Source organism: Cornus florida, unplaced genomic scaffold, assembly GCF_030987335.1.
Source record: "Cornus florida cultivar Cherokee Brave unplaced genomic scaffold, ASM3098733v1 CherokeeBrave_3.0.0_Hap2_Chr05, whole genome shotgun sequence".
NCBI lineage: Eukaryota > Viridiplantae > Streptophyta > Magnoliopsida > Cornales > Cornaceae > Cornus > Cornus florida.
The window spans coordinates 46137372-46209460 of NW_026775575.1; the positions used below are offsets into that span (position 1 = coordinate 46137372).

At 36.4% G+C, this 72089-nt stretch overlaps 2 protein-coding genes across 4 annotated transcripts; one reads left to right on the top strand and one right to left on the bottom strand.

The window, feature by feature from the left end:
• Positions 1-6748: 6748 nt before the first annotated feature.
• LOC132306392 (short-chain dehydrogenase/reductase 2b-like) lies at positions 6749-10124 on the top strand. 2 transcript variants are annotated; one of them, XM_059803773.1, is made up of 6 exons: positions 6749-6925; positions 7704-7799; positions 8048-8291; positions 9104-9181; positions 9275-9460; positions 9625-10124. In XM_059803773.1, the coding sequence occupies exons 2-6, from the start codon at positions 7756-7758 to the stop codon at positions 10000-10002; spliced, it is 930 nt and encodes a 309-aa protein (XP_059659756.1). In that variant the 5' UTR covers positions 6749-6925; positions 7704-7755; the 3' UTR covers positions 10003-10124. The 2 variants fall into 2 exon arrangements, with proteins under 2 accessions (XP_059659756.1, XP_059659757.1); XM_059803774.1 differs by having other exon boundaries at positions 7710-7799.
• Positions 10125-10261: 137 nt separating this feature from the next.
• Positions 10262-42322, bottom strand: LOC132306391 (uncharacterized). 2 transcript variants are annotated; one of them, XM_059803772.1, is made up of 12 exons: positions 41980-42322; positions 39738-39888; positions 39357-39434; positions 38911-39026; positions 38611-38664; positions 37915-38002; positions 37484-37576; positions 34723-34763; positions 26006-26059; positions 25749-25912; positions 13868-13937; positions 10262-10652 (listed from the first exon to the last, which is right to left on the bottom strand). In XM_059803772.1, the coding sequence occupies exons 1-12, from the start codon at positions 42073-42075 to the stop codon at positions 10527-10529; spliced, it is 1131 nt and encodes a 376-aa protein (XP_059659755.1). In that variant the 5' UTR covers positions 42076-42322; the 3' UTR covers positions 10262-10526. The 2 variants fall into 2 exon arrangements, with proteins under 2 accessions (XP_059659755.1, XP_059659754.1); XM_059803771.1 differs by having other exon boundaries at positions 38911-39029.
• Between the last annotated feature and the right edge of the window lie 29767 nt (positions 42323-72089).

Below are 72089 nucleotides of genomic sequence, written 5' to 3' on the forward strand. Positions count from 1 at the left end.
TGAAGGCCCAAGTAAAAGATCATTGGAGGGCATTATTATTGTATTTTCGGTGGATTGTTGTCTTTGAATAATTTCATGGAAGTTGCTTGGAGGAAGGGAGTAATTAACTATAGAAATTTGGGGTTAAGTGATGGAATTAGGGAAAAGTTTTGTGGGGAGTATATGTGAAGTTTTCCTAACTTCTTCCACTATTCATCATCTTCCTCCTTCATTTTATCTCTCTATATCTATAGATTTATTGATCACCATGTATAAGCTTTAGAAAGCTTCATTTTGAGAGCTTTAGCCCTCGATTTTGAGTATATCCAAGAAGGGAAAGTTGTTCCTCTTCTTCTCCTCTACACAACCATGGTGAGAAATTAGAGATTTGGCCACTTTGGAATTTTTGAAATTTCTAGAGTTTGGATTTGGAGTGATGGCTAGTTAGAGAAGTTGTAGAGTATCTCTTGATCGTCTACACAATGAGATGATTTTTTAGGCTATTAAAGCATTGTAGAGGTTTCGGCCATGGCAAGTTGGTAGCTTTTGGGGAAGCTCCAAGACGAAATGTTATTCCCCTTCTCTTCCTCTTCATTTTGATGGTTCAAGTTTTCATTTTGGTGGAGTTTCAAGGCTTGGAGCAAGCTAGGGTTTGGCACCCTTGAGGTAGGGGTTGTCTAACTTGTATAATCCTAGGTTGTTATAATCAATTTCTTATTTTCCTTTTGAAAGCATGCTTATTATGGTGTAATTTGAGGAATTTGTGTTCTAGGGTTTCAAACATGATCCTTAATTGTCTAATTTTGCTTGAATTAAAATTAATACTATTTGTATTTTAAAGCATGATGAATATGTGCTAAGTGTACTAAATTAGAAGATTATGCATCTTATGTTGTGTATTATATGTGGTTTACTTGAGGCAAATGTTGAGTAATGTGAACTAATCTTATTTAGTATGCCAATTATGTGATAACATGCTTATATGAATCTATCTCATACAATGAAGATAAATGGTATATGGTTTGGTTGCTTATATAAACTTCTTGATGATTTGTGAGCAAAAACATGATTATGGTTGCATGCTTATGATGATTTGTAATTGTGTGTTGATGATGGAGTGCTTGGTTGCCCTAAAATTGTTGTAATACATCTTTATGACATTTCCATAGCATGAGGTCGGCGTGGATAGAGTGGTGTGTGGGAAGTCGTGGGTGGAAATGAGTATTTGCAAAGTTTGTAGCGCAAAGGTTTTTCTTAAAACCGGTATTGGGGAGGTTCCCCTTTAACGGCAGTACTAATGGGCTATAAGGATGGAAGGAAGTACCCAAAGTCCGGCCACTTAGTACACTTTTGGTGTGAGTGCGTATGAGTCGGTTGTGTGTGGTCTAGACGCATAATGCATGGCATTCATTTGATATTTGGAGCTTGTTATGTGCTTGATGGTTGATTAGTGATTTAAATCCCTTGTATGACCCCTCTCCATCTTATTATACTCCTACTTGGTTTTTGCAATGCTTACTCGACTTGAGGAAACGCCATTTAGGCATCCTCTACTAAGCGGTGGTGCTCACCCCTTATTTTAAACATTTTAGTACTTGAAAAGGACAAAATGGACGATTCATCTTCATAATTGTAGACTTTCTTAGGAAGTGAAATCTTGACTTCAATTATAGTCCATACTATGTATGTAAAGTTTTGGGTTTAATCATGTGATACCCCTCGATTCTAGAGCCACGGGTGATCAAGTCCAAACATAGATCCGAAGGATACCATACAATTAATATGTAAACAAGCAGGATTACAAAAGAGAATTAAGAAATAAATAATTAACACTGAAAGAACTCTAAATATTAAAACCTTAAAGTTAAACAATTTTAAAAATCCAATAATCCAAAAACCTCCACTAATTAAACAACTCGGGAATCCATCTAGTGGACCCCTATTAAAATCCCAAACTAAAAAGGAAACAACTGAAACCAAATCCAAAGCTAAACATTGAAAGCAATCCTACGTAGCCGGAGGAATAAGTGACTGTATCTGCTCAGCAAGATCAAACTCTAAGCCTGGAACTGACGAACACCTGAAAAATAAGAGTTGATCAGGCCCACATGCAGGTTCTATCCTACTACAATCCATACAGAAACCCAATATGCAGATATATCCTAGATAGCTCAACAATAACTAAAGTAGTCCATATATATATAAATACAAACTATAGGACGCTCACTAGCCCACAGTTCTGTTTTAGCCTGAGTAGAAGGTAACATGCAAATCACACGTAACGTGGTCATGTATACCTAGACCTACCAAGGAACATCATTAGGTCCAGTTATCCATCCTAGGCGATATACGCACTCTAACCATGATCCTGAGACTCAAGCTCATATCACGATACAATAAAGATATATATATAAAAATCTATTCAAGGTATGTCATTCAAAAGGTTTATTGACCTGACACATATTTATAAGTAAGACTTAACTTTTGTAGTTAATCCATCTTATTTCAAAAATAGGTAGGATTTAGTGTTTTGAACTAATCCGTCCCTAGTATGCCACCGTCTCATACCGGTGCATATACATATATATAAGTAGGACTTAACTTTTGTAGTTAATCCATCTTATTTCAAAAATAGGTAGGACGTAGTGTTTTGAACTAATCCGTCCCTAGTATGCCACCGTCTCATACCGGTGCATATACATATATATAAGTAGGACTTAACTTTTGTAGTTAATCCCACTTATTTCAGAATAGGTAGGACTTAGTGTTTTGAACTAATCTGTCCCTAGTATGCCCCCATCCTATACCGGTGCATACAATTCACAAATCAAATGATTGATGCAGTAAATGATAAATTTAATCATCAACCATACTCCAAGATAAGCATAAACCAAGTCTAATATGTATATGAACATAATATGCATCCAATATAAGATTTAAAAATCATGCTCCATTCCTTTAAATTGCTAGAATAAGACTAAGCATTTAAATTCTCCAAACAATCCAACAATTGATGCAATTTACAATAAATTAAAACATCAATTAATTCCATCTAAGCATAATTATTTTCAAATAATAAACTATGCTTATAACACTGCTGAAACATGATTAACATTATTAAATCATGCAGAGAAACAAAATTGCTAAATATCAGTAAGCAATTTAAATTAACTATCTAATACTCCACATGCAAGTTTACTGTTTAACCTCATGTTGTTCCATTCTTTAGCATATTATTGAAGTCATGCTTCACAGTATTTGTGTATGTTCAGAACAATTGTTTAGACCATCTACTGCAGTCTAAACAACTTTAAAATACCCCAGACGGCCAAACAGAACCCTAAACCACATAAAAACAACAAAATTGGAGAAAGAACCGCCTCCAAAACAAGGGAGCCGACTCTCCCCTTGGTGGAGCCATCTCTCCCCCATGGGGAACCGGCTCTCCCCCATGGGGAACCGGCTCTCCCTTTGGTGGAGCCAGCTCCACCCCTTGTGGAGCCGGCTCCACACTTGTGAGAGCCGTTCTCTCATCCCTAAAGCCGGCTCCCTCCTTTGGAGAGCCGGCTCTCTCCCTCTGAGAGCCGTAATTCACTTCTGTTCATCTTCCTCGCCTCCGGCGATATGCAAGACCCTCTGTACTGTCTTAGTTAAATACCTAGGGTTCAATTTATATTCCAGATTAATTATAAGCAGGTGTCATATGTCATCGACATGAATTAAAACCAGTTTAAAAACAACCAGATTAAGATTTAAGAAAGAACATGTATCAACCATTAAACAGTTTAATTCAACGCATTTAAATTCAATTTAAACATGATTAAAATATCAATTTTAATGTCAATTTAAAAACCCTGGAGACTACCTAGGCATGCACAGAACATAGGTTTAAGGGAATGAGTTAGAATAGGAACTCACCTTCGGTTTCAGTTTTGAAACCTTAAACCACCGTCTCTGAGTTTTCCGACAGATTCTAGACTACCGTTCAACACCTCCATTGCTATTGGTTCAATCCAAAAGCAATCCCTTCCTTCCTCCTTTAGCCTCCCTGGTTATCTCTTAAATCCCTCTCTGTTTTCCTCTCAAGCTTCCCTCTATTTTCCTCTCAAATCACTTTGTACGTGAATAGGGTATTCCCAACCCTAGACAGACGTACTTAAATATTTATAGTCTTAAGAAAACCATAAAACCCTAATCGTAATTATGCTCAGAGAAGGAAAAGAAAAATAATTAAATTTATAACTAAGTTGGCTATACCCAATACGTGATTACCTAGACATATAAAACCCCAAATATATTTTAATTGAATCAAATCAACCAATGAAGTCATTTAAATAAAACGCATAATTCAATTACACTATTTAAACAATTAAAACAATTAATTCAATTAAATAAAAAAAGTAATACAATTAACCCAATTAACTCAATTAAATAATAATAAGTAAAACAATTAGTCAAATAAGCAAATAATCAGATAAAAATGTAATAAAACAATAACTAAAATGCCGAAACTATCCTTTTTAAATTAGGATTATTACAAATCATGTAATATTTTGTATTTATTCCAACGGTAATGTAGAGGTATTGACTCGGTTATGTATATTTATCAAACTTGCCTCAATTTGGCTATGATGATGTAATATGGATCAATTATGATGTGTGGACGTTGTTTTGTCAATGTATTTATGTGTGTGGATGTTTTGGGACAGATTTTGAGTTGTATGAATGTGCCAATGACCATAATGTCAAGGTGGGAACAAACTAAAGCTCCCTTGGGAGCCCATGTCCATTTCCGAGTTCAGTCCGATCAATCGGATTTCAATCCAATTGATCGGATTCTCCAACACTTAGAAAATTTTCAAATGATGCCAGAATCTGCTCTCGGTCCGATCAATTGGATTTAAATCCAATCAATCGGATTTTCCCAGACTTAGAAATTTAAGGTTGTCAAAATCACCAGAATTGACCAAACTTTAAACAATTATAACTTGGTTATTTCTAACCCGAATTAGGCCATCCTTAAGTCTAGATTGATGTATTTTGAACCACCTTTCCATTGACATCAACCTTATTTTATAATTTTAATTTGAAATAACTATTTTACCCCTCTGGAGCCTAAAGTTCTGGTATGAACCCGAAGTCGGAGTTACCATTCTTTAATGATCCAATATGGTTATAAATGACTAGTATAACTTCATCATGACTCCTAACTCATAGTAAAGTACATAATAACCATTTTGGCCTTTGTAAATCCTCGGGTTCAAGTAAGGACCCGTTAACGATTTAGACCATTGGGTTTGGGTCGTTACAGTGGTGCTTGGTTTATTAATCTAAAAATATGTTAGAGAGGATTAGTTTGGTCCAATAAAATGACTTATAAAGATAAAAAAAAAAAAATTTTGTAATTCAAATAGGTCAACTAACAAGTCAAATGGCAATAATGTCATTTTACCAAGTGTCAAATGTAGCAGAACATGTTTATTAACTTTATCAAACTTGAGGTGGTATCATTCTTAAAAAGGACTAACTTTCACGTGGCTCAATAGAGCAAACCTTACACGTGTGACTGTAGTTAATAGGGCTATTATCATAAAACCCCCACTACTTTCAAATTTTGATCATAAACCCCCAACCAGTTTCAAAAAACCCTCTATACTTTAAAAAGTGATCACATTGTTTCAATATCCATATCTGACCCATTAACCGGGTTATAAAATAACAAATTTGACCTTACTATTTAATGTTAATTTAGAAACTAAAAAATATTTTATTAAAATTACAAAAATAACCTTATGAGTTCTCTTCTTCACCCCCTCTCTCTCTCTAAAACTCTCACCCATCTCTCTTTCTCTCTCTCTCTCTCTCTCTCAACCAGACACATCAAACCCTAACCGCCACTTTATCAAAAAAAAAAAAAAAAAACCAACACCTTATCCACTACCCACTTCAATGGCTTCCCTCTCGATCATTCTTCACGCCTCAACAAACCCTAGTCCAAAATCACCCAACACCCGCTAAATTCTACAGTCAGATGTGGAATTTATTCAAGATAATTTATTAATTTCAGTTGGAAGCTACAATACTAAATTTCATTTGTTTCTACTGATTGTGCAATAAAATAGTAACCCAACCCCAACCTAGAAAAAAAAAATGATCTTCTACGGATTCGGGAAACCTAGGCATAAATGAAATTGTATTGTGATTTGAACTGTTTAGTTGGTGAGAACACTTCACAGTTAATCAGAATGGTAGGTAGGTTCTGAATTATCCATTTGATATGATTCAACGGACTTGTTTCATGAGTGAAACAAAGTCATTCTCTTGAACGAAATATGTAAATTAACACCTTTACATGTGTATCTTGTAAATATCACTACTGTAAATCTCTGTCATAAGTCCATTAACATCAACCTTTTAACTTTTTTTTTGGCAGTGAACAATTTTTAGTCGTAGAAGCATTGAAAGACCCATGAAGTGTGGGATAGAATGAGAACTGGGTCTGTTTTAGAGAGAGGGAGAGATGTGAAGAAAACAACCCATAAGGGTATTTTTGTAATTTTTAAAAATAATTTTTAGTTTTTAATTTAACGTTAAATAGTAACCGGTCAGGTAGGGACAATATGATCACTTTTAAAAATGTATGTAATTTTTTAAAATAAGTTAGAAGTTTATGATCAAAATTTAAAAATTGTGTGGGTTTTATGATAATAGCCCTAATCAATACTAAATAATTGTAGTGACAAAGTCCTGGAGACAGGGTGGCGTTTGGTATCGTACGGGTTGTCGCGTGATGGTTGGGACTGAGATTTACTTTACCCTTCCCATGAAACTGACTTATTCGCCGCCCAACCCCATTCATTAGTGGGCTTTCCTTTCCTTCTTTGAGATCATTACTCCACTGGGTACCGGCTTTTTATCCCTTTCAAGTATCCTCCAGCTCCTTAAGGTATGGATCTCTCTCTCTCTCTCTCTCTATATATATATATATATAGACACACAGATCCATGGGACAAGCTAGTTTAAGATCTGAAATTTTTGAGCATCTAAGTTTAATATACCATTTGTAAATTTACAACTTCTTTGATACTTATTTGAATCTTAAGGTATAATGATGATTAATATCACCTTCGATTAGAATGTTTACTCATTTTAAGTAAAGCTTACTTGTTTAAATTATATCGAAATTACATAATAAAAATAATTTTCTATTTATTGAATATTCACTTTACTGACTTAAATTAGATGTTGAATTGGAGTTATGATGTAAAACCTTAATCTACTATAATGAAAGTCAAACACGTGATGTTGTAAGCCCCGCAAAGAAATGCAACCACCAGCTTATTTGTGAAATCAACAATGGAGACTCTTAAGTTTGGCATTTTTTTCCCTGGAAATTTGTTCTTTCTTGAGAAAAAAAAGTAGATTTATATAACCTCTTGGGTCATGTTTTGTGGACGACCAAAGCAATTGACTTTTTTATTTTATAAAACCTGAATTTTAATGTAAAAAAAAAAAAAAAAATTAATGGACGATCCAAAAATCTGACCACATGATTATAATTTTATTACTATTATGCCACAATCAGGCCTCTCTTTTGCAGTACCTGCCCATTAAAAGACAAATAGAGTACACAAATATGGACTTTTGATTCAGCTATAAAAGTTATAGCTTGCAAATAGTATCTATATATATATATATATATTGAAGTTTTTGAGTTCAATTAGGTTTAGCATACAAGCTACAACAAACCAAAGAAGAGACTCTTCACACATTGAAATGAGTGCAGAAATGGGAGACCATGGAAAGCAAGCACCAGAGAGGTAAGTAACTTTTTTAAGCACTTCAATTTCACAGTTTTTTTGTGAGGGCTGGTCTTGACACAGCTGTAAGATTATTCTATTGTGACTCGGATGTCACGGGTTTAAAACAAAAAAAATACTCTCTTCACATATATGAGGTAAGACTGAATATATCAATTCCTTCCGGACCCTCCTGCACTGAGCTAAACCTTTTTTGATTTCGCCTTTTTTTGTCCTTGTGATGTTTGATCTGTAGATTGGTGTTGTAGGTATGCGGTGGTTACCGGTGCAAACAAGGGCATTGGACTTGAGACTGTCCGGCAGCTTGCAACCTCCGGCGTGACGGTCGTGTTAACGGCCAGAGACGAGAAGAGGGGTGTAGCTGCCGTGGCGTCGCTCCATGAGTCAGGTCTATCAAATGTAGTCTTCCACCAGCTTGATGTTCAGGACCCTGATAGCATCAATTCCTTGGCCAAATTTTTACAGATTCAATATGGAAGGCTTGATATCTTGGTAAGGATGTTATTATCTCTAGTGCAAGTTCTGGAACAACCATTTCTCTGAAACTACAGGGACTTTAATGATACTATCTAGTTTTCTATTTTTATCTGGAATTATTTGGTTTTGGTTTGAATTGTACTCTTTTAAGTTGTTTGTAGATTACATAACCAAGAACTGAAAGTTGAATTGGTTCTATGAGAGAGTTGAGAAAATATCTTAGGGCTACATATAGAGGATTAATATTTCTCGAAGGGTAACTTTAAAAAAAAAAACTCCTGCTATATAAAAATATGTGCAGTGAGCAGTTTCATATGTGCATTAAATCCTTAACATTTGAAAATATGTGCAAATTACCCTTAACCGTCAATTTTGACCCTTTTTTTTACTAAAACCCCATAATACCCTTAATAATCAATGTTTGAAAGCAATGTTTTTTATATTTATTTTGTCTTAAGGGCATTTTAGGTATTTGTCTTAAAAGTGACAAAATGTCCTTATTTGCTCAATTTGAGAAATGGACTCCCTCTTTCCCACATTAGATGTCACACTTGGGGAGTATAACTTTTTATGGGGACTTACGCTGTCTCCTTTGAGAATTACTAAGTTACCCTTTCAAGTTCGAATATTTATATAATCAACTAACTTGGGACAACAAAAAATAGAAAGATTGACAACTAAATTGGGACGGAGGGAGGAAGTATTTTTTCGAACACCGAGAGAGTATTTGCACATTCCATATATAACAAGGGTTTTTGCCCTTTTACCCATTTCTAAATGATGGATATGGAAAAAAGGTTGAAAACTCAAGTCATTAAGTTGTACAGGTAAACAATGCTGGAGCTTCTGGAGTGATAGTTGATGAGGATGGCCTAAGGGCCCTAAACATAGATCCAACTTCTTGGGTAAGTTAAAACTGTTGATTGCTCAAGTTTTTTCATTGAACAGGGAACACCAACTGGACACTAATAATCTATGATCAATTTTTTTCAACACAGCTCTCAGGCAAGGCAACCAATTTGGTACAAGGTGTGATTAAATCAACCTATGCAAGTGCAGAACAATGCTTGAACATCAATTACTATGGTTGCAAGAGAGTGGCAGAAGCTCTTCTTCCCCTGCTACAGCTTTCCACTTGCGGAGGAAGGATAGTAAATGTCTCTTCCCTCCGCGGTGAATTATGGGTAAGTAGAGATCATCTTCTTCGGATAGATATCCTCTTACTGGAACAATTTGCACAGATTTGCTTCGGTTCATTCACCTGTTGGAATTACACATTCTCAAAACCGAAAGTTAAAACAAAGTCTCACGACAAGGTATCATCTAACAACTTCTTGTTCTTTTGCAGCGGATTCCCAGTATGGAGACAAGGAAAGAACTAGCAGATATAGACAATCTGACAGAAGATAAAATTGATAGGATAGTGGAAAAGTTTTTGCATGATTTTAAGCAAGACGAGCTCGAAGCCAATGGATGGTCAAAAATGCTGCCTGCATACAGCGTATCAAAGGCCACCCTTAATGCCTATACCAGAGTTCTTGCCAAGAAGTACCCTAACATGTTAATCAACTGTGTCCATCCTGGATATGTTAATACAGATATAAATTGGCATACAGGGACTTTGACAGTGGAAGAGGGAGCTAAAGGTTCTGTCATGCTGGCTCTTCTACCCGAAGGAGGTCCTACTGGTTGCTACTTTGATCGTACCGAGGTCGCTGAATTTTAAATATCCCTCTATTATAAATGGCAGCTGGACCATCTCTTTGTACTGAATTTTGAACATCATTGTTGTCGTAACAAACGCTTCTGAGTTCCAAATAAATACATGCCATTAGTTTTTCTTTTGAATTCGATGTTTTAGTTTGATGTTTTTTCGATGGAAATGGTATTTAAAGTATCTGATAGTGTTTCGGATTTCCCAAACTGACTACTTGATTTATCAGACACAATACAAGAAGAAAATGGCACCCATGTCTATCCATGTATGAGATTAATATCCTCCAGCTTTATTCAGATGGATTCGCCAAATCGATAGATTAACCTCGATGTACCCTCATAAATATTAAAATAAATTACTAGATTTTTTCAAAATTTTACATGTAAGAAAAACTTCCGAAAACTATCTCATCTGTCTCTAAGTACAGTAACCCAACAGTTTTTAAACTATGGTATCTCTTTGTTGCCTTGATAAACAACAGACCTTTCCACTTGGGCTCCGAGTCTCTACAGAGCAAGGCACAAAAAGTCTTCTCAGGAAAATAGATCTTGAATATCAATTATATCAGCGAGAACACCAGCTGCTGTTGTATCATTGCCTGCTCCAGCACCTTGAATAACCAATGGTTGTTCACTATAACACCGACTATATATCTCCAACTGCAGTAACATTGAATACAAATGGTCAGATTTCACAAAACTCTTCAATACAGGTGTCTTGGATGCATATTGCTGGAATCAGAAGAATAAATTTGAAAAGAAAAGGATATATAACTTCGGTACATTGCCATAGTAACTTTGGAAACTACCATGAAATGTAAATTGTATTAACAGTCACGTGTGCAGTCAAAAGAGGATACAAGAGCTTCTTCTTCTGGAAAGAAAAGAAAAGAAAGGGAAAGTAATTGTTTCTAGGGGCAAAAACTCCTAATTATGACCAAAGGGCCTCTAGCCCAATGGTATGATCTCTCCCCGGGGAGGTTGAGAGTTCGAGTCCCACTAGGGACATATTGTGGATAATGGGTGCGCATGTTTTTGCTTTAACTTCGAAAAAAAATCCTAATTATTGTTTTAAGTTTTAACCTTAAGAGGAGATCACTGTCATTTCTAGGTCAGCAAATGCCTCTACGAGTGTAATTCAGTAGCTACTTATTTCTGGATTTAATGCTTTAGGGATACTATTCATTTACCACTAGAAATGATTGCAGTAACTCTGAGGCTACTAGTACATAACAAGGTCATTCTGAAACATTTTGATACTGATCTGCAAACAAGAAATTTTTTACTTCTGCATTCCTTTAAAGGTGAAGATGTATAATGAGAGGGTTCTTAGAGCCCTATCAAGAAAATAGAAGAGGTTTTGAATTGTGAATTTGCATATTCCTTAAAATAATTGGATTTCACTTATTTATGAAACTATGTTGTAATGTTTTTTAAACTCTGCGCTTGGTGCGAGCACTTCACACCTTTGTTCTAGGTGATACTAATGTGACATCCCGCACTCGTCACATGGTGCCAAGGTATCAACCCAATTGACAATTTCAATTTCCCATGCGGCTTCTCCAAGAAAGCTCATGTGTCAAGAGCTTGCTTGCTAAATGCTACGAGAATTCACATCAGATGCAAAGCACAAGTTACATGTAACATGTTGTGCAAGATCCTTTTTAGCAGTCCAGGGGATGCCTTTGAAGGTAGGTTGACACACCCCCACAATAACAAAAAATGCCTGGAAATAATAGAAGCCAATATTGTTTAAGGAGATGATCAAAATGTCACATCTTGACAAGTGTACGCATTTATTATCATGCAACACTCTAGGGCATGATTTAGGATATGTCATATGAAGATCGAGCTACAATGGAAGTCCTAAGCAATGAGATGGGCAACATCAATATTAAGCTCAATTTGTTAGTTCACACCATAGCTAATACGCCCACAGGCGTCACAGGATTACAAGGATGCAAGTAACCAGGCTAAGAACCTATAAACAGGTACATAGGAAGGCGTAAATTACCATCTTTTGCTTCGAATTGCCATCATCTTTCACTCTTTTAAGACCAGCGGTCAACAATGAAGGCTTTGTGAAGAGAGAAGACTTGTTATCTCTCTAATTTTATTTTTTCTAATCCTGTTGTCTTCATCACTACAAAGCATGATCAGGAACGTTTGATCAAGTAATGGAATATATAAAACGTCGAAATATGGGTGTATCGACTTATGTCATAGAACTCAAAGAACATGCGAGAAAGACATTAGATTACATACATATATAGATATATGGGAGACTTTTATGAACTCGGGTTTTTATATGATATATATGGGAGATTCTAGATCAAATTCTCAGTTGTGTATGATTTTTATGAACTTATGATTTAATGGCATATAGCTGTATAGAAATATACATATATATATATACACACTCTTTGTGGTTAGGAGTTGTTTGGAGAATGACATCAGATTCTTAAGTTTAACATGTGTGTAGCCGAATTTTGGGTCCCGAATTTTTTAACCCATACAACATATCACACACGTAAGTTATTCATCTTCTTATTTTTTTGTTTCCTACCTTTTTTTTTTTTTCGGCGGAATTCATAATCGAATTATACTCCTACATTCCCGTATCCGTCTTTTCCCCATACCGTATTTTACGCACAATGGTTGCCGTTGAAGGATTTATAAATTTAAGTTACACCCTCTCTAACAGCTTGAGCTTTTGTAGTAGATGGTTGTTAACAGTTGCCATGCACCATTTCATACCTTCCACAATCTTTTTCTATATAACCACTTAAGTACACACACATATACTCTCTCCCCCCCAAGTATTTCATGGGTTGGTAAACATTATGATAAGAAGGAGAGATATATAGTACTTTTCGAAGAGCAGATTCTAAAAGCTACGACTTCCTCACATTCCTTCTTCAAGTCAATTCATAATATCAAGGCTCCCTTTCTTCTTCGTAGAATGAAGCAGTTCTTGACGTATAATGTTGTCACCAGCTTGCCAACCAGGAAAGAAACAAAACTCTGTGGCTGAAACTAACTTCAGGAGTAGGGGCCTGAGTCTATTCATAAGAACCTTGCATAAAATAGACAATGTTTGGTAGTTCATCCAGATCAGAGCCCTTTAATGGAGCCATGGAAAATGAACGTCTTTGTCCTAAGGGACATAATAAATGCACACACAACATGGAACAGATGTACGGTAATGATTCTCAAAGCACAAATTGCTACAAATTTTAGCTACCACCTCTTTACCCATGCCCTCCTCACACGGAGTCTTTAATAAATTCATCCTGGTCATTCCATTGGCACTTGAGTGGAGGAATTTTGTATATTTATGTCCCTCAATTAAAAGACTTTAATCTGCATCAGAAATAGAGCTTTTCCTTTGTCACTAATAAAACTCACTTTAACCTCTCCCTGTCCACCTATAACATATATCTATATATGTAATTATGTATATATTCCCTATCGTCTACCTCTACCACTCTTGTAAGGATATGGTTTCTTCTTAACCTAAACCTTCCTAAAGCACCAAATGTTAAATATTTTGACCCTTTCACAACGGCATTGAACTACTTTCAAAAACCACCCTCCCCCCACCACAGGTATTTTTTTTTTTTTTTTTTAGAGAGAGAGAGAACTTCCTAGAAGATCCTCATACTCCCGACAAAATAAAATCACCAATACTAACATAAAAAGAATTACTTCAACAATAATATAATCCTCGTGATGATTAAGTCCATTTTTCTTGACCGAGTGAAAAATCAATGGCTAAGCATTCTCAATCAAAAAGAGAAAACACTGATACAAAAGAACATGAGGAAAAAAAAAACATAGAGAGAGAGAGAGAAGAAAAACAAAGAGTGGCTCACCACGTTGTCACTTCCCCTCAATCTTCCCAAAGCAGAATTTTTTGGAAGCTCTTGAATTCCAACTTCACACCTACAAAAAGAGCGGAAATAATTTACCATATGGAAGGGATTTGAACAAAAATGGAGTCAAAACCATTCAATTTTCAGTTGATGAAAATGTCTAGTTCACACACTAGCATAAGTGCCAGCAACCTGGCGCACACACAAAAAGAGAGGAGGTTGATCTCAGTTAATGAAGATCACTTCTATTTTTAAAAGAGGTCTTGCTGAATCTATTTTCAATCATTTCCCAACATGGTTAATATCAGAAGAACTATGGTTTGGAATCGTTTAAAAATAAATAAATCGCCCAGTCACATTGAAATATTAGGTCATACACTGATAATCAAGTTATAACTTAGTCAAATGTGAAGGCAGTAATTATACACTGGCATCCAAAATTGCTAACCCCGAGTTGAACATTTTTTTTTTTTTTTGATAAGTCTAACCCCAAGTTGAACATTATTATAAGATGAAACTTTTCAAGACAACCCGTAAAGAACTTGATATGATTGGCATTACTGGTGTAACAAGTTGATTTATTTATCATTTCTTTTCCTTGCTAAAGAAATTAAAGAACTCATCATAAGTTTTGGCTCATGCATCACTCCAATCACCCTACATAGGTGGGACCAATACTGGACAATGGCCTTTACACTTATCATGTCTGGTGGATATACAAAGACCACTACTTAACCATATTCCATCGAAGGTGGATATGCAAAGACAACTGGTCAACCCTATATTCCATTGGGTATTAGGCGAAAAAATAATCAGTCTATAGAAATTGTAGTTGTTAGGATTAGAATTCAGTGTCGGCAAATTTCATAACAATAGCCAGAGTCTCTAACTTTTGATTTATTTTCAAAAGTTGGTTTGGTTAGTTAGTTAATGGTCATACCTATGTCCAAGGGCATAATCAGAATTTGAAGATACATAAAAGAGGGGGGAAAAAAACTCTTTAATACCCAACTCACCAAAATTAATTCTGTCATGACTCATTTTAGGGGACAGCACAATGCATATGTGTTTTGATTCGTAAAAAACATGTTCTTAATGCATGAAGTTGTATTTGGAATAAACATATTTAAATATAAATTTTTTTTTTATAAGTAAAAATAACATAAAAAAAAGGCGTTCAAAATGAGAATGCGTCCCAAATACAAAAGTGGACCCGGGAACAAGGCCCCAAAGAATCTAAGAAAGTAATTAAATCATCAGAAGAAGAACAAAAGCTCCTCTTCACATAATTGAAAAGTGAACGAAGAATGTAAAGTTTGACCATTGCCGTAGGCGACTCTTTCCCTTCGAACATTCTGCTATTTCTCTCCTTCCAAATGCACCATCATACACAATGTGGTACAATTCTCCAGAAATCGCGAACATCTCTTCTCACTCGACATCCTCTCCAAACATGAATTAATTCCTTAGTAGATCGTGGCATAACCCAACACATGCCAAACAACCCAACAAATAAGATTCCAACAGTCGTTCACCACAGGGCAATGCAAAAGGAGGTGATCAACAGACTCCTCATCATCCTGGCATAGACAACACTGATTAACAATACAATTGCCCCTTTTTCTCAGGTTATCAATTGTCAGAATTTTTCCCCACACAGCTGTCCAAACAAAGAAAGCCACCCTAGTTGGAGCCATAGACCGCCAAATAATTTTCCACGGGAAGCCTCGATTAACAAAATTAGACAAACATAAGAACAAGGAACTAACTTCAAAATGACCGTGGGAAGAAGGAGCCCAAATTAAAACATCATTACTTCTGCCAACACCCTCCTGCCGATACAAAAGATCCAGAAAAACACATACCTCGTCCATCTCCCAATCCTGAAAAGAGCGTCGAAAATGCACATCCCACGTAATCCCGCTGCTATCAAGCCGATAACAATCAACTACGTAGGCGTGTTTATCAACAGTAATACTGAATAATCTAGGAAATATAAGAGAAAATGGCTGATGCCCACACCAAAGATCTTCCCAAAACCGAATGCGACGACCATCACGGAGTTTGAATCTGATATGAGCATAGAAAACATCCTAGCCCTTCCAAATAGCCTTCCACATCCCTACTCCTCCCACCAGGGTAACCGGATGTGTAGACCAACCTCCAGCCTCTTCCCCAAACCGACAAGAGACTAACCTGCGCCATAAACGATGTCTTTCCCTCCCATATCTCCATAACCATTTACCCAAGAGAGCTTGATTGAAAGGAACTAAACGTCTTATTCCAAGTCCACCCAATTTCACAGGCTTACAAACTCCCTCCCATCTGACAAGGAGGTACTTGAACTCATCACCCTTTCCTCCCTATAAGAAATCACTTTGAATTTTTTCAATCCTATCTGCAACGGAACAAGGGATTTGGAACATAGAAAGAAAATAAGTGGGAAGGCTCGATAACGTACTCTTGATAAGAGTAACTTTACCCCCCTTTGACAAGTATTGCTTCTTCCATCCAACCAATCTCTTCGCATACATGTCAATCACGGAATCCTAACTCCCCACTAACCTTGAAGAGACCCCTAGGGGCAAGCCCAAATAAGGAATAGGGAATAAGCTCACCCTGCATCCAAGGACTGCAGCTAAAGAGGAAATATCCTGAACATTCCCTATTGGGACAAGCACACTCCTAGCCACATTGACCTTTAGCCTGGAAACTGCCTGAAAACAAGTTAATACACACCTCAAGTATAGAAGTTGAGACACATCACAAAAAACCAGGGTATCATCTGCAAAGAGTAAATGAGAAATCTCCATCTGATGGACTAAATCTCTACCCACCCTGAATCCCTTTATAAAACCAAGGTCCTCTGCCCTACGCATAAGTCTACTTAATCCCTCCATAACAACAAGAAAAAGGAAAGATGATAAAGGATCTCCTTGTCTTATACCCGGAAAGCAACCAAAGAAACCAACAGGAAAACCATTCACAAGAACTGAAAACTTGACAGACGAAAGACAGGTCTCAATCCACTTCCTCCATTTACTTCCAAACCCCATTCTTTGTAACAAATAGAGTAGGAAATTCCAATTCACATGATCACATGCTTTCTCAATATCAAGTTTGCATAAAACTCTAGGAATACCACTCCGCAATCTGGAATCCACACATTCGCTAGCAATAAGAACTAAATCAAGAATTTGCCGTCCGCCAACAAAAGCATTCTGGGAGTCCGAAATAATCCTATCCATTACTTCCCTCATCCTTAAAGCAAGCACCTTAGCAATAAGTTGGTAAATACAGCCCACCAAACTGATTGGACGAAAATCCTTTATATATAAAGCGCCTCCCTTCTTTGGGACAAGGGCAATGAATGAAGCATTAAGCAACTTCTCAAAGACGCCAAAAGAATGAAACTCCTGAAAAGTATCCATTACCTTATTTCTTACAACTACCCAACTTTCCATCAAAAATCGCATGGTAAAGCCATCAGGTCCCTGAGCTTTGTCCCCATTACAACTTGATAAAGCCTTAAGAACTTCTTCAGTGAAAGGATTCTCAATCCTATCTCTATCTAGCTCAGAAATAGCCTCAAAATAAAGACCATCAAGTTTGGGCCTCCAAACTAAAGGCTCAGTATAAAGCTTCTGATAAAAGGAAGCAATACCATTACACACCTCTTCCTCTCTCTATAGCTCCTCGCCATCCACCCGAATTCTCCCTATATGATTACTCCTCCTATGAGCGTTAGCTAACAGGTGGAAGAATTTTGTATTCCGATCTCCTTCCTTTAGCCAAAGAGCCCGGGATTTTTGTCGCCACGAGATCTCCATACTAGCAATCTCAGCAAGAACCGCCTGATAAAAGGCTCTCCTGGAACGTAGAAATTCCACATCCCCTCCCACCTCCTCAAGACAATCAATCTCAGTAAAATCCGCCAGTACTCTATTCTTCCTCCATTCCAACATAGCTCGTTTAATCAAAAAGCCTCAATCGATATGTCAATTGTTGATTGATTGACAACGAATTCTCCTCTATGTTTCCGCCGGAAAAGTGATGCCAGAGTATGTTTTTGTTGAGGACCAACGAGTGGCTTACAGGGTCAACTTGATAGATGAAATAACACCTCGTATTCTTCCGAAATCTTACTATGGCGTTGGGGAGAGTCCACATATTCCAGCTGCTTCAACTGAAGGTAGTCGCCGGAATGCACAAATCTTCCATGGCGTCGAAGGAAAGAGGCGATTGCCTATTCACATGCCAGAAGCGCGTAGAGGGGCCATCAATCAAGCCCTTAGTCACCGCCTTACGTTCCCTCGTAATATCCGCGTTAACGGATACCAACCACATGGCAGAGATCCAGGCTTTAAGGGAGTTTTTAATGCTGTGGATTCTGATGGGCCTAAGCACAGATCTGAAGTGGGTTACAGGCCTATTTCGTCAAATGGGCCGCTTGTTCATCCCGGCCCACAGGAGTTGCAAAGGGCTGTTCATCGGGGGGCTCTTTCTTTTAAGAACAAGCCTAGCCCACAGCCCATTGCCAATTCACGTTATGGACCAAAAGTGAGTAACCTGAAGAGAAAGGTTTTGAGGGGCCCAATAATAAAATGTTAGTTTCTTTTATCAATTCCAAGCCCAACCCACCTATTTCTAAAGGAGTTAGTCACTTACAGAGGCGTCTTCTCAATGATACATCTGCAATCTTCTGGAATTCTCCGGGCAAGAGAAGATGGATGAACTTATCTACTGCAGCGACTGGTGGAGGTCCTATTGAGATGGGTTCTCGTCATTCTTAATGTTGTGCAGGCATCTCATCTTCATCTCTCTCTGACACTTTACAGCCGAAAGGAAGAACTGTCAAGTCTTCATCTCAGGACTTTAACAGAAATCATCACGGAGTTGGATGGTCTCGAAAAGAGAAGCAAAACTGGACTTCTACTAATGTTCTAACTACACCATCAGTTTCACATCCTCAGAATTTTAATGTTCCATCCTCTCTTCTACTAATGTTCTAGGTACACCATTAGTTTCACATCCTCAGAATTTTAATTTCTTGTGTGTTGAGGAGTGCCAGTGTTGTGCCAGAACTAGACAAAAGATGCGAGTTGACTGTCACGAACAATGGAACTAATTCTTCGCACGGGTTTAACACGGAAGGACTAAAGGATAATGAGTCTGGCATTTCTAGGCAGATGAAAATTGCAGATTGTGCAGTCAAGAAATTATCTGAAGGGGTTACAGTCTGTGTGGGCAAAGACCTGCATTTCCAATTGTCCAATGAAGAGGCCGCAGCCTTGTTCAAAGAGCTTCGATTAAGTGCTGCTCTGAAAGGTCTTAACTGCCTGCCTTACACAGGGACTGACGAGATTGATTCTGGAAGATTCGCTAGGATGAGCGATTTTGTTACAGAATCTGATTCTTTTTATGAGAATGACAGGGAGCTGGAAGAGGAGGTGCTTGATGATTTGGGTTCCATCCAACAGGTTTGCTCCAATGAGCTTACACCTTGGGTGGAGAATGGTTCTGAAATCCTACAGGAGGCACCACTGGCTATGGTGCGACCTGACGAACAGGTTGTTGACATGGGGAAAGATTGGATAGTTGACAATATTGGAGTCACTAGTGAGCTTTTGGGAGTCTTTTCTGAAGGTAATGACGATCATATATTATCTATCCTTCAAGCAATTGTGGAAGGGAGAGAGGTTGCAGTGACCAATAAAGTTATGAATAAGAAGCCTTTATCATCTTGGAAAGGAGTACAGGAGATTAAGAATCTCATTTCTGAAATCAACGACGAAGGGAAAGGAGGAGTGGCGAACATAGTTGTCAAAGGCGCCGGAGGTGCGCGCCTGAGGCGCAAGGCGCCTCCAGGCGCCATGTTTGCGCCTTGGGTACACTTAAGGCGTCTGTGTTAAGAGAGGCGTGCGCCTTTTCGACCAAGGCGCCAGGCTACAGGCGCTATAAAGGCGTGCCTGCATGAAACTGTGGTTTTTTTTACTTTTTTTCGCTATTTTTTTTTGTTTGTTTATTGTCTGTGACTCTGTGTAAGTGTGTATTGTTATATTATTGTATTATATTATTTTATTACTTAATATAGTAGAAAGCTCAAAGCCGAAAGCCTTGCAAAATAAAAAAATAAAAAAAAAAGAGAAGCAAAGGAAAGAAGAAGACAGAGGCAGCGAAGGCAATACAGTGCTCACTTGGGACTCTCGGATCTACGTCGCGCCGTCGACAAACACTCAGCAAGTAAGTTCTCCTTCTTCTCTCCTTCTTCTCTCCTCCTCCTCTTCTCGGATCTGTCAAATTTTTCTTTTCTTCTTCTTCTTTTCTTCTCTCGACTCTCGGACTCTCGGCTCTTTCTTGCCAGATTTATATCATTTATTTTTATTTTTCTTCTCCTTTTTATTTTATTTTATTTTATTATTTTATTTTTTTTCCTCCAGTTTTATTCTTCTTTTTCTTTTTCTTTTTTTTTCTTCTTTTCTTCTTCTTCTCTCGGGTCTCGGCTCTCTCCCGAGTCCTGGCAGATTTGTTTTTATTTTTTTATTTTTTTATTTTTTCTTTCTCCAGTTTTTTTCGTCTTTTTCTTCTTTGTTTTTTTCTTCTTTTCTTCTTCTTCTCTATAAAATCTCAAAGGCTCGCGCAAATTTCAGCAATATTTTCTTATATTAAAATTTGATTCTGGGACACAATTAATTAAAAATCAGTAATGGATCCTTGGGTTAGTCCAACGTAATGGATCCCCTTAGTGTCAGTCCAAACATCTTTGTCCAACGTAATGGTGTCTTTCAATGGTATTTTTTTTTTTCTATTCTACTTCTCGGCTCTCTGTGCTTTTGCTCTTCAGAGTTCAGCCTCTTCTTTTATTTATTTTTTTATAATCTGTGCGGCTGGAATAAATTGTAGTATACAATTCTGTGCTGCTGGAATAAATTATAGTATACATATCAGTTGGTATATGGTATCATGCAGTCCATATATGCATATATATTACATCACATATAGTAGATAAATCTCATATAGTATATGCAAGTAATAAGTGAATGTATATAAATGTATGAACATGTTATGCAGCCCATATACGATGTTTGTGTTTGTTTGTTTTAGTTTTAATATGTTTGATTATTCACTGTTGAACTCAAGTACTTGATTTACTTGGTTTTGCAATCTTTATGTTGAATATTTAACTTAAGTAATTCATTTAGTTGACTTTTACATCTTTATATATACTATTGCATCTTTAATATTTTATTGGGTGGGTTTTTTTTTTTTTTTTTCAACGTGCGCCTTACTTCAGTCAGGCGCACACCTCGCCTTGCGCCTTGCGCCTCAAGCTCCAGGAGACATTTGCGCTTTTGTGCGCCTTAAGCCTTTACAACTATGGTGGCGAAGGAAAGGGAAAGAACCAGGAGCAGCAGTCTCAGGAAGGGTGGAGGGGAGATTATTTTATCTGGTTTACAATGAAGCTACGAATCATTACATGGAATGTTCGTAGTCTTAATGATCCAAAAAAGAGAAGGGTGGTGAAGGTAGCTTTAAGGAAGTGGGGTGCCCAGCTTGTTTGCTTACAAGAAACCAAGTTGGCATCCATTTCTGACAGGGAGGTTAAGAGTTTGGGGGGAGGAAGGTTTGTGGAATGGGAGGCCTTGAATGCTATAGGTTCTTCAGGTGGGATCTTAGTCATGTGGGATAGTAGATGGTTAACTCGAACGATGGAAGAGGACAACTTCAAGTGGGTTTTTACTGGAGTCTATGGACCGGTTGTTGATGATGAGCGACCTATCTTTTTGGAGGAGCTTTGCCATGTCCAAGGATTGTAGTCTCTCCCTTGGTGCTTGAGAGGGGATTTCAATTCTGTTAAGTCCCCGTCAAAGAGGTCTACACGGGGAAGAAGATCTTTGGAAATGGATCAATTTTCTAATTTTATTGATGAGCATCTTCTTATTGATTTACCAATGGAAGGTGCAACTTATACTTGGTCAAATGGTAGGGATCCAATCACTCTTTCAAGGTTGGACAGATTTTTAATTTCCGGGGATTGGGAAGAGAAATTCCCGGATGTTGTTCAGGCGGTGTTAGAAAGAGTCACCTCTGATCATGTTCCTTTGGTCTTGGATTGTGGGAGTTTATGTTCTCAAAGATCCCCGTTTAGATTTGAGAATATCTGACTGCGAGCGGAAGATTTCCAAGGGAAAGTCAGATCTTGGTGGGAGGGAGTTATTGTTTCAGGATCGCCCAGTTTCACAATTACAAAGAAGTTAAGGACTCTCAAATTAGCTCTTAAGCAGTGGAACAAGGATGTCTTCGGGAATTTGGAATGGAAGTGTCTGAAAATTTGTTGATTGATTGACATATCGATTGACGTAATTCCTTTAGACTCAAGTACTATATAGACACCTCTAGGCTCTCGTAACACGAACAGATATACAGAGAGATCTCTAAACACATTATTAAGAAAACATATAGATAGATCATATATTTTTAGAGAGCATATTTTATTTTCATTTTCATCATCTACACTTGCGATGGTGAGTTATTATTCTGAGGTCATAATCCTTGTGTCATATAAAGAATTCAACATTGGAGTGTCTCTATACCACGAACACGCAACTCAGACGACTAGTCATTGGAGATCAAATTACTTATTGGAAAACAGGATCTCGTAAAGAGGGGATCCGTTGACTGAGCAGATAGACTCAAGTGGAGTGTTTGGTGGATCATTCTGTATCAGGAAGTAACTATATATTTTTAAGATTTAAAAAACTGGTAACCTAGTTGTATTATCTCTTTCTCATTGTGAATTTGATCTGTTTGGATAGCCCCCATGGTTTTTACCAGATGGGATTTTTCACATAAAAAACGTGTGTTCTTATGTGGTTCCATAGTTAATTTACTTCAACTCTCTATATTTAACTGATTCATATTGTTGCATTTCAAATATAATTATTAGAGTTTAAGAAATAGTTATTGTTAATTAAATTGGACAAAATCTATTCCAACCAAACCACCCCCCCCCCCCCCCCCCCCTTCCCTTTTTCTCTAGGTCTATTTTGGGGTTTACGCTAACTCCAGAATCAGAGCATAGGGTTCCGGTCCCATAATATTCTCTCAGTCTGTGGTCAAAACATATCGATTGTAGACTTCTCAGTCTTATTAAGTAATGGCCAATATAGTATTTTTCCTGGCATTAGCTATATGGATGCAGACATTTCTTTCCTTAATCGTTATTTTGTCAAACTTTCCTGTAATTTAATATTGTGACTCATTGCAATGCAGAGGCGTCCTAGATAAGGTACTTGAGATGTGTTTGACTTTGGTTCAGGTAGTCTCTCACCTGAAAGTCAATGTTTGGAAGAGTGTGCTCGTTCCGATGGGGGAGGTGGCAGACATTTCTACTCTTGCGGATATCCTTGGTTGCGGAGTAGGGTCCTTCCCTATTTTTTCCTTGGGATTACCTTTGGGGATTCCTTCAAGGAAAGTATGTGGGTGGGACCCAGTGATTGATAGATTCAAGAGGAGCCTTGTAGGGTGGAAGAAGTAATACCTTTCAAGGGTGGGAGGGTTACCCTAATAAAGAGCACGCTGTCGAGTCTCCCTACTTATTTCCTATCTCTTTTTCAGATTCTGGCTTCTGTGGTTGGGAGGCTTGAGAGGCTTCAGCGGAATTTCTTGTGAAATGGTACGAGAGAGGAGTTCAAGTACCATCTTGTTTGCCGGGAGCAGGTTTGCAACCGATTCAGTTTGGGGGTTTGGGAATTTAGAGATTGAAGTCGTTTAAATAGGCTCTTTTGAGGAAGTGGCTATGGCAGTTTGGTGTGGATAGACACAGATTATGGAGGATGGGTCAGTGCTAGCAGATTCGGGGAGGAGAGGGAAGGTTGGTGCTATCGCGAGGTGAGGATCCCTGGTGGAGGTGTGTTGAAAACTTGAAGTTCATTCGGAAGGAGTGGGACGAACTTTCCAAACATATTATATTCAGGGTCAAGGATGGTAGGGGGGCTTGTTTTAGGGAGGATATCTGGTGTGGTCACCTGTTGTCGTTGGCATGTTCCTTTCCCAGACTCTTCCGGATTGCTATGGCCAGGCACACCCTAGTGGTTGACTGCTATCGGCTTAATAGTAGGAAGACGATTTGGGATGCCTGGTTTTTGAGGCATTTTCAGGACTGGAAGATGGATGACGTCTTACGGTTCTTGGAATTGATTATAGTCAGAAGGTGGTGGGAGATGCTATTGCTCTCGAATGTGGGTGCTTTCTTCCCTCAAGGAAGGTTCGATGTGCACTCATTCTATATAGAGCCATTTCAGATGGCCCGAGAATTTGCTTTCCCATGGAAGCCATTTGGCGCAATAAGGCTCCCCTCAAGGTGGACTAAATTCTCAATATGTCCAAAAAACTTCCACCATCTCTCCCATAGATTAATTCTCCCTAAACTCACAATATTCCATATTGCTATTCTAATTTTTTTTTCTTATTATTTTTATTTTTTCAACTAGAATGAAAATTTATCTTCAAAATTTGATATAATTTATAGTTGGCTATCTACCCGACACCAACCTGCCCCTTTTGCATCCAACCTTGGGTACTAGCATTGGATTAGTCAAGTAATCTGAGCTATATAATTTCTTCACTACAATAATTTTATAATTCTTTTGTTATTTTTTTAATGTATCATGTAAATCTGAACAAAAAACAAGCATTATACAATTAATAAAAAATTCAAAAGAAATATAACATATGGACAAATTATCACAAATTAATAATCCAATATCAACCTTTAAGAAAATATGAATTATGTTACATGGACTCTTCAAAATTGCGCTATGTGGACACTCGGACATGAGCATGATATATGCGTCCGACACTCATTGGCTGGGTATGAATCTAACAAATGTATCCAATAATTCAATGTAATATATCATGTTCCCTTTGTTACATTATTGTTTCAAAATGAGGGAAAAGTGACATTATTACCCATCATCAATATTTTCCAAATTATACAAGGTAAAAAAATATAAAGCATTCCTTCCTTCCCTCTTAACAAACAAAGGATTGTGATCCCCTTCTACTCCTTTACACTTAACCAAACCGAAGGGAAGAGGGACACCTTCCCTTCCTTGGGAATGCCTCATTCATTTCTACTGTCCCTTTCACCCACTTTTCCACCATTTGGACCCAACAAAGCAAAGGCAAATTTTAGTCTCTATAACTAACTCTAACACAACTACACCCAACACACGTATCTAAGCCATATAACATAGACCTAAAACAATATAAAATGTAATAAAGATATTGCTCAAAACACATTTACTTAACAATTCAACTCAACAAAACCTTTCCAACTATTTCAGAGAAAAAAAAATGAATATTCTTTTATCATTCAATTATATCTAGGCCCACAACCTCAGTCAAGTCACATACTATCATATGTTTCCTAACTATCTCAACTCATATTAGTTTGTCTTCCCTTCCTTCAGCAATACCCCTCGAGTTGGACCACATCACTTCTCCTTACTAATAGAGTTATTGATTTTCCATTGCACATGGCTAAACCATCTTGACAATTCTCATTTTATCTTAAAAAAAATGTATTCTCAACATATGGCACCAGCCTATCCTCTCAACATTCATCAACACTTGGTCAATTGTGGAATCAGTTTGTTAACAAAAATAATGAAGTCATTACAAACTGTTTAATTGCAAAAATAATTGGAGGATTGAAATCTTCAGATTTCTATCTAAAACTTTTCATGAGGATTCTTCAGATTGTTATAGACTATGTCTTGAAGAGAATAATAAAATTGATATTCCTGAGTCACAAAAAAGGAAGTCCTACCATGTATCAACCTCCCAAGGCTAGAATAAAAATAAAATGAAAAAGTACCTTGACTCCTCAATCACACAAACATAACGGAGCACATTCCCATTTGAAGAAGCCTTCTGAACCCTCTCTTGGATGCCTTTATCAAGCAATGGAAGGCCATTTAACAAAAAGTCTTCCACAGGTATGACATTAGGTGCCATTTCTTTAGGATACAAGCTTTCAATCTACAAGATCAAAGTACCAATTGCATTATCTGAATCTGATCGTGCTTGAATTATAAGTGAGAAGACTTATAGATTTATATTCCCTGCACTAACATTAATGCGGTCCAAGTTAATGCGCCGCCCAAGAAGTCGAGAAAGGATCAATGCCTGTATTCAAATACAGAAAACACCAGCAATCAATAGATGCCATCAATTTATCTATTGTAAGAATTTCTAACAATTTATGCATCAAGCTTCAGGTTTACAGTAATCTATTCCAACGAATTAGAAGTTTCATCAGGAGAGTGAACTCATGAAACCACTGGATGATAATCTGATCAATTCGAAATGGTTTTGAGGCTAGAGGGTGCAATCAACCAGATAATAACATGATGCAAGAGTTTAAACTTATAACTTAAGCATTATACCAGTTAGACAATTCTATACAAGTCATGAGAGACCCACTTTGCAGATTTAGTTCTCTGGAATACAACTGAGCTGATTTTTTTTGATAAGTAAATTGTATTAAAAGCGTTCAAAAGGGGAACGCGTCCCAAACTATACAAAGACAAAACGGAGCCTATGAATTCAAAGAGCTCATAAAATCAACAATCTCCTCAAGAGAGGAGTAGTCTCTCCCCTGACCCCAACAAAACAAATTACAAATGATAGAAAATTTTAACACCCCAATGGAGGATTCCTTTCCCTCAAAAGATCTTCCATTACGCTCTCTCCAAAGGCTCCACCAAATACAAAAAGGGATCACCCTCCAAAAAACTCTGACCTGAGCCCCCACTCATTGGCCCCTCCACATATCTAACAACTCCCAAGATGACCGAGGTATGACCCAATGAATACCAAACAGGCCAAACATCAAACTCCAACAATCATGAGCCACAGGACAGTGCAACAAAAGATGATCCACCGACTCCCCATTAATCTTGCAAAGACAACACCTATTAACAATGATATGCCTTCGCTTCCTCAAATTGTCCAAAGTCAAAATCTTACTCCAAGCTGCAGTCCACACAAAAAAAGCCACCCTAAGAGGCGCCTTAGACCTCCACACCGTCTTCCATGGGAATGAGGTACCATGAAAACCAGAAAGGCACACAAAAAAAGACCGGACCTGGAACATCCCCTGAAAAGAAGGCACCCAAATCAAGGAATCTGGCCCATACCCCTCCACCTCCTGTCCGTAAAGGAGAGCCAAAAACCCAGTGACATCATCCAGCTCCCAATCCTGAAAAGCTCGCCGGAAACGCACATCCCAAGACAACCTTCCACTATCAAGGCGATAGTAGTCAACAACCATAGCATGTTTGTCAACAGCAATCCTGAAAAGCCTGGGAAACAATAGGGCCAAAGGCCTATCATCACACCATGGATCCTCCCAAAACCGGACAATTCTTCCATCCCGAACTATGAATCTAATATGTTTGGAAAAGGCATCCCACCCCTTACCAATGGCCCTCCACACCCCCACTCCGCTAACAGACCTGACTGGTCTAACTGACCACCCTCCTCTCTCCTCCCCAAAGCGACATGAGATAACCCTTCTCCATAATCTATGTCTTTCCTTACCAAATCTCCAAAGCCACTTACCAAGAAGAGCACAATTGAAAAGGGCCAATCTCCTAATTCCAAGCCCTCCCAAACGAATAGGCCTGCAAACCTGTTCCCATTTGACAAGATGATACTTGAACTCTTCTCCGTGACCCCCCCAAAGGAAATTACGTTGGAGCATTTCTAGTCTTCCAACAATAGAGGCTGGAATACGAAAAAGCGAAAGAAAGTACGTTGGAAGGCTTGACAAAGTGCTCTTCACTAACGTAACTTTACCGCCCTTTGACAGATATTGTTTTTTCCAACCCGCTAATCTTCTCTCGACCCGCTCAATCACCGGGTTCCAACTTCCCACCCTCCTAGCCGAGTCCCCAAGTAGCAAACCCAAGTACGAGATGGGAAAGCGTTGCGTCCCACATCCTAGAACAGCAGCCAGAGTGTCCACCTCCTGAACCTCCCCCACAGGAACAATCACACTCTTTCCCACGTTAACTTTCAAACCAGAAACAGCCTGGAAACAAACCAAAACACATCTCAGGTACCTCAACTGGGATATATCAGCCTCACAAAAAACAATAGTGTCATCCGCAAAAAGTAAATGAGAGATCTCCAACTGCTGAACTGATTCAGGGCCAATCTTGAAACCCCTAAGAAAACCCAAATCCACCGCCCTTCTCATCAGCCTGCTAAGGGCCTCCATAACAATAATAAAAAGAAAAGGTGAGAGGATCCCCCTGTCTCAACCCACGAGAACTGCCAAAGAACCCCGAAGGAGAGCCATTCACCAACACCGAAAACCTGACAGTGGAAATACAAGAAACAATCCACTTCCTCCATCTCTCACCAAAACCCATCCTCTCCAACAGATAGAACAGGAAATTCCAGCAAACATGATCATAGGCTTTCTCAATATCCAGCTTGCACAGAACACCAGGAGTCCCACTACGAAGTCTAGAATCCACACATTCGCTAGCAATAAGAGCGGAATCCAGAATCTGTCTACCCCCAACGAAAGCATTCTGAGACTCAGAGATAACTCCATCCAGGACCTCCCTCAATCTAAAGGCAAGGACTTTTGCAATGATCTTGTAAATGCACCCGATCAGACTAATGGGTCTAAAATCCTTGATATTAAAAGCACCACCCTTTTTAGGAATAAGGGCAATAAAAGATGCGTTAAGCGATTTCTCAAATCGCCCCGTGGAATGGAACTCATGAAAAGTGCCCATAATCTCGTACCGGACCACCTCCCAGCTTTCCAACAAAAATCTCATCGTGAAACCATCAGGGCCTGGAGCCTTATCACCATTGCAACTCTTTAAAGCCTTCAGCACTTCCTCCTCCGAAAAAGGATTTTCCAGCCCATCTCTCTCCAAGGCAGAAATAGAATCGAAGTGAAGACCATCAAGACGAGGTCTCCAACGAAGAGGCTCAGAATAAAGTCTTTGATAGAAAGAGACAATAGCACTTCGCACCTCCTCCTCCGAAGACAAAACTGCACCATCCACACACATCCGCCCAATATGATTGCTCCTTCTATTAGCATTAGCAGTTCTGTGAAAAAACTTCGTATTACGATCCCCTCTTTGAGCCATAATGCCCGAGATTTCTGACGCCACGAGATTTCCTCCAACAGAGCAATCTCCACACATTCTGCCTGACAAGCAGTTCTTCTACTGCGTTGAGATTCCGCAATAGCACCCTCCCCTTCCAATCGATCAATCTCCGCAATATCAACCAAAGCCCTATTCTTCCTCCACACCAAGCTCCCAAACACCTCCTTATTCCACCTTTTAAGATTTGTTTTCAGGATTCGAAGCTTTCCGGTAAGAATATGGCTCGATGTACCCACCACCAGATTCTCCTCCCACCAAGAATGGACAAATTCCTGGAAGTTATCCGCGCGAAGCCACATGTTCTCAAATCTGAAAGGAGTACTGCGAGATCTCAAACCTCCACAGTCCATAACCAAGGGAATGTGATCCGACGTCACCCTAGCCAAAACTGCCTGAACAACATCCGGGAATTTCTCCTCCCATTCACCTGAAATCAAAAATCTATCAATGCGAGAGAAAGTTGGAACTTCCCTTCCACTGGACCAAGTAAAGGAAGCTCCCTCAAGAGGGAGATCAATAAGCTGGTGGCCATCAATAAAATCAGAAAAGTGCATCATAGCCTGGGTCCACGGGCCAACTGTAGACCTCTCCGCCGGGGATCTAACCACATTAAAGTCTCCTGCCATACACCAAGGAAGAGACCACCTCCCCTTCACCCCACTCAACTCCTCCCACAAACCATCCCTCTCAACATCATCAACCGACCCATACACCCCAGAAAAGCCCCAAGTGAAGCCATCCTCCATCACAAAAGCACAAGATAAAGAAAATCTCCCTCTGCAAACATCAACTTTAGTTAGCCATCTCCTATCCCACATAATAAGAACACCTCCTGAAGTCCCAACAGCATCCAACGCCTCCCATTCAACAAAGCAGTTGCCCCACAGACTTTTCACCACCCGATCAGACAAAGAATCAATCTTTGTTTCTTGAAGACACACCAAGTGCACCCCCCATTTCCTCACTGCCATCTTCACCACCCTGCGCTTGCCCGGATCGTTCAGACCGCGGACATTCCAAGATAAAATTCGAAACTTCATGAGGAAACAATCATCCCCTTCACCCCCCTACCCCTCCCTCCTCCCTTAGCATTACCCCTCTCCTTCTCCCCCCCAATCACCCTATCATAATTCACATCACAGCACAGATTTCTAAGCTCCCTTTCCCCATTTTCCCGGAGTCAGGTTCTTCTTCTTCCTACTCCTCCTTCTGGAAAATTGAATCATCTCCCCTTCTCTCCCCTTTGCCGTGGCCTGAAGGATTGCTAAGGCTTGATCACGCTTTCCTTTGCATGAGACACCCAAAAGATCACAAGTAGCCCCAATGTTAGCCTTAACCCAATCCAATCCAGTGTCCTCACCTTCCTGCCTACACACCTTGCTGCCCATCTCCTCTGGATGAACTACAGCCAAAGGGTCCACCACCCCCAAATTAGCAAAACCCTCCTCCTCCCACAAAATCATATCCAGAGAACTCCCCTGATCCATTCTGCTCCCATCAGCCATACCTCCCTTGGCCTCCACAGCTTCATCAACAGATGATAACCAGTCCTCTCTAAAATCCAACACATCACTCTGTGTGACTGGGACCGGGTTACAATCAACAGAATGGTCATCGATCGAAAATTTGTGCTTCTGCAACTCCTTCACCAAAAGAGAAGCTGATTCCTCGCTGAGGGAAATGCGGATATCTTTACCCACACAAACAGTCACCACATCAGGCACAGGATCCTTCAGACAAGCCACTGGATCACCCTTAAAAGAAGAACACACCCCTTCCGATCCACCCAAACGAAGCTTAGCCACCCTACCCATCTCCTCCCCTGAAGAATCAAACCTAGAGGCTGAGGAAAATTCTGAACAAGTCTCAGCGATCCCTACAGAGTGTCTATCCACCTCCCTGTCACCAGACAAGCAAACCATCCCATCCCTTTCTGACGGCCCAACAGTCCCAAACTCCGAGCCAACCGTAGAGATCAACCCTTCCACCAAGTCAGCCTCAACAACAGGTGAAAGCACATGATGCCTCCCATCAACAATCTTACCCCCTTTACTATTCAACTCGCAAGAGGGAGTAGAAGCAGAAATAGAAGAAGATGCAGATTTCCGAGCATGAAAGGAACTCGACATACCTGGGCACGAATAGGACACCTTACGGGCCACCCATTTCTGTTTGTCCTTCCTAGTCCATTTCTTACTGGGAATAATCGGCAAACTCCGAGATGTAACATCCTTCTTAAAAGAGACACATTCGCCTTTCTCGTCATCTCCCAAAAATCCAGATTGAAGAATTTCAAATCTGTTACCCAAGAGTCGATTCTGACAGCACGACCCATGCCGGAAGTTCTTTGAGCTAGCCCCAGCCCCTTTTGACACCTTCGAACTCACCTTCACCCAATTCGCCTTCTCCTTCCTCGACCAAACACGTGAGGTCGAAACTCTCTGTGACGTAACCAAGTCAAGTTCTGGAATGCCATGGCTTTGACCTGCTTCTAAGGATGTGATGGGCTGCCCACTGTGAAAGGAAATTGAGAGATGGTTGTTTGGGCCCCATTTAACCAACCTTCTTTTATCCACTCTTGTCTTCACCTGAACCGGTCCAGAGGAAAAGAGAGGCCCAGATTGCTTAGATCGTCCATCCCGTTTAACGGACTTGATGAACCACCTCGGCCCATTGGATAACCTAGGCCCACCCCACGCATTAGAATCCTTCCCAGTGGCTTTTGATCCCGCTGCATGTGTCCTACGAAATCTAGGCCCAACACCATCCGGCCCAAAAGAAGTTGAATTTAAAAAATCAAGAGAAGCACGTGACTCGGCACGAGGAAGGGTAGCTGTTATCCACTCAAAACGGTTATCCTTTCTCCTCCAACCACGTGTCCCAGACGAAGCCTTCCCATTTCCACTTGCCTTAGGCGCGTGGCTGTTCACACGTCCCTGACCTTAGATCCGGTTACTCTGCACCTCCATCTGTTGGAAATCCGGCTTAGATCCATCCCCACCTCCATGACTGTAAACCGAACGAGAGATGCAAGCCAACGCCTCCGGTGAGCCCAAATCACCTTCTCCGGAACATGTCCCAGTCAGCGGGATCATTATCGGATCAATCTCTTCAGATAGCGAAATTCTGAACGCCCATCTTCCATCCTCCACAACCACACTCGCCGGAATCACACCACCCCCAGCCACAGTGATCACAATTCTTTCCGTGTCACTCATTTCGAAGGCCTCCACATCTCTAAACCCGCCACATGCGTCACCAATGGCGACGAAGAGCTTCTGACACCAAAGGTGCAGCGGCAAACCATACAGAATGACTCGCCGGAAATTGTGCCTCAATCTCAAACCAGAACACCCAACCCTAAAGTACCAGGGATCAATAAGGAGTTGAGCCTCACCCCAAGATTTCTTGCCCCAATCCAGCACCTTATGGGCCTCCAACATCGACGGGAACCGGAACAACAGAAGTCCGTCCGGCAAAGAATTAACCCTAACTCCTCCCGAAATCAACCAAGTCTTCGTAGCCCAATCTTCAATGTTCTCCAAAGACCCCACCTCTCTGTCAAATCTCCCAACCAGACAAGCCCTAAGAACACGTTCTCGAGAGGAAGAACTGCGAGTGTCCACTCTGAACACATGATCCCTCGAGGAAGGAATCCGTTCCACCTCTCCTCTTAGGTCCAAACGAGGTAAACGAGCAACCTCCAAATAAGACTGCTTCTGACTCTCCAGCACTTTCATTAGCAGATCCACGCAACAGAAACCGAAAACACACAGCCAACAGAGAAAGGGGAAACAAAAAGAAAAATGACAGAGGATTTCACCGGAGTTAATGACTCCGGTGACTGGTCGGAGCAGTGGACTCCGGCCGCGTCTCTGCCACGACAAACTTTACTCTGTACTCAAGAAGACAAATTATATGAAACATAAGTCCTTGTAAACTGGAACTGATAATCCTCATATTTCTTTATAGGCAAGAATACCGCCAAACCAAAAATTGGTGACACTGCATGCTTTTACTTATAATTAACCAAATGCAATAAGAAGACATAGCAAGGGTTTTTGGAATGATGGTGGGTATCTAAACAGGAAATACCAATCAGCAGAGACTTCATTGCAGGTTGCAGCAATCGAAGTGTAGTCATTAAAACCTGTAAAGATCATTAGGTATTTGAAGAACAGTGGTGGCAAGCTGTTGGTAAACTTCAGTTCTTGTAGAAATAGGCTGAATTACTTAAAGAATGTTTGATTGGAAAGGAGGACCTGTACAGTACCTGGTGCATAGATGATAAGATCGAGGCAGGTTGATCAGAGTTGGAAGGTTGCTGGTGATGTCTGGTGGTTCACACGACAAAAATTATTCTTGAAGCTAAGGATTGAGCGATTAAGGGTGAACCCCTCTTCTTAGATTGGTGGGCACCAAAGGAACCATTACAAGCCACTAGCAAGTCCGAAGGAAATAGTAATATTGATAGGCTTTCCTCTTCAACTATGATGTCCCGGGGTGTAACGAGCTGGGGATAGGAATGGAGGCATCATTGTGTGGATGATGACACTGGAAGGCAGAGCCACGGAAACTCTTACTGGACTCGAGTTCTGGTTTGGCCATCTGGCAAGTATTTTATGGCAAAGAAGTACGTTAGGGTGGGGTTTGTGGAAACTTGCTGTTCCTGCGTGACCGAAACAGCACCTTTTTTTGGGGTGGTCAGCGCACATCAGAGACATGTTCAGGAGTGTCCTAAACATGGCATCGGACACATGGCAGACACAAACATTATTAAAATTTTCAGTGTTCCATTGTGTATTTAGGGCTTCCTCTCAGATCTTATGTCAAAACCAAAGCAATGTAGGATATAATTCTTTGAAAGGTTTTACTTGCGAATCGGAAATATATATATATATATAGTATCTATCAAATGGGGGTAGATTTACCATTACTAAGAACACTTTGTCTACCCTTCCTAAATACTTCATTTTCTTTTTACCATCCATTCATCAGTAAGTTTACTTAATAGGGTGGGAAAGACCGAAAGAGTGTGCTCTCTCATTAGAGGGAAGGTTCCACATTAAAAAGTAGAGAATTTTCAATCAGTATTTGTTTGGGAAGTGGTCGACAGAAATTCACTTTAGAAAAGGAGACTCTTCGGCCAAAGAAAAGAATGGGGTATTCTCAGGGTGCTTGGCATCGTGAAGTGGGGCTGTTGTAGGATGGCGTCGGCAAGAGTACCATGAAGGATTGGACGGGACTTCATGCTCTGTCCTTCTTTGTGGTGGAGAAGGACTATGCGGAAGGTGTTCTTGAAGTATACATTCCCTATCTGTTTTCAGATAATAGTTGATAAAGGAACCCTGTTATTTCATTTATCATGGATCGTTGTAGTGTTGTGTTTGAGGTTTAGGAGATCCAGGGATGGGAGTTGGGACAGTTCCCTTGATCTTCTTCATGGGTTTTATGCTAGTGAATCCAAAGAGGATCATCTAGATGGAATGCTGCCAGGGAAGTGGTCCGTAGTAGTCATTCCACTTTTATGAGGCTGGTTGATAAACTAGAATTATTTAGCGATAAACTGGGTCATTTTTTGGGTGGGTATCAACTAGGAAAAAATAAAAATAAAATTCGAGCACAAATAAAATTAATCCATATACAAACCTTTCTTGCCACATCCATCCCGCTGAGATCGTCACGTGGATCTGTTTCAATATATATGAAATAAAATATATAAGACTTCATTCATATTCTTGAGAAATCCTGTATAATAACAAAAAAGAAAAACCAACCCATTGACTTAAGGCATGTTTTCAATACCTTTAAATGAATCTATGGTTTCCTACACAACTTCGAAGGTACAATTCCATCTTCAACATGGGGGGCTGTTGCAGAAAATGAGAACCATGATAACAACCCATTGAATGTAAACAGCTCTGGTTCTAACAAGATTGGAATCCTTTTAATAGGTTATTATAGGAAGTGATTATGGCTGCCATTCCTCTAATGACCCTATATCCACCAATGGATTTGCAGGGGAATTCATATATCAAATGTAAAAAGAATAATTAAGTTCCCAAAGGACATCCCTTATAAACTAAAATATGGTCTTCAATCTTTGATTCCATCATAGAGTCGGAATTTATGAATGACACACAATTTACATAGCCCGTTATAAGTATCAATAATCGATGTATTTTATATTTTTTTTTTTTGATAAGTAAAAATAACATTAAAAAAGGCGTTCAAAAGGGGCACGCGTCCCAATTACAAAAGTGGAACCGGGACTAAGGCCCCAAAGAATCCAAGAAAGTAATTAAATCATCAGAAGAAGAACAAAAGCTCCCCTTCACATAATTGAAAAGAGAACGAAGAATGTAAAATTAGACCATTGCCGTGGGCGACTCTTTCCCTTCGAACATTCTGCTATTTCTCTCCTTCCAAATGCACCACCATTATTATTTTATATTTAAAGAAACAAAATGTAAAACTTCATCCGAGTCACGGTTACTATGACCCTTACCCTTATAAAACCAGTTCCAATGCTCCGAAATAGGAGGTTGCATTAGCTATCAGTGTAAAATGGCAAACAATGGGACAGATTCGACAGAAGATAAATGGTGAACAAAATTTTTAAACAAAAAATAACCAAAAATTCAGTTTTAAAAGTACATATAATTCTTCAACATAGGAACAATAATGTGTAATTATCTTACCACCAAAAAATACCAATCACATATGACAAAGCATTCAACACTTTTGACAAAAGGCAAAGCAGTCCAATGTACAAATAATTTCAAGTACCATGAAGAAACAAACAAATTATCAGAGTTTTTAAATAAATGAACAATCCTAAGACATGACTTGACTACAATCCAATTAAAATTTATATGTAGCACAAAACGTAGAAATGGAAGGAAAAAAAAAAAAAAAGTTACAAAATACATGAGCGATCCTAAGACACGACCCTACTACAAACCTATGGCAATCCCACTACAATACTACCTGTCAGTGATTTCACATATGGAAAATATATCCATGTACAAGTTCACCCAATTAAAATGTATACATTTTTTTTTTTTGATAAGTAAAATGTATTAGAAGGCGTTCAAAAGGGGAATGCGTCCCAAGCTATACAAAAAACTGAAACTATGATCTCAAGGAGCCCAAAAAGTCCACAATATCCTCAATGGAGGAAAAATCTCTCCCCCAACCCCAACAAAAGGTAGAGAGCTTAGGGTCTGTGGCGCGAGAGAAATAGGAGATCCTTTGATGGTGAGGAGTCTCCTATTTGGACTCTCAAATACAATATATTGTCTTCTTTATTCTTTTAGGTTCATGGGCGAAATTGTAATCTATGTCAAATTCTGGGAGGATCTCTGGTGCGGAAATAGTGTTATGGCCCACAGGTTTCCACGGATTTTCAGGATCACAACAGACAGAAATGCTTGGGTTGCCAACTATTATCACCTTCATGGTGGGAGGATGACTTAGGATGTGCAATTTTGGAGAGAGTACCATGACTGGGAGCTTGTGATGGTAGCAAAGTTCTTAGCACTGCTTATAGTCAGATGGTGGAGGGGGAGGAGACGGATGAGATGGTTTGGATGGGTCTTTGAGACTTTTACAGTTCGTTTTGTTTGAGATTCAGGGGCCCTCCTTTCCTTGGAAGGCCATCTGGAGATCAAAAGCCCCTCTAAAGGTGGCTTTCTTCCCTTGGTCAACTGCTCTTGGGAGGATCCTCATCTTAGACAAACTTAGAAGGAAGCGTTAGATTGTGATGAATTAGTGTTGCATGTGCAAAAAGGCAGAGGAGTCAGTGAATCGCCTTCTTCATCTTCCAGTGGCGAGGGATGTTTGGTTTTTGTTTTTGGCTGCATTCGGTCTGTTTCGGTGTCCCCCGATTCTATGGTGGACTTGATTGAGGCTTGGAGAGGTTGCATAGTGGATAGTGGGGCAAGAGATCCTTGTAGGGCAACTCCCCTTTGTTTATGGTGGGACTTGTAGCTTGAGAGAAATAGGAGATCCTTTCATGTAGAGGAGACTCTATTTGGTCTCTCAAATTCTATGTTTTGAGTTCTTTATTCTTTTGGGTTAATGGGCAAAATGTAAATCTGTGGCAGATCTTGTGGATTTTGTTGATAGCTTGAAATTATAGTTTGGCTTTTTTTGTGTATTCTCTTGGGAGCGCTCCCCTCTTGAGCGCCTTTTAATGAAATCTTACTTAAAAACTACGAAAAAAATCTTACTTATAAAAAATAAATAAAAGGCATATCATAATTGAAAGTGGGGAACTTGATAACCAAGCACACAAACATAAATTGAAAATTTTATTTGCATCCGGAAATATAAATAGACAAAACAGACTTAAAACAATTGTTCGGGAATGAAACTTATTGCAACTATAGGGCTCAGTTTACTTGACCTGGTTCAGTGTAACCAAGGGCTTTAGCAGCTTTAACAACTTGGCTGAAAGGCTTTCCATCTTCAACCTCGCTCATTACATAACCCAGTGTACCTATTAGAGATATAACCAAATGAGACAAATATCAAAATCACGATTGCAAGCACAAATGGTCTAAAATATACACATATATATGCAATTATAAGGAAGAAATAAACTTGCTTTAAACCTTAAAACTACAAAATGAAATGAGTTAAAATTTAATACCACTAAATTATTCAAATCTCAATTTACCAATGGGCATTAACCCAGATGGTATGATCCCTCCTTTCCAAAGGGGAGGTTGAGTGTTTGAGCCCTAGTAGGGGCAATATTGTGAGTGTGTGTGCGCTTTTGCTTGAACTTTCAAAGAGAGAGGAGGGAAGGGGGGGGGGGGGGGGGGGGAATAATACCACTCAAGCTCCCAATAAGACGATGGATTGGGTCTCCAGAAGAAAGCATGCGATTTAAGGATGCTATGACAGGAAGACCGGCACCAACCTATGAAAGAAATTAAATAAAAAATAGAAGTAGTTAACTCGGCTTTATGGAAAATGCTTAGCACTTCTACTGCAGAGATACCTATATACTGAATAAGATGAACTTAAATATGTTGTTCCAGTTAGCATGGCATGTGATATTAAGACTATAATAAGCTTTATCACATCAATGCAGGCAGGCTTCTACTAAAGGAAACTGAAAGAAACTTCGATTTTTTTTTTTTTTTAAAGTAAAAGGACAAGTGGCCCGCCTTTTTCTCCATGAAAACAAATAATCAACTACAACCATTTAGACATATATAAGCCTTAACAGCTAAATTTTATTATTTTTGTACATTAAAATACCCATCAACACTTTTACAAAAGGCAAACACTTACTAAAAAGGAAAGTATTTATGATTGGCCAATTGCTACTGTTGCACAGGCCATCGTCTTCACGTCAATTGACCAGAAAGCATAACAGGCTGGTAGATCTAAACTAACATGGAGGAAACTCTATAAATCTTATCAAATTTCAGCTTTTATCCCCAAGTCTCAAAACTAATCTGCTTGTTATGGACACTAAGAAATTTTTTACTGCCTACTTCCCATAGGTGTAAAGGCACTTACAGTTGATTCATGTCGAATGCGGCGTGGGTGTGAGACCAATTTGTCATAATCTTCCTGCAAGCCAAAGTGAGATTTTTTTAAGGACAGCTAATGTGTGATGGGATCTCTGAATGGCAGACATAGAAACAGATGACAGAATTTTAACATATAAACCCTCTTCATTATGCCAAATGGAACATGGATACAGGACAGAGGCGATCAAACAACAAATATATAATATTATTCCCTTCATCACCAGTAGAAAGAATAAGATGTTTTCAATTACCAACCACAGGAAAGAAAACATGAAGATTTGGTTACCATTGACGAAGTAAGAGGTTTCTTATTGGCTAGCACGACACAGCAACCCAAATCTATCACCTTTCTTATTACTCCAGTAGTCTCAGAACTGGCAGAACAATCAACAAGTGCTAAACCTGCTGCAATAAACACAAAACATGCTACTGATGAAATGATATGATGCTGAAACCGTGACCATACACAGACCTTTAGTTCAAGTTGCATGAATTTTATATGTGATCACGTGCTGAAAGAATATCCATTTAGGGGCCATTGCTTAGTGCACTCATAAAATGCTCGGGTTGTCAAGCGTGAGAATGCAAGTTCAAATCCTGAGAGCAGCCGAGGTTAGGTTGTATCCAGTCCAACCCTACCAACAACCTCAATTGAAGGGGGCCACACTAGGTAATGACCCTTTAACTACTCTACAAGATTCTGTCCAAAAGCTTGATAAGACCAGTATATACCTGTTGATTTACCCAAACGAGCTGCAATTTCAGTGACTTTTTCCATAGATTCAGTGTTCGAAAATACTTCACATTGACCTGTAAGCATAAAAAGAAAAACAAGTGAAAAAGAAGCATAAGCATATCGAGTGACTTCAATTGTTCATCCCCATAGTTTGAGCTTTTTTTTCTTTTTTCAATTTTCTTGTATTATAAAAATACGAAATGACAACATCATATTTTGTGAAACAAAACATCTAAGACATTTACAAAAGAGTCTAAGAACAGAGCAGAAAAAGAAAATATGCATAAATAGATTTGTGTAGTTATGAATGAAGAAAAATATAAAAAATAAAAATCCTATTTCGTCCTTGTCAATATAACAATAAATAACGGAATTACCAAAATTACTAAGGGTCAGCAAAGAAGAGCCATTCAACTTAACCCGGCAAACTTCTGCAAGAAAGGCATCATCTAAATCCATCGTGAACACATCTGAGGCAACAACTAATGATTTACTATCACAAACTCCCACAAGCCGCAAGCGCACTCCCTGTCACTCGAGTATGATAACAAAAATAATGTGATTCACAATTTCAGAAAAGAAAATACAGAACACTAATTCATATTTCAAAATGAAAGCATAGCTGCATGTGTCTGAGTCTGGTAAGGTGATTCTAGTTCCAACTCCAAATAAACACATAAGTCATTGCATTTCACCAATAAAGTAGGGGAGGAGCAACTCAATACTCATACTTCAAAGAATTTCTGCACAATTAACATTTTTGTTTTCAGTATGAATTAGTCCTACAAAACTTTAATTTCCATATAACAGATCTTGAAGTCAAGAAGTTTCTTAAAGTAAATCCAAGCATTGTTTGTCAAGACTACATAAAAATCAGGTTACCGGATGTACAAGCCCTACAGATACCGAATTGAAAATATACACAAATGACAAGCCGTCAGATACACATATTTCAGATTCCACATATGATTGCACCATTTATACATTCTGATACATTATTCATGACCCATGTACTATTATGCAACTGTGTGAACTAAAATTGACATCATAAAAAGTCAATGCTTTTAAAACCATGATGCCAACTATTACCAACAGCTTCATTGCATTATTTCTTTGCACTTAGTGGAGATTTCTCATAAACCACAAATGATACAGTACTTTGTAAGGCGAAGGCAATCCAGACTGAAACACCGAGAGGGTATATGATGTCCACTTGAAATTATTGTTTCATTCAGTCTTCATATAAATCGAAGCACCCACCCATGATTTACAATTTTATCATGCCAATGAACAGCTTGAAAATGGTATTATTGCAGAAAGGAGCAAAGAAGAAAAAAGAATAGCACCAATGCATTACCATTTAAAAGATTTCGGTTTGGACTTGAAAAGCAAGAAAACCTATTTCCAAAATCCTAATTAAACAACACTTTGGCTTGCAGTTCAAAACCGGAAAATTTATTAAAAGTATTATTTTTCCTTGATGGCTCTCTATCTATATTTAAATTGACTCTTATCTCAGGTACTGAAACATCTGCTTTTGAGATGTCAAAAAATATCACACCATTTGTTTTCAGTTATATGTTGGGAAAAACATTACTTTATATTTGAACTTTACCTTTTCCATACTTAAACCTTCCACTATAAGAAATGAAGCTTTGAATAACATTTTGACATTCAAAATTTCAAATTATGAGTGCCTTTTAAAAACAAACAGACACTGGGTAGCTCCATTGTGCTTTTTTGTGTCATCCTCGAATGCAAATTGATCATTGTTAGTTAGATCATAATTAAAGATCACAACTCACAGTAATAGTATGAATTCCTTGCAAAATTAATTTCTCCCTGTTTTCTTTGATGACCCTAATGTTAGTTGGCCATTTTAAACCTTCAAATCCTGAATAGACACAATGGTTGTCCAATCACAACCTACATACATAGTTACATACCTACATATATATACATACACACAAAGGGCCAGATCAACTTACAAATGGAATGCCCTAATACATTACAAAATTTCACTTTAACTAATGATCCATCAGAGTAGTAATTGGAATTATGCTATCAAATTTCATTATAGCATTATCTATTATAAACGAACTTTCTAGCATTTAACTCTGTACCATTGAGGGGTTTAGTAGCACATTTGTCAGACGGCCTAAAAAGTTGAGGGAATAATTAAATAGGTGGTTTATACAGATTGTTCCTGGTCGAGATCCCACGTAAAAATAACATTGCCAGAAAGAAATCAATTTTGTTGGAAAATATAAATCCAGCTACATAAATTTAAAAAGTTTATTAATTACTGGAATAAATCAACAGAATCATTTGCCTAGCATAAGTTGGAGCATCTGAGCAGTCACTTTATGAAATACCAAATGTTAGGTCTTTCTCTGAGTCCTCTCCTCCTAGGACCAATTTTGGGTAATGTCCCGTTTTATACACACACAATTCAAGCAGATATAGAATGTGATGGTGATGATGACTGCATAGAAATAACTTATGTGTTTGCTTTGGAAAGAAGAAAAAAGATTAAATACGTTTGGAAATTCAAAGAATTGGAAGCATTTTCCATGGAACCAAACGGCCCGTATAAAAATTCAATAATGCACTATATACCTGTTTGGCGTGAAGTGATCTGCAGGAGACAATGTGCTGGAGGAGTTGACGTCCAACACCTCCGCAACCCATCAGAATCAGAGGGATACTCTTCATTGTTTCTTCGGGTACTCTGCTACTGTTATCTTCTTCGTTTGATCGAGGGTTTTGGGTTTTTTTTGTATTCCCGAGAGTTTTGTTGATACAAAATGAAGTGGGGTTGATCTCCCAAAAGAATACTGTACACGGTCAATTCACATTAATATTTCTTTTTTCCGGAAATTAGATCAATACGCAACAGCCAAAGGTCACGGTAAGCACCGGAGCAAAGCCTCATTAAGCCGGTCCGATGCAGTGCACACTATTGTCTTATATTTGGGTATGTTTATATTTGTTTAAATGTTATTGAGACGGAGTTTGGATGTAATAATTATACAAAGTATTTGTTCATTCTTAAAATAATGTATTCACGTAATGTAATGTCGGCTATATAATGTTAAACATAAATTTAACTCAATTTAATATATTATTTATGTTATTATTTTTAAAGTTAAATTTTACTACAAAAAAATAAAGCAGTGTAAGAATCATTGCTATATGTTAATTTAAAGAGTCTCGTCTCAAAGGTTAAAATCGTTTGGGCTAAACTTTAAACAACATACAAAATACTTAATGTTTACAAAATACTCAATATTTAGCAAAATAATGAAAAGAGTCTTAGCCTCTTTATTTTTTCCATGTATACAGGACCACGTCAACCGGAGGGGCTTTCGATCAACGTCGACCGGTGGTGGCTTTCGATCAACGTCTAGTCCTTAGGCGTCGACCAGTATATCCAATTTTTTAGGCTAGATTTATGTGTAACATTAGTTATTTAGCATTATGTGAATGCCTTCTTTTAATGGTGAAGGTTGTGAGACAGTGAGAGTGATTTTTTTTTTTTTTTTTTTTTTTTTTTTATGTATACAGGACTTGGTTGACGTGAACTGGCTACACATTGACCGATTGGGAGCTTTCGTAAGCCTAATCCTTAGGCGTCGACCGGTATCTCCAATTTTTTTGATTAGATTTATGTGTAACATTAGTTATTCAGTACCATATGAATACCTTCTTTTGATGGTGAAAGCGGTGATGTGGCAATTAATATTAAACTTTGTCAAAAAATATTTCATAAATATCAAATAATAACATGTGAATACATTTATGTATAATTGCCACATACATTAATATCAAATAATAACATAAATAATATGTTGAATTGAGTTACATTATATGTGACATTATTTAAGCAACACTATGTGAATACCTTGTTTTGCAGGTGAAGATGGTGGTAAAGGACTAAGCTATTTTGTGTAATTACTACATTCAAACGCAATCTCAATGGCACTTAAAACAAATAAGGGCATGGCCAAATATAATCCAACGCATGGGATAGCAGAGCAAAGTGACTTCAGATAATTCGCGTCCGTAACCTCACAGTCTTCCTAAACTCACGTCTATTCTTTTGCTTGCTGTCACACTCCAAAATTTTAACACAAGAAACCCTTATCCCGTATATAAAATTTGGACTATAACTTTTTAGAGTTGTAACTAAAGTTTTAAAACTTCCAACTCTATAATTTCTATTGGTTAGAAATTCAAAAGTCCTTAACTAATTAACTGCAGGTAATAATAATTAAATTAAAGGCTATAACTGTTAATAACGTTAACAGTGATTTAGCCAAACGACATATTTAAGTTTATACTTATTGACGAAAAGACATGATAAAGTTCATAAATATGTAGGTTGTGTTTAGCAGAGAGATTAATGAAATAATTAAGTTCTCTTCTACTCTCAGAAAACTACATATTCTCTCTAAAATCATACAGTCTACTATTACCATATATATTTTCTATTTCTTATACTCAATTATGGGGCAATGTAACATCAAAACTTGGTGAAAGTTTCTTTGTGATTGTGCGCAAAGGGAACAATTGGAGTTGTATCTTGGAGTCTTTGGTGGATTGTAATTACCTGCACGTAAGGGAGACTTCAAAGACTTTAGGACAGCTTATTACACGCCTCTCCATCTAACAGGCCATAACTATCTTTCTGTGTTCTGATCTGTTTTATGTTCTGATACAATTATATTTGTTATTTAATTATTTTTAAATTTTAATTATTTTATTATAATTATTCTCCTATTTTAAAACATCTTTTTCGTTCCATAAATAGAAGTATTTTACAATCTGAAAAATAATATCCCTAAAAATCTAAAGCCTTTGAACTTCTATTGTTCAGTGCTTAGATATTTTTTCTATTGTTTCAATTTGGTAATTTGTTATTCACATACCATAATTAATTTTGATTCTATTGATTTAAGTTATATACTCTGTTTGCTTATGATTGTTGCTGTATATATATATATATATATATATATATATATATATATATATATATATATGACCTTTGCATATGCACACTGATAAAATCGTTACTTTTGTATGAAAGCAAATTGTTACTTTAGTAGAATCCTTACCTTATAGAATTGTTACTGATGGAATCCTTACTTTATAGAACCGTTACTTTATACAAAGAGATTGTCACTTTATAAATTGTTTCCAATTTAATTTTTTTTTTTTAGTGGGTAATTTTAAATTAGAAAGAGATTGTGTTTTGATTTATTTTTCTGAAAATCTCTCATTCTGAAGGTTAAACATTATTGTTTAAAAATAATAATAATAATTTGTTTAATTATTTTCTACCTTGTTTCAAATTTATTGTATGTCATGTTTAGAATACAAATAATTTATTATTGTATGCTTCACTGTTACTTGAATCGGAAGATATTATTTTTTTTAAAAAAAATAGAACTATGTAGTGACATCTTTCTTTTAGTTTCCAACAACTATATAGTGACATCTTTCTTTTAGTTTCCAACAGATTTATATATCTTGATTTGCCTTTTGTATTTTTTAGGAAACATGAATATGTCTAAATTGGAAGAGGCTAATACTGTTAAACCAGAAAAGTTTAGTGGTGTGAATTTTTGAAGGTGGCAAAAACAAATAAAATATTGGTTAATTGTCTTAGGACTTACATCTGCCTTAGAAGAATCTCAAGGTAACTTTGAGTTGTCCTCATGGTTAACTCCTGAACAAATTGAATTTCATTGCCACAATAGAATTTTAAGTGCACTATCGGATCACCTTTATGGTGTCTATCATACCACTAGTAGTGCCAAAGACCTTTGGAATGCCTTGGAAGCAGAATATGGAATTGAAGATGCTGGATAATAAATTCAAAAATACTAAGGGCAACGAGGATAAACATTACTATGTCTGTGGGAGGATTATCACAAAGCGAGAGATTGCTTTTACAAGAAAACTGAAGTGTACAAGCCCAGGCATAAGTCATTTCAAAATCAGAAAGGTTCTAAAGCTCAAGTTAATGTGTTAGTGGATCAAGAAAATTCAAATGAAATTGCACTAAAGTATAAACTCAATCCAACTATTATTTACACTTACCACAACAGAGATTGGTGGTTAGATTCTGATGCTAATGTACATGTATGTTTTGATCGTAATTGCTTTAAAACTTTTCAGAACTCAAGTGGAAGAAGTGTAACTCTAGGGAATGACTCAGTCGCACGTGTACTTGGAATTGGAGATATAAAGCTAAAAATGACTTTTGGAAAGAGTTTGATTCTCAAAGATGTGCGACATGTTCCTGAAGCGAGAAGAAATCTTATTAGTGGATCGTCCTTAGCGCAACAAGGATATAAAGTTGTAATGGAGTCTAATAGAATAGTGATTGCTAAGAATAATATTTTTATTGGAAAAGGTTATGTTACCAAGGGTTTGTTTAAGATGAATGTAATTTCTAAAGTTAATAAGAATTCTCTTCAAGTTTTTAGTGTTGAATCTTGTGATGTATGATATGGAGGATTAGGACATGTAAACTTGAAGAAAATTAAAAGATTAATGGATTTAAATTTAATTCCAAAGGCTGAGGTTGATTTGAAGCAAAAATGTGAAGTATATGTTCAAGTAAAGCAACCTAGAAAACATTTTAAGTCTACTAAAAGAAATACCTAACTTTTAGAATTAATTCACAGTGACGTATGTGATTCAAATAGACCTCCAACTAGAGGTGGGAAAAAGTACTTTGTGACATTCATAGATGATTGTTCAAAATATTCTTATGCATACCTAATTAAAACAAAGGATGAGGTGTTTGAAAGATTTAAAGTGTACAAAAATGAAGTGGAGAATCAACTAGAGAAGAAAATTAAAAGACTTAGGTCCGATAGAGGAGGAGAGTATTAATGGAATGTTCTTGGTACATTCTGTGAAGAAAGTGGAATTATACATAAAGTTACTGCCCCTTATTCACCTCAATCTAATGGTGTGGCAGAAAAGAAAAATCGGATTTTGTTGGACATGGTAAACGCTATGTTAACTAGTTCTGGTGTATCCGAGAACTTGTGGGAGGAAGCAATACTCATTGCATGTTTGATACTTAATAGGGTAACTATTGGAGATAATGAAAAGACCCCATATGAAATTTGGAAAGGAAGAACACCTAATATTAAATTCCTAAGAGTATGGGGGTTGTTTAGCAAAAGTGGCTATACCTAAACCTAAGATAAAAAAAATAGGACCTAAAATAGTAGATGCTATTTTCTTAGGTTATGCCCAAAATAATAGTGCTAATAGATTTTTAGTGTTTAACTCTGAAATTAGTGAAATATCAAATAATACAATAATTGAGTCTAGAGATGCTACATGTGATATCCCTCGATTCTAGAGTCACGGGTGATCAAGTTCGAGAACGGATCCAAGGGATACCAAACAATTAAGTATATAAACAAGCATTGAGTACAAAAGAAATAAGAATAAATAAATAATTAAGCTGAAAGAAAACTAAATAACAAATCCTTGAAATACTAATTAAATAATCCTCTAATGAAATTTCTAAAACCTCCAATATTATTACAACTCGGGAATCCATCCAGTGGACCCCTAATAATATCCCAACTGGAAATAAAATAACGGAACTAAAAGAAAATCCAAAATTAAAACATGAAGAATAGTCCTGCGTAGTCGGAAGAGTGAGTGACTGTCTCTTCTCGGCACGAACAAGCTCTAAGACTAGAACTGTTGAACACCTAAAAAATAATAGTAGGTCAGGCCCACAAACAAATTATATTCTATTACATTCCAAACAGAGACCCGATACGCAGATACGTTATAGACAACTCAATAATAGCTAAATAGTCCATATATATATAAATACACACTATAGGACGCTCACTGTACCATAGGTCTGTCTCAACTTGAATAGAGGACAACATGCAAATCGCACATAAAGTGGGCATGAGTACCTAGATTTACCAAGGCACCCAGATGCCTACTATATCCAGTTTGTGACGGCCCTGGTTTTTAGGTCAGTGCGTCCTATAATGAACTGAACATAGATCCGATAACGAATTCAGAATGCGAAAGCAAAAAAAATAGAAACCCAAGTCTCTAGAGATACAATACGTCTCTAAGAATCCAAAGTGACCTTCCAATAGGCCACGAAACTCAACGAGAACTAATGTAGAAGAAAAAGATAAAAAAATAGACCAAGTATGTCTCCAAGGGCAAAATAGTCTTTTTACACGAAATGAAAGTCTAGAGAGATGTACGTCATCCCTAAGACACGAAAGTAGCTTCCCGAGGAAACCCGAGACTCAAAGAATTTCAAGAAGGGAACAAAGTTTTCAAAAAAAAAAACCTACAAGAAGTGGACCAAGGGTAAAATGGACATTTTACCCAGGAATGGGTGCTACCATGCACACTATTGGAAAGACAATAAAAAATTAATCAAGATAGACTTAAGAATCGCATGATTCGGAGTCCGGACGAAGGAGAAACGACAAGACGAAGAAAACGAGCACTTAAGGCTAAAAGGGGTAAACTAGTAATTATCCATGAATATCTGGGTGCAACCGAGTACACCGTTAGATAGACGACGAAAAATTAGTCAAGTTCAAAAAAACGTTCACTCAATTTGGAGTCCGGATGACAAAGTTATGATCAAATGAAGAAAAAGGGTCAAAAGATGCAACTCAGGACCATCTAATCGATTAGATGGTCTATCTAATCGATTAGATGCCAAAACAGAATGCTAGAATTCCCACGGAAGACCATCTAATCTATTAGATGGCTCATCTAATCAATTAGATGAGGCTGACAGCAAGCAAAAATTTTCTTACCAGAAAATTGAATTTGAAATGAGGTTTTCGTGTCCGAGACAACGTTTTTTAGAAAAATACAAAGAAGAAACCTCCCCCCCTCTAAAATCATGTTTTATACATGACCATGTCAAGAGAAGTTTTTTATTTTTCAAATGAAATACCCAAAATACCTTTATACTCAGTTTATGCAAAAAAAAAAAAAAAAAAAAAATGCAAAATGAGTCCATAGGAGGCTAAAATCACCAAGAAAGAGGTTTTTCTTAAAAACGATCATGCACGCAAACATAACTCACCTATTAGGACATGCTACAATGGTTCATGGCTTAAAAATATCGCCGATGCAAAATTTGACCTCCCGATGGCCATAAAGGCAAAAATGAACGAGAAATGAGAAATTTGAAAACCAAAATTAACAAATGATTTCAAATTACCGTTTGGCCCTTGGCCACACTTTATACATGATTAATGAGACCCTATGAAAGAATGAAAATGGAATTCCCACACCCGATGCAAACATGGTGAAGCAATAACTTGGCGTTTTTCAATATTTTCACAATATTCCATGAAGTCAAAAATTACATAGGATGCAAAATACATGTCATTGGCCTTCGGCCTCATCTCATACAAGTCAAATACATTACATAGAATGTACTTATGTACACATTACATAAATGGAATCAAATATACACATTTTGACAAATAAGGCTATAAGTGGCATTTCAAGCCAACCTTTACAAAAATTAAAACCTTCAAGTCTACAATCATCCAAGTAATGATGAACATCACGAACCAAGTCTTCGTACTTGAACAAAACTACCAGTAACTTCGAGGTGAGTAAACAAGTTTATTCGTAGGGAATGAACATGCATAGACTCGATTTCTTCACAGATTTTTACATTAACTTGAAACGATTCAAAATGATCATGCCACCTAACGTCTATGTCAAAGTGAGACCTAGGGATCATCCTAAGCTACTCATGCAATTGAAACGAACAACGGCATACAAGTATACGTATTTAGGTATACAAAACGATGCTAAAACACGATATACAACATATAAACATACATTTCCAAGTATACTCAACCATATTAAGACAAGTCATGCAATGTCTAAGTATATTCACACAAGTATACATTTAATGTGGAATCTCGTATATCAAGTACACAACACAAGTATACTAAGCTAGTAAGATTACACATAAGACAAGTATACATGGCACAAGTATACTAAATGCAATCTAAACTCATGGAGCAAGTATACAAGTTCAAGTATACTAAATAGGATTCAAATACCCAAAGTAAATATCAATTCTCAAGTTACAAGTAATCCATAACTAACAACTTGAAATTAACTACGAAATCAAATAGTGGAAAGACTAAGACATGCGGTCGCTAGACCAAGCAAGTATTTTTAGGTAATTACGACCCACAAGGTACCACCTAGTACGCACTTATGACTTAGAAAACTCTTGTCTCCGTACTAGAGCCAAACCCTAGCCATCAAATAAATTATGTCCTCACAAGCTCTCCAAAATCAATAAGTTCAAAACCTATATAAACTCAAATGCAAGTTACCACATTCTATGCATAAGTAAGGTTGAATCCACACAAACCATGTCCTAGAATTCAAGTCTAAATAGCATATGACATGCCAAGTCTTCAATATGCAACTATATACAAAATAAGAATATTTTACAACAATTGAGCCACATTACCATCCTAAGCCACAAGTACTAAATAAGCTTCAATTTAGTAACAAGCTCTCAAGGTAAACAACTGTAATATTCTAGACAAGTTATATACCTACACAAGATATATTTAAATAAGCTTTGCAAATCAATGATATCCCATATCATGTTAAGTCCAATTACCAATTTAAGAGGCCACAAGTACCAATTCTACATCTAGTTAGTAACATGCTCACAAGGTAATTAATCGCACTACATTTTAAGGGATTTTCAACCTAACATGAAAAGTTTCTAAATTTCAAATCAATCTCAAATAACCTCAAATTAATATATGTTAAATAACATAGCATGCTCATTATATATATCAAATCAAAAGAGCAAAATGAGCAAAACATCATGATGTAGATTTTAATTAATTTAAATTAATTAAATCTCTAATTTTTCAAAAGTTGTTCAGTTTCACCCCCTGAGGTATGTCCTAACTTCAAGGAGACCACCCCACGTTTGTAAAATTTCAGTCAGACCCCCTGTCAGACATTGTCGGCTGGCAAAAAATAATAAGTGAATGAAATGACTAAATTGCCCTTTTGTCGTTTTCCTCTTTACACTTAACCAAACCAAAGTTTGTATAACTTTAACCCAATTTTGCTTTATCTTGTGAACCAAACACCTTATAATCACAGTGGCCAAACACTTCAATCCACTTTACTTCGTTAACCCAAACTTAGGTTTTGGAAATTTCATTTTGTCGACTAACCCTAGATAATGAGGTAGAGAGAAGAGATAATAGAGAGATATAACCCTAGGTTTGTATGTGAAGACATCGATTTTGGTTGATACGTACACCGAATACGCTTGATCAAACAATATATTTGCAGATATTTGAAGGTTCGAAGGGGAAACATTTGTTTGATTTGAAGCTGTTGAGAAAAAATCGCAATTTAGAGGTATGGATTTTGTCTTTCTAAAAATTGATTTTGGTTTTACTTGATAGGGGGTTCGGGTTTGGAAAAATGGGTTTCTTTTTTACTGTTTCTTTGTTCGGTTGTTTTGGTTTAGGGGTTTAGGGTTTGTTAAATTTATATCTGTAATTTAGGATCTTGATTTGGGGGTTTAGGGTTAGTTTTTGAGTTTCTTTGTTGGGTTTGTTAAATTGTTTGATTGTCTGTAAATTTAAGATCTTGATTTTTTTTCAATTTGTCTGTAAATTATTTAATTTGGGGGTTTAATTTGAAATGTATGAATTTGTTTAATTTATGTTAAAATGTCTGTAATTTGAAAATGCATGAATTTGTTCAATTTGTCTGTAATTTCTTTGTTTCAATTGGCCAGTGCCTTATTTATGCCATTTATTTTTATATTTCTTGTTATTTAAATTATTGACAATGATGGGAGATATTTATCATAATTTTCACGTGCACTACAAGTCAAAATGTAGAACTATTAATCATGTAGACCCTGATAAGTATGGTTTGTATGATTTCCTGGAAGACATAAGTAGAGCTGTTCTTGAGGATTATCCTGGGGGTTTGGGGTTTACTTATTCTATATACTGTGATGTTTCTGGTTCTTATTCTAAGATGTTGGTTGAGAATGAAGCTGATTTGTTGGACATGTTATACTTAAATAGTGAAAGAATTAACATTAATGTGTATGTTGAAGTAGAAGAAGTTGAACCCTTAAATATATCAACTGATATGGATGACCCTTATGAGGATATGGATTATGAAGTGGATGCTGAAAATACTGAGGGAGAGGAAAAGGATAGTGATGAGGAAGTGGGTGATGAAAACGATGAGGAAGTGGGTGATGAAAACGATGAGGAAGAGGATAGTGATGTGGAGAAAGATGATGTGTATGATTTTAGGAAAGAGAATCAAGATTGGATGGCAGAAGGTGATACTGATTGTGTTGAAACTGACAGTGATAGCTCAGATGGTGAGTATGTAAGGTTTCAAGACAATGATGAAGACTACAATGATGAAGACTACAATGTGGATTGTGAGGATGGCCTGTCAGATTATGAGTCAAATGATGAAGCACATTCTGATTCAAGTGTAGAGATTGGTGTGAAATATCCAAAGAGAAATAGATCAAAGAGCAAGGATTGGGATAAAAATATTAAAGGGAAGGAATATGTAAAGGTTAAAGGACAACCTATAAAACTAGAACAATATTTATTGTTTGAAAATGTGAAACATTTTAAAGAGGTGTTGACAGATTATACAATCCAAGAAGGTTTCAAATTAGAAAGACCAAAAATGAGAGTTCAAGGGTAACTTGTGTTTGCAAAGCCAAAGGTTGTCCATGGAGGATCCATGCCTCCCCACTGCCTTGTAAGACTTACACGATAAAAACATATAAAGACAATCACTCTTGTGTGAGGGGTGATAAAAATCCATTAGCCAATTCTACATGGATTGCAAAGAAGTTTTTTAAGAAACTCAAATAAAACCCACAAATGACAGTTGAAAGTTTGAGAACTGCACTGCATGAAAAATATGGCATTAGGGCAAAGAAACAACAATGTTATAGGGCAAAAAGAAAGGCATTGGATGTGTTTGAGGGTAACCATGGGAAGTCATATAGTTTGCTGCCTTCCTATAGGAATGAAATTAGGAGGACAAACCCTGGCAGTTTGGTCACACTTGATTATTATGATGTTGAATTCAATGGAGTGAATGGATTCAGAAGGATTTTCATTGCTTTTTATGCTTTGAGGTCTGGGTTTATAAAAGGCTGCAGGCCATTCATTGGGTTAGACGGCTGTTTTTTAAAGGGCCCACATGGTGGAGTGCTTTTGTCAGTTGTGGCCTTGGATGGCAATAATGGTCTATTCCCCATTGCCTATGCTGTGGTAGAAAGTGAAGGGAAGGAGACGTGGACTTTTTCTTAGATAATTTGAATGATATTCTTGGTGCAGATGCACATGCCAGACATTGGACAATTATGTCTGATATGCAAAATGTATAATTTTTTTCTTTAACTGTTCATTATTACATAGTTCATTATTAAATTGTTCATAATTACTTTCAATTTATTTTATTTTGCATTTCAGGGTATTGAGGTTGCAATTTGTAACTTATTTCCTAAGGCAAGCCATAGGATTTGTTGTAAGCACTTGTTTAACAGTTTTAGGAAGGATAATCTTGGGTTGTTGTTGAAATTTTTTTTCTGGAAAACTGCAAGATCATGCAATGAACTTGAATTTAATGATGCAATGAATCACATGAATGTGATTTGCACAGAAGCTCATGATTGGCTAATGGACAGGCCTTTGGAAATATGGTCTAGGGTGGGGTATAGTGAGACATCAAAGAGTGACCATATCACAAACAATTTGACTGAATCCTTCAACAACTGGGTTGGTCATTATAGGTCTAAGCCAATCTTAAATATGCTTGAGTGGATTAGGATTAAATTAATGGTGAGAATCCAGAAAAAGGTATTAGAAAGCTTTAGCTTGGAAGGGAAATTTGACACCAAATGCCTTGAAAAAATTAAACAAATCCATTCAAGAATCAAGAGGGTGTAAAGTTTGTCCTGCTGGGAGGGAGGAGTTTGAAGTTCATGAAGTGGTGGGAATAAGTGTGGTTAATTTAAACTTGAGGACTTGCTCATGTTGAGCATGACAGATATCAGGGATACCTTGCAGGCATGCAGCTGGTGCTATTTCATGGAATAGGCAGGACCCTGAGCATTTTTGTGATCCTTGTTACAGCAAGGACACATATCTACTTGCCCACAGAGGGATGATTCATCCTTTGATGGATGAGAAGATGTGGCCAAAAACTCCATCAATTGACTTATACCCTCCTAAACCAAAAAGATTACCTGGTAGACCAAGAAAAAATAGAAGAAGGGAACAAGGTGAACCTGCCCCTGCAAGTGCAAGTAGAGTACCAAAGAGATCATCAATTGTAACATGCAAGTATTGCCTACAAACTGGTCATAATAGGAGGACTTGCCAGAGAGCTGCAGCAGCAAGAGAAAGAGCTGCAACAGCAAGAGAGAGGGCTGCAAGTGCAAGAGGAAGAGCTCAAACAGCAGCAGTGAGTGTTTCAGTCAATTTTAAACTTACTATGTTTTGATAAATTTCTTTTATTACTGATTTATATACCTTATAATTGTTAATTTAGGAAAACATAAGGTCTCAAACTTAAGGATCAGAAGGAGCAGGAACTTCTGGTGTTACACAACAGGTATAAGTCCTTACTTATGTTCACTATAACAATTTTTTAATTCTATGATTACCCAATACTGTACTTAGCTAATTTTTTTTGTTTAAATTTTTTCTAGTCCCAAACTGCTAGGAGAGCTGGAAGAAATATAAGTGCAAGAGGTGGAAGAAATGTACGTGCAAGAGGAGCTTCTCAACCAAATGTGAGTGGCATTGGTGGTGGTTCTCAACAAAATGTGAGTGGTAGCAGAGTTGGAAGACAACCAAACCAGAATGGCATCATAGGTGGAAGACAGCCAAGTGAGAGTGGTATTGGTGTTAATCCTCCACCATGGGTAAGCAATAAATTACCTAATATTTATCCTTATACATATTAATTTATTGTTGCATTAGTATTCTAATCCTAATATTCAATTACAAAGAGAGTAGCAAAAACAGCAGCACCAAGGAAAGAAACACAACACTGAGCTGGTTTTAGAGAGGGTAACTAGCAGTTGGAGGCTCCTTTGGGTTTTATTCACCATACAATAGTGATGATTTTTTTATGACCTACTTTGTTTGAAACTTGTAACTTGTGGTTGACAATGGTTATGTTTGTAAGTTTGTGGTTGACAATGGTTATGGTTTTTTTTTTTTTTTTTTTTTTTTTTTTTTTTTTTTTGTGGTTTCTAAGTAATAGATGATGCTTGATTTATGGTTGTATATGCATGTGCAATGATAATAGATTGATGATGCTTCAATGGTAAATGTACTTAATATAGGTCAATATTCATTGCATAATTTTATTTCAAATAAATAGCAAAAACAGATAACAAGAAGCAAGCAAATACAACTATTTTCAAATACAAAATAGTTGTTTCAACAACTTGTAACCTTGAACATATAGCTTGTCTTTGCAACCTCAATTCAGCCACAACCTCAAGCAAAAGTTAATTTGCAGGTGAATACTCCTCAGCAGCACCAACAGAACCATCTATAGGGTTACACCATTCCCAAAAACTACATGTTTCATTTTCACAAGTATAATACAACCTTCCTTTGTTGCGATTTTTGTCATTCTCTGTAACCTTCACTATAGCAAAATCCCCACAGCGACAAATCTTGTTTCTATATTGTATATAGCCTCTGCCTCTACCTTCACGACTATTTACGCTTGATTGAGACATCACTTTACATAGGAGAATATAAGAGAGGAAGAGATGCACTTTACATAGGAGAATATAAGAGAGGAAGTGCAAAAAAACATTGTGCCTATCTCCTATTTATAGAAGCAAAACATGACCGTTGGAGTTGAGGGGCAATCTGGGCATTAACATGGACTTTGTGGGCAATCTGGGCATTTTAATTGCTTTATAACCTAAAGCCAAACATAACCGTTAATATTTGTAAACAAACAGAACCGTTTAGGGGCAATCTGGGCATTAAAAGCTCAGTTTTTGCTGACGTCGGCAAAAAGTATCTCTGACCAACTTTGACCATTGACTGAGGAGGGAGACTGATGTGTGTCAGAAAAAATAGGGGGTCTGACTGAAATTTTGCAAATGTGGGGGGGTCTCCTTGAAGTTAGGACATACCTCAGGGGGTGTAACTGAAGTTAACCTATTAATTAAATCTCTAATTTTTTAAAAGTTGTTCAAATGATCCCAAATAAATATATAACAAAGACTAAGTCATGGCCATGCCATATATCAAGTCAAAAATGGAATACAAGAAAGGTACAATTTAGTAGAATTTAAATCAATTTAAATTCATTAAATCTTTAGATTTGAAAACTCATTTAAATCATCCCAAATTAATATACAACAAAGATCAAGTCATGACCATGCCATATATCAAGTTTAAAGTGAGTTATATGCAAGTTACAATAAATCATTTATTTCTCAAATTGATATAAAACATGCATACAACTTGTATTTCACTATAAAAACAATTAAAATCATTTAGAAAATAAACTATAACACCCCCTACCTCACAAGAGCATTGTTCCTCTTGAATCCAAGGCAAATTAACACAAAATGGCAAACCCTTCAAGGGTTATGCAGAGGAAGATGTGATAAAACTTTTGTATTCCAAACTTTATGATCAAAGGTGAGTGGAAGGGCACCAAAATAAAGCCTAAAGCCTTAAACCAAACTTTTCCTTCAATGGTGGCTAGGTTAGGGTTTGAGAGCAAAGAGATAAGAAAAGTAAAATGAAAAAGAGGTGAGTGGAGGATCTAGTATTCCTCCACTCACTATGTGCTCTTACACTACCTCTCTCACACACACAAATGTAAGACAAAATATGGTGCCTACACTTGTCACCATCCTAAGTAATCATCCAAGGCTTGATCTTAAGCTTACACTTGTCAACCATCCATACCAACAAGTGCTTTTATCCTAAGCCAACAAATGGGTGAATCTCCACCCTCCATGTGTCATCAAACTAAGCCTCCAAATGGTTCCACCACAATGCCAACAAGTGGCTCCATGTGTCACACTTCTTCAAAAATTATAAAAAGGTCCTTTTTCAAAATATCTTCTAAATCAAATTGCAAAATGGTTCCTAAGACGAAAAATAATTACTTTATGTAATTACACAAAAACCCCACAAGTTAAGAATATTACAAAAAAGTTATGCATCCATACCCTTTACAAGAAAAGTAAACATTTAGCATGCTTTTCTAAGAAAGTAAAAATACACATGGCATGGAATTTAAATATCGTGGATGCATGCAAAAACTGGAATCAAATCTGAACACGAAAAGTAAGGTTGTGCCAATAAAGTGACAAATGTGAAAAAAACACGAAAAGTGAATAGTGTCAAAAAAGTGAAAATGTGAAAATGACTCGGTCCTTAAGGGAAGTTGTCAATCCAAAGGAAAGAGTCTCGGAAACTATTTTCGAGCACTCGAGACGACACTAAGTGATGAGAAATTGAACTCAGAAAAGAAATTTCAACGAAAAAAATTCATCTGTAAGGAAAAAGGAAAGGAAGGAAATGACCGGGTCATTACACAGTTATCCATCCTAGGTAATATACGCACCCTAACGATGATCCTGAGACTCAAGCTCATATCATGACTCATAACTATATATATATATATATATATATATATATATATATATATAATCCATCCTAGTCCAGAACATAAAATAAACATCCAATATGTCATCCAACTGTTCCGTTGATCTGACAAGAATATAAGTAGGATTTAACATTGTAGTTAATCCATTCCCTTATTCTAGAATAGGTATGACTTAGTATTTTGAACTAGTCCATCCCTAATATGCCACCGTCCCATACCGGTGCATATAATCCACAAAATCCAATAATTGATAAAACAAAATAAAGTAGTTCCTCAATTAAAATCCAGAGAGTGATATAATGAAAATCAGATAAATAACTGAGTACATTATATTGAAATACTCAAGAGTATATTCATATTAATCCATTTAACTTTTTAAAACAGCAACAAGCAATTAAATCTTCCATAATCACTGACAGCATGCAAATCAATATTAAAATTTCATGATGTTCAATATCTTAGCATAATAGCATAGATTAACAATTCTGGGATTTTAACATATTTATTTAAATTATTTAAAACCCCCCATTAAAGTTCTGAATCCCATTTTAGCCCCTGAAGTTTCAAAAATACCAAATATACACCCGTAGGTGCACTGCCAACAGGGGAGCCGCCTCTCCCAAAGAGGAAGCCACCTCTCCCCCTTGTGGAGCCGGCTCTCCCTCTTGGAAAGCCGACTCTCTTTCCCTTAGAGCCGGTTCCCTTCATTGGAGAGTCGGTTTTCTTTCTCCCAGAGAGCCATATGTTGATCCCCTTCATCTTCTTCGCCTCCGACGATGTTTAAACCTCTCTGTACCCCTCTATTGAGGTTCCTAAAGGTCCGAACTATGTCCCTCCAGAAAATCATATAAACCCAGTATGCAGTATTAACAAAAATTTAAAACACATACAATGAAACAATTGATACGATAAAAAAATTTAAATTGACAACACATAATAAAGTTTAAAACTCTGATTTAACATGCATACAAGACCACTTTTAATGTCCGATTAAATCCTGGAGATTATCTAGGCATGAACATAACACAAGTCTAAGGGAAGAAGTAAGAGAAAGAACTTGCCTTTGAGATTTCGGATTAAAATCTCAACGTCGTCTTCCTAGATTTTTCGGCAATCTTGGACTGTGTTCACCTCCTTTGTTACCTTAGTTCAACCCATGAGCAAGCTTCAATAACCTCTCCTTGGTTCAGCCCTTGTTCTTGGCCAAAACCCTAATTCCCTCTCTCTCAGTTTCTCTCTAAAACTCTCTGTATTCTCCCGTCCCTTTCTCTGCTGCTATAAGGGTTTACAAACCCTATTGCAGACCTTCTTATATATTTATAGGTTAAACATAATCCAACCCTAGTCCTAATTTAAATCCAAGTCTGACAGAAAGAAAAATAAAATATAATTACATATAATATAGTGTCCCATACGTGATAATTAAATATATACATAATTTATAATTATATATATAATCTACTAACCTAAATTACTATTATTAGAATTAATAATTAATAATAATAATAATACACTATCCTTATATACATATATACTCAATTATATATATACAAAGATCCATATATGGGTGAATATTCATACCCATAATCAACTTCCATTTAAGTAATCCATGTGACCTAATTATTGGTTCATTACTACTATCCAAGCCCAACTCCTTAAAATAAAATAAACATTTAATTACAACTAAACACTTAACACATAAACAGATAACACAACAATTAATCACATTATTTAATTAACCAGTTTATTCAACAAAAACTAGTTAGATCAGTTTCCATATAAGAATACAATTTAAATGGAAACAAATAATTCAAATAAAAAATTACACAAATAAATAACCAAATAATCAAATAATGAATTTAAAAAGGTAATAAAACTATAAAATAAATACCAAGACTATCCTTTTAAAATTAGGGGTATTATACTACATTTTTTGAAAACATTTTTCCATTTAAAACAATAATTCCACACCAAATAGTTGAGAAACAACCAAACTTTACTTACGAGAAATCTTCTTATAGTATTTCTTTCGAAAAGGAACCTGAATGTCAAGTTGAACTTAGAAGAAGTAAAAGACTCCGAATAGAGAAGAATTTTGGAGAAGGATTCTATACATTTGTAGAACCAAACACCTACAAGGAAGCCATGTCCTTCATAGATGCTCCTTTTTAGAAAGAGACTATAAATAGTGAATTTGAATCTATAATTCAAAACAATACTTGGGTGCTAACTGATTTGCCTCTTGGAAATCAAGTCATTGGTTGTAAATAGGTATTTACAAAAAAGTTAAGACCTGATGGAAGAATAGACAAGTATAAGGCAAGACTAGTAGCTAAGGGATTTACATAAAAGAAAGAAATAGATTATTTTGATACTTACTCATCTGTATCTAGTATTACCACTATTAGGATATTAATAGCTTTAGCATCTACACATAACTTAGAAATTCATCAAATGGATGTAAAGACCTCATTTTTAAATGGAGATTTAGATGAATAAATCTATATGGAACAACCCGAATGTTATATTGTAATAGGACAAGAACATAAGGTATATAGATTAGTCAAGTCATTATATGGTCTTAAGCAAGCTCCTAAGCAGTGGCATGAAAAATTTGATAGAGTTATTTTGGATTATGGATTTAAATAAATGAGCATGATAAATGTTTATACTATAAAGAGAGTAATAGAGATCATGTGATACTATGTCTTTATGCGGATGACATATTAATTTATGGAATAAATTTGAAAATAGTAAAAGATATTAAGACATACTTATCTTTGAGTTTTGATATGAAAGATTTAGGAGAAACCTCTATGATCTTAGGAATGAAAATTGAGAGAACTTTAAAAAGAATTACTGTAAGTTAATCTAATACAATTGAGAAGATGTTGAGAAAATTTAATTATTTTGAGAGTAAACCTGTATCAACTCCTTATGATCCTAATGTACATTTGAAGAAAAATAGTGGTGATCCTATTTCCCAATTAAAATATTCACAAATGATTGGATCTTTATTATATTTAGCTAATATAACCAGGCCTAATATTTCATATGCTGTGGGAAGACTTAATAGATATATTCATAACCCGAGTACAGAACATTGGACAGCTTTAGAACGAGTCTTTAGATACCTAAGAGGAACTATTGAATTTTTTTTATGTTATATAGGTTTTCCTAAGATGGTAGAGGGATATAGTGACGCTAATTGGATTACCGATAGTTTAGAGGTTAAATCCACCAATGGCTATGTATTTTTCTTAGAAGGAGCTGCAATATCACGGAGTTCCAAAAAACAAACAATTATATCCAGAAGTACAATGGAATCTGAGCTTATAGCATTAAATACAACGTACACAGAAGTTGAATGGATCAAGAGTCTCTTATTAGATTTACCATTAGTAAATAAATCAATTCCAACAATACATATACATTGTGATTGTAAGAAAACTATTGATCTAGTGAGACAATCCCATACAAATAAGAAAATGAATACACATATACAAGTAAGATATAGGTCTATGAGGAACATGTTGAAAGGAGTATAATCTCCTTAGAATATATTAAATCAGAAAAGAATTTAGCTAACCAATTGACTAAAGGTCTGTCTAGGAGCGCAGTCCTAGATTTGTCAAGGGGGATGGGCTTAAGCCCATAAGGGAGTCACCTTCGGAGGTAACCTGTCCTTTGTGATTGGAGATCCCATGAGGAAGGTTCAATGGGTAGAAACAATCTGTACTGCGTGACTCGTTTACAACACTTTATTTAGGAAGTTTCTCACGAAGATTCTCTCCTACCCATCCCTATGGCATTTGTGCTGTTTAATGTGACATTAGGAAGGGCATTGCCCTAAATGAGGCCGAGGCAAGCATACTCTTGCAAGGTATCTGTCACATATACCTTTGGAGGACTCACCTAAACGGGAGCCATTGTGAGGCACGACTATGAGAATTGGGTTGTTTTCTAGTAACTCTCATGAGAATCAAGAAACAAGCGCATGGCCATTAATAGCGCTATACTGTGAAACGAAGTTTATCATCAATACTGTGTGTGTGATATGTTAAAGTTTGACTATAGGGCCGAGTTCAAGACCTAGTCTCTCAGGACCCTCAACTGAAAACTATCGACACTAAGTGCAAGTTCAAGTCTGGAAGACTCTTGCACCTATTGCATAATATTCAGTTGCCCCATTATGATTTTTTTTTTTAAATTACGTATATATTCTATATGATTTTTATTTTTTAAAATTTTAAAACTTGTGGGGGATTGTTAGAGTTGTAAGAGAAGTTTTAAAACTTCCAACTCTAGAATTTCTATTGGTTAGAAATTTAAAAGTCCTTAACTAATTAACTGTAGGAGATGATAATTAAATTAAAGGAAATTAAATTAAAGGCTATAACTGTTAATAACGTTTAACAGTGATTTAGCCAAACAACACATTTAGGTTTATACCTATTGACGAAAAGACGTGATAAAGTTTGTAAATATGTAGGTTGTGATTAGCAGAGAGATTAATGAAATAAGTTCTCTTCTACTATCAGAAAACTACATATTCTCTCCGCTATCATACAATCTACTACTACCATATATATTCTCTATTTCTTATACTTAATTCTAGGGCAACATAACATCAAAATTTGGTGAAAGCTTCTCTGTGATCGTGCGTATAGGGAATAATTGGAGTTGTATCTTGGAGTCTTTGGTGGATCGTAATTACCTGCACGTAAGGGAGATTTCAAAGGCTTTAGGACAGCGCATTGCGTGCCTCTCCATCTAACAGGCCAGAACTATCTTTCTCTGTTCTGATCTATTTTCTGTTCTGATACAATTATATTTGTTATTTTATTATTTTTAACTATTAATTTTTTATTATAATTATTCTCCTATTTTAAAACATCTTTTTCATTCCATAAATAGAAGTATTTTAGAATCTAAAAATTAATATCCCTAACACAAATTAATCTAAACCTCAACAATCATCCACAATAAATAATAAATTGAAGTGAAACTCCATCTAACAATTTATTACATAAAAGGTTCCGAGATAATAATAACATTATCTAAATAAATCCAAGTTCTCTGAACTAACTAAGCACAGTTCCACAAAAATAATATAATCCTTATTACAATGATTAAAATAGAGAAAAGCTAAGTTAAAACAAATAAATTCGCAACGAACTAATATCTATCGCTATCATGTGATCCCATCATGTTCTTACTCAACGTATACCTGAAATGTGATAATGGGGTGAGCTCACAAGCTCAGCAAGAAATGCTAAACACAATCATCGTTCAGCAAGCTAACCTTACTTTGTATTCCCATATATATAAGGAACTCAATTAAGTGCAATAATCAAATATGCATAACACCAGTTAATTATAAACTTAATAACCATCATTTAATTTTTTTATTAAGTTCACATATCTCACATAAGCCCCGGGTTCCCCTCCAATAAAGTGGTGTGAATCGCATAGTCCCGGACTACCGAAAACACATGTATGGCTGTGTTGTACGTCTACTCTCCAGATGATCCCAGACCACGTCCACACAATAAGGGCACATTAAGCCTATAGCCATAATAAAAAAGGTAGTGCAATCCCAAATAGGCAGGTCCCGGATTATACCCAAAAAGTCATTAAAAGGTAAGTCATTGACTATCCCTCCGACTAATAACTTCCAACAATTAATGATTAAAAGAATGAATTTAGCATTTAATAATTCTTACTACTATTTTGTTTGCCTTGCTCTTAATCTTAGAATAGTAATTCATATTTAATTCCAAAGTTTTCAACAAATCAGTAACTTAACTTTTGGTACACTTTGGTTCCAAACTCAAGATTTTGCTCGTCTTATACCACCACACGTAGCTTACATATTCTTACATACCTATAAAAATAAAGATTAATCTAGGTATAAATCTTTTATGGTTTCATATATATATATATATATATATATATATATATATATATATATATATAGTAAGTACCCCCAGCCACCTATGTCCTTTATTGCCTTCACATTGATTCATATATCTATTTATTAAACCTGATTTATCAATCCCAGTTTAATATAAAGATAACAAATATAAGATATATAAAAAAAACTATAACATACACATACACTTGCTCCAAGTAAGGCCTATGCTCTTTCATATATACCCAATATTTAATTTGTTGCAAGACAGGCCTATGTTCTTTAATATATACCCAATATTTAATTTTATAATTAAGAGTTAAAGAAATGTTTCATAAGTATCCAGTAACCTAAACTAACACTAACTAAATGCATGGGGCTTTGATTTGGACCATAAAATAAAATCTGAATATCAAGATTAAGATGATACTCACTTCACCATTTTGATTCAATCCAAAAGGTGACTTCTGTTCTTAATTCCCATTTAGATTCAATCACAACCGTTCATGTATAATTATATATATATATATATATATATATATATATATATATATATATATATATTACACATATAGGTTTTCTAATATAATTCTTCAACTATAATTCATAAATTATATATGACAAACACAAGTAGATCATAACAGTAGCCAACATTAATTATCATTCTAATGCTATAGATAAGAACAGTATATCACAACATTTAACTTTAAAATCAAATTACTAATACAATAACAATATAGTCAATCTTCACAACTGTAACTGAAATCAATAAACATAAGTTCTATAACTAAATTTTATCTAATCATTAGTAATAAGTAATTCTTTTAATCACACCCAATTAAGTTCAAGACAACGACTTACGCTACTATATTGATCTAATAATAACTATCAAGAATAATTTTACTTATGTTTAATAAACATACCAATTAGATTTTCAAGATCCATAACAAGTAAGTTACAAATATATATAGAAGTACAAAGCAAGATTAACTTGCTTGGAAAAATCGCTAACCCTTTCTTTCTATGAAAATCTCTGGTCACTGAATTTCCTCTCTGGTACTGCATAAAGGCACAACATCAGATCTCCACTTCTTCTTCTTTTTCTTCTTCTTCTTGTCTCTCTTTCTCTCTCTTTTGGTATATTTCTTTTCACGAAGTATTATATTCCATAATACGGATACCGTGAATTATATAAAGAGAGCACTAGTAACAAATAGTTGAGATAATATAGTAACAAATAGTTGATTGCCTCTTTGTTATAACCTGAAATATGTTTATAATAAAAGGATGAGCGACACTTCGCTCAGTAGATGATGCCTAAATGGCGTTTCCTTAAGTCGAGTAAGCATGACACATAACACGTAGGAACATAGTAAGATGAAAGGGGTCGTTCAAGGGATCTCAATCACTATCAACCTTCAAACACACAACTATGTTCCAATGTCAAATGAATGCCATGCATTATGCGTCCACACCACACACACACAACCGACTCCAATGCACCCACGCCAAAAAGATTTAATTAACCGAAATTCGGGTACCTCCATCCGTCTTTATAGCCAATTACGTTAAAGGGATACCTTCCCAATACCGATTTTGAGAAAAACCTTTAGTCCATAACCTTACAAGACCCGTTTTACCCACGATTTCCACACACCACACTAACTACTCACACCATGCTATGGTAAATGTCATGAGGTTAAATACAACATACTTGGGACAACCATACACCACATCATCAATACATTATCATGATTAGAATAATGAGCATGCTTTTACATACAATTCATCAAGAGATTCACATTGGCAACCAAATCACATAGCATGTAACCTCAATGCAAAAGATAGTCTCATGTAAGCAAGTTGACACATAATTTGCATGCTAAATATTACTTAACTTAAAATATTTAACAATTTTCCCCTAATTAAACCACACACAATACACATCATACACGTAAAATATATAATCTCCCAAATTAGCATATTTAGCACATAATAATCATGCATTGCAACATATAATGAGCCTTGGATTCAATTCAAGTAACAATTAAGCAAATAGAGATCATGCTTGAAAACTTTAAAACACAATTTTCTTAAATTACACTTTATAAGCATGCTACCAAGGGGAAACCAATAAATTTATTACCACAACCTAGGATTACACAAGTTAGACAACCCTTACCTCAAGGATGCAAAACCCTAGCTTGCTCCAAGCCTTGAAACTCCTCCAATTTGAAAGCTTATGTCATCAAGATGAAAATAAAGTGAAGAGGAACAACATTTCCTTTTGAAGCTACCCCAAAAGCTCAAACTCAAGCCTAGGTCGAAATCCCATAGTGCTCCAATGGCCTCCAAAATCACCTCATGTTGTAGATCAAAAGATGCTCTACAACTTCTCTAACTAACCCTCACTCCGAATCCAAACTCTAGGAATTTCGAAAATCCTAAAGTGGCTAAATCTCTAATTCCTTATCATGGTTGTGTAGATGAGAAGGAGGGGAACAACTTAGCCTTCTTGGGCACACTCAAAATCACAATCTAAAGCCCTCAAAATAAAGCTTTCCTAAACTTATACATGGAGGTCAATATACCTATAAATATAGAGGGAGAAAATGAAGGAAGAAGAAGGTGAATAGTCCCCTTGGTCTTCCAAACAACTCATATATATATATATATATATATATATATATATATATGTCTCCCACAACTGCCTACTCATTACACAACTTAACCCCAAATTCTATAGTAAATTCCAAACAACTTCCATGAAATTACCTAAAGGCAACAACCTATCAAAAATAAAACAATAAAGCCCTCCAATGATCTTTCACTTAGGCCCTCGCTATTCCCGTGCACTTAGGCCACCCCGGACCCACACGGGATCCCCCCAGTCCAAAACTCGAAAATGTCCAAAATGAATAGGGAAACATTTCTAAAAGTTTCTAAACTTAAAGAAATTATCGAAATGTCTCTTAGAAATCACATGGTGCGCCAATCGATGCATTACTCGCAAATCGAGGTGCTAAAAAAAGAGAAAATAAAAAATCAGAAAAATACCAAAAAATTCGGGACGTCACAAGCATGTAGGTCCTCCCTCACGCATGCTTAGCGCATGCGTGACACCTCGCGAGCGCTCGCACCGTGTCATGCAAATGCTCGTAGGGTCTCTGAGGGGTGCTCCTTGGACATCCTTGGGCTTGGCCCGTCACTTCATCCCATGTGATTAATTGGACTTAAACATGAGTAATAGGACTTGCATGTGATTAATGGAACTGTAAAGGGACCCACAGACTGACATTATGACATGAAAAAGACCATTTTATGCTTGTAACCTTTGAGCTTCCAACTTGGACCAACGTAGTATCATGTCCTAATTGATCCAACGTGTTTCTAATTGACCGTTATAGCACAACTATGACTCTTAATCCTTTTAACATCATAAAATGACAGTTTTACCCTTGGTTGACCCTGAGTTTGGGTAAGGACCCAGTAAGGGAGCATGCCCTAATCTAGATTTGATAATACAATAGAATATGGTTACAAGGTTATGACCCCAATGATCTCATTTACAACACTTATGTAACAAAAGTACAAAATTTACAACTTTACAATATCAAAATGAAACTATACTAGAAGTGACAAAACACATCCCCAGGTTAAAGTATGTCTTCTTCTATTCATTATGGAAATGGCATCTCTGCCACTTCACTATCACCTGAAATGGTTTATAATAATAGGGTGAGTAACATTCGTTTACTATAGAATGTCTAGGCATGGCTCCTAAAGTAATGTTAGTAAGTACATAATGAAGGGGAGATCAAGAGAAGGGATCATGCTCGTGTAAAGGAATTCCATGGCCATTAAACAAATTTCATCAACACTAGCCAGACACCAACAAAATCTCATATACATATTCCAAGCACATCAAAAAAATCAATGTAAGCCTAAACCATGTATATGGCAATGCCATGAATGCTCCCTAGCCATGCATTATACAACTATCATGATTGTAACCACACTCATTCGACCATCCCAACTTATTCAACCCACACACCGAACATCACTAACCCAACTGGCACAGAACAACATTGGGAACATTGGTTAGCTATCCATAGCGTAAGTCAACCGTTTATCGCCATTTAGGGCCTAGCTAACAGATACCGAAAACAAGTCTACCGCTCATTTTTTGTTTACCACAAATCACATCAGGTAATAAGGCAATCACTCATCTCCCGTTGTCATAAAACACACCCGGGACAAAGGTAACCGCTAGTCTCCTGTTCATCCCAAATCCTCTCATAACTTCGAAAATTCGTTAATAAATTCATAAAATCCTTTCTATGCACAACTTATCACCACACCCTCACATCAACCCCATACATATGATGGATGCATATGACATGATCATGCTTTAATTCACGTTAATAGTTATAAATTTACAACTCCAATCCATTATACATGACTTTACAGTTTTATCAACACATAACCTCTAATTGACAATTTATCAAACATATAGCATGCCTTCCAATAACAACACAATGATATAGCCCATATATACTATCATATTATCAACCATAAAATCTAGGTAGCATATAATATGAGTGTTTATAATTTAGCTCAATAACTACATCATATTAAACATGAACATAAGTATGGAACCTTAAACAACTTGACATTTTAGCAACCAAGACATGCAAATCACATACTAGCACGATTTATCCATGAATTCATCACTCATCATCCAGAAAATCATCTTTTCATCAAGTAAGCAACTATAAAAAATATCATAACTTGATATAATCCATACTAGCATGCTATTACACAATATAGGCAAAGAAAACTCACAAATAACTAAAGAATCCACAGAGTAGACACCCTTACCTCATGATTTAAATCAAACCCTAGCTCCTCCAAGGTTGAAACTCCACCAAATTGCAAGTTAAAACCACCAAATTGAAGAGGAATGAGAGAACAACTCTTCCTTTTGAAACTACTCCAAAATCCAAGCCTTTGTCTATGTCTGAAATTTCAATGTGCTCCAATGGTTTCAAAAGTGGTACCAAAACGAAATTCTTGACTTGCTTAACAACTTTCCTAACTAGCTATCGATCTCTCTCTAAATCTCACTTTAAGTTTGTGAAAATCATGGAATTTAGGAAGTGGGTTTGATGAACAAAAGAAAGAAAAGAGGAGGATAGAGATAGAGAGAATTTCGATGGGGAGAGGGAGAAATCGAGTCAAAAAATCTTATAAATCAAGTCAAAAAACTTATCCAAGTCCTCTTCACACCTCACAAGGTCAATGGTGGGTCCCCCACGCACACTAAACTTCCAAAAAAACCTTCCAAGTACAATGACAATCACATTAATGCCACATACATACATAAGCACATGTATATACACACACTTAGCCACATTATAAAAATAAATACACCAATAATAGAAAAAAAAAATTATGAAAATTTAATGAAGTAGGAAAATTTCTCGAGCATGGAGTCCACACAGGACCTCCTGGGTCCGAAAACCCAAAAATGGTGAAATAACTTGTAATCTATTTCTAAGAGTTCTAAACTCAAAGAATCGCCCTAAATGACATTCAAAACTCACATGGCATGCAAATCGATGCTAATAAATAATAAATACGAAAAATAAAGAAATTGCCGAAAATCCAAAAATATACAGAACATTACAAGTGCATTTTGGTTGTTTTCTTGATGGTGGTGTTTTGCTTATTTCCTTGTGTTATGTTTATATTCATTTGATAGTTCTTTTATTTATTCCTTTAGCTAATTTTTTCTAGTTAGGTAGCTTGTACTCTAGTTTTATTTCATCAATTATTACCTCACCACAAAAAAGCAAACCTTCCATTCTTTCCCCTCCCATTTTTCCTTTCTGGTTTTTTGGACGCCTATATGTCTTATGGCTAGTACTTACTTTAGTAACAACATTCACATAGCTTTACGTTTTCACGAAGAAAGACTATTTACAGTTAATGGTGTCATGACAAATTCTTTTATTATATCTAACTAAAATGACAACCGATCTAAACCAAATGAGCTAATGGCTAATAAATGCCATTTAAAGTTTACATCATTCAAAATTCTTCCAATTTTGCATGGTTTTACGTTTTAAGGAAGAAATATTGTTTCAAGTTGATTGTGTAACGACAAATTTTTTTTCTTCTCAAATGACAACCGATTTATACTATTACTGAGCTGATGGCAACTAAATGTAGTTTAAAAATTACGTCGGTCAAAATTTTTCAACATTTGAATGGTTTTATGCTATAACAAAGAAAGACTGTTTCAATTTAATTACATAATGGCAAACTCTTTTATATATCTTACTAAAATGAAAATTGATCTATGCCAATAATGAGCTAAAGGCTAATAATAAATGTCATTTTTTTTCCTGATTAAATAAATGTCATTTAGAATATATTATTAAAAAAATTTCACGTACCTAAGTAAAACAATAGAGTTTCGAAAGAGCGATTCTTTCCACCAACTGTATTGATAATAATCGAAGTGAAACTCTGGTTTTTTTTTTTTTGTTTTTTTTGTTTTTTTGTTTTCATTAAGTGGTGAAACTCTACTTGATCGTACCAATTGTATTTCTAATAACATGTGCATGGCATTACATTGTACTGAAAAAACACCCATTCTATTTATCATAATAAATAAATAAATAAACACCCATCCTAATTACACCTAATTGTTAGATTTGTGCGTGTCTAATGAAAATTATGTCGAATTTCTTTCCATAAACTATTTTATAAATAATTAAAGTGAAACTCTAACTAGCTTTCACTTGCTTCAATGCCAGATAATAACAATTTCTAATATCAACATTTTTACGCTGCATGCACAAATAAAATTCACTTCAAAATTATGAGTATTTCGAGAAATTATTCCATATTTAGTTCAATGGATAACATAATCCAATATATATATTGTCCATGACACTAACAATAGTGTATATAACAATTCAAGTGAAATATTGATGTTTTAAATTATTATAATAGTTTCTTTCTTTTTAGTATAGGTTTTTGATTGTTAGCTTTACACACTATTTTTTTATCTTTAAAATTAAAGAGGAAAATAAGAAAGAATAAGTAAAAATCCTTTGTGCTTGGCTGACATTTAATTGACCCGTTTGAAATTCTTGGATTAAATTAGTAAGACTCCAAGATGTGCTAGCACTCACATAAATAACCGGATTAATACTCCTCCACCAACCTACCATATATACTCAATTTGCCACAAAAGGAAATAAAACACTATATAATGTTGTCATCGATTTTAAAAGGGAAAAACGTTTTGCAAACCACCTGTAGAAGCTTTTATCGTTATTTTTAAAATTTTCTAAAATATATTATCTTCTTTCCAAATAGGTTAGTTGAAAATTAAAGCATTTATATATCTTTGGATTTTACCCAAATAATTCTATTGTGTATCTTTTAAAGTTCAAGATTTGAGTTCCTTTATAACAATACCTTATAGATGTTAATCCTAACCCTAGCTCTATCCATTTACCACAAATTTTTAAAATCTTTAGAGCATATATCGATATCTCAATGCCATAAACCATAATCTTTAATAAATAAATAAATAAATAAATAAATAAAAGTGGGGAAAGAACTATTATGCATAAATTATTTAAACGACTATCCCTAAATTCATAATTTCATATTTTGTAATCCTTCTTAAATATTGAATTTTTTTATTTAAGAGAGTAAATTTGGCTGTGACTGTGAGTTCTTAAATAGCTTAACATAATACACTGCATTTAAAGTGATTGTGTAATCTTTTAATGACTGTTCTAATTAGTGGGTGGCCCATGGTATTAAACCTTAACACTAGTGGGTTGAGTTAAACACAACTATGGTCAAATTCAAACCTTACAAGTAAAACTATATAAAGCACGAATTATAACACCTATCCCTGACCATCATTTATAACACTTGTGTAACTTGCGAGTGTCTTGAAAAAAGTTTCAAACTAGGGTTCAGGGTTTCATGAGATGAAGTACTGGTACAGAGTTTATGAAGCAGAAGTTGTAGAAGTCAGTGATGATGAAGATGAATGTCCCCACGTTCAATCCATTGATGGATTCTGATCAAAATCGTATTAGCGATTTACCCGAGGAAACTTTCAGCTGCACAGAGGTACTTCTAACTAGTTTCATAATTTCATTTTTATTGGATTTAAAAATCTTCATTTTGAGTGAAATTTTCAAAGTGTAGCGATAAACAGCACATTTTAGGGGTTTAAATTTATACGTATGTTTTTCTTATTCAAAAAATTGTACAAAATGATATATATGCAGCTGAGAGGAGTGAAGGTTCGTCAACCGGGACAGAAATCTGAGGGGAGGAAATCCGGAAAGAGTCATAAGAACCTACGTACTCGATCCAAATCCAGCAATTGGTAATGGCTCATCCTCTTCTCACCCATCAGAAAAATAGTGTTGTATAACAAAAGAAAGAAGAACCTTAGTGTAGTTTCTATTAGTCTATGTTCCAAAGCATAACGTCAACAGAATGCAGTATTTGTAAGATTATTTATTTAATTGTACCCCACATGATTTGGACATGCAACATATTACTTGGTGGGTAAATAAATAGATATCAATTAATATTATTTATTTTTGGTCAACTTATAATTACCTTTTTGGTAATTACTTATTGGAGAAGTGTTTTCCTTTTCTTATTCCTTACTTTGATGGAAAGTAGAATTATATTACTATAAGGAAAACTGGTTCTCTCTCTGCCTTTATAAAAGTGCATATACTTCATCAATTATGTACAATTAATGAAACAACACGTAAAAGTTTTATGTGTGCAAAAGGCCAAGAGAGAGAAACCAGTTTCCACCTTTGCCTGTTGATCAGAGTTGCAGATTAGTTCGTGGCCAAAGGATCTGGACGTTGGACTTAATCTCAATAAGAATTGATATCGTAAATCGAGGTATTTATATCTAACTAGTATTTATTTATGCATTATAGATATGTGAAAATCATGAAGTTCTAAGATATGGGATTCATGTAAATTTGTGATT

What these genes read in the sequence shown, in the direction of transcription:
- LOC132306391 (XM_059803771.1), bottom strand. Translation starts at nt 42,075, where the DNA reads ATGAAGAGTATCCCTCTGATTCTGATGGGTTGCGGAGGTGTTGGACGT. An exon ending in GCATTCGACATGAATCAACT is followed by an intron (nt 38,003 to 38,610) that starts GTAAGTGCCTTT and finishes TTTCTTTCATAG; the next exon opens with GTTGGTGCCGGTCTTCCTGT. An exon ending in GGATGGATGTGGCAAGAAAG is followed by an intron (nt 26,060 to 34,722) that starts GTTTGTATATGG and finishes ATTTGAATACAG; the next exon opens with GCATTGATCCTTTCTCGACT.
- LOC132306392 (XM_059803773.1), top strand. Translation starts at nt 7,756, where the DNA reads ATGAGTGCAGAAATGGGAGACCATGGAAAGCAAGCACCAGAGAG. An exon ending in ACATAGATCCAACTTCTTGG is followed by an intron (nt 9,182 to 9,274) that starts GTAAGTTAAAAC and finishes TTTTCAACACAG; the next exon opens with CTCTCAGGCAAGGCAACCAA. An exon ending in CCCTCCGCGGTGAATTATGG is followed by an intron (nt 9,461 to 9,624) that starts GTAAGTAGAGAT and finishes GTTCTTTTGCAG; the next exon opens with CGGATTCCCAGTATGGAGAC.